Source organism: Indicator indicator, unplaced genomic scaffold (assembly GCF_027791375.1).
Source record: "Indicator indicator isolate 239-I01 unplaced genomic scaffold, UM_Iind_1.1 iindUn_scaffold_112, whole genome shotgun sequence".
In the NCBI taxonomy this organism is placed as follows: domain Eukaryota; kingdom Metazoa; phylum Chordata; class Aves; order Piciformes; family Indicatoridae; genus Indicator; species Indicator indicator.
Window position 1 is genome coordinate 29,914 of NW_026539223.1, and position 67,839 is coordinate 97,752.

Here is a 67,839-nt window from a genome sequence, read left to right on the forward strand (position 1 = left end):
CCCCTTGCCCCCTGTCCTATCACAGGACACCACCGGACAGAGCTTGGCCCTTTCCTTTTGCCCCCCACCACCCTTCAGCTATTTGCAAACATTGCTCAGCTCCACGATTCTACCCAAAACTGATGATGTGACCCCATATATCCCACCCCAGCCTGGGGGCCACTCTACCTGACAGTAGCTTGGGGATTTGGGGTCCACATCCACAGTGGCCAGGTAGTCAGGCTTGTCCTTGCCAGTATTCCTGTAGATGCAGGGCACGTAAACAATCTCCTCACGGGGCCCTTGCAAGGCAGAACTCTTGTTAACGAAGCCAAGAAACCATTTTCCAACAAGCTGTGCCCAACTTGGAGACAATTTTTCCTGGATTTAACCTTTTCCTCTCTAAATTGAGGATTCTTCAACACTCCCCATAATACAGAGAAACACCAGGAGTGACTGGAGCAACCCTTTTCCAGCCCTGTGCCCACCTAAGGTAGGAGCCTCTGGCGCTGTTCTGGGCTCTTTTCCTGGAGCAGGGTAGTGCTGGTGACCACCCTGCCACCCAGGAGACCACAGCCAGCTTCTCCCTTTCCTGGTGGTCCAAGTGGTTCAGTCCACCTCTGCCAAAAGCCTACTCAGTACAGGCTGAGGCTTTCCAAGGACTCACAGAGAAGTTCTGACCCCATGAACGGCTCCAGCAGAATGCCTCAGGAGCTCTGGTGAGGTTCAGGATTTAGCCAGATATTGCTGGGAAGAACAGATGCTTTCTGGGAAGAGGAGGAGATCCCTTCCTACAGCTGCAGGTGGATGAGAACCTTGCACTGACTTTGTGTCACACTTACAACCCTCTCTCCCTCTTTCCCCCTCTGGTGTCCTAACAGGCATTGTGGTTATGGGAGAATCTGAGGGCTGTGTCTAAAGGTCTCCATCCCAACTGGAGGATGGTTTAGGTCAAACGCTTGTCCCAGTATTTTTAAGGCAAATAAATTCTTTGCAGCACAGGAAACCAGAAGTTGTGGTGTGGCAGCAGTTTCAAACTTCAGCCCACTTTGTGTTGGTGGACTCAGGGTAAGAGCTCAAAGGCTCTGCCCAGAGCTTGGCTGCCAAAGGAACCAAACTCTTCTGATCTTTGAAGTCTCCTTGGCCTTGCTAATCAATGAGCCACTCCAGAAGGCATTTACACAGCCTTCACCTTTGAACTTGAGACCATCCTTTGCTGATGGCTTTAGAGAAGACATCCCAGTACTTGCCTTTCATGGCATCCAGAGGAGTTGCATATCCTGGGCCACAGGCTCCACATTTTGCTGATTGGAGGAGAAAACAGAAAATTCTTTAGCTCTCCAGACACGCCCCCCCACACCCCTTCCCCAGATGTAGTTTGGGTTTGCATTCAACTCTTCGACTCCATCTTCATCCTGCCAAGCACCCCAAAGTCTTGCTGACTCCCCTCAGTGCTGAGGTTCCTTGAGCTGCTGAAAATAAACCTGCTGGGAGGAATGGGAGATCCTGGAATGGGTTGGGTTGGAAGGGACCTTTAAAGGTCATTCAGGCCAAGCCTCATCATTTAGGTTGAGCAGGACCCTAAATCATGAGTCCAACCATTAACCCAGCACTGCCAAGTCCATCACTGGAGATTCAGCCTTCATCCTGCCCTTGGGGTGGACCCCACTTGGAGAAGGGTCCCTGGACTGGGGGCAGCCCTTACTGAGCAAGGAGGGAGTCACATCCTGCCCAGATCTGCTTCATCCTCCCAACGTGCCCTCCACTTTAACAACATCTCTGATCCCTCCCAGAGAAAGTGACAATGCCTCCCAGAAAAACCTGGAAAACAGGACAGGAGAGGCCACCAAAGGAAGGAGACAGCAAAATGGTGACAACACTCAAGCAAAACTCTCCAAAACCTGGAGGTGCTGGGTGCCTGCAGCTAGAGATGAGCTAGCAAGTGTCCAGGTGGCCAAGAAGGCCACTGGCAGCCTGGCCTGGAGCAGCAATGGTGTGGGCAGCAGGAGCAGGGCAAGGATTGTCCCCCTGGGTTGGGCACTGGGGAGGCCACAGCTGGAATCCTGGGGTCAGGCTTTGGGCTCTTCACTGCCAGAAGGACATTGAGGGCTGGAGCAGGGCCAGAGAAGAGCCACGAAGCTTAAATCCATCAGCCCTTGTTACATCACTCCAGGCCTTTGTCTCCTTGTGTGGAGAGTTTCCAACCCCACCTGGATGTGTTCCTGTGTGACCTGCCCTGGGTTCCCCTGCTTTGGCAGGGGGTTGAACTGGATGATCTCCAGAGGTCCCTTCCAGCCCCACCATTCCATGATTCTATGATGAATGTTCCTTTTTCATTCTTCACACACATTTTTTCCTCCTTTCTCTCTGATCTTGTTCCAGCCCTCTTTTGTTCTCCACCTGCCTGTAGACACCTGCTGATGAGGCCAGGCTGTGCCAAGCTAGCTTGTAAACACAACCTGAGGGGTTTGTCATCAAGCTGGGATTTGCACCATCTTGTAGCAACTAGTTCACAACAACCTTTACACTGCCACATTCAGAATCTGTGCTCAGACACCTTCATGTCACTGCTTCTGGGCCGCATCAAGAGCAATGTGGGCAGCAGGGCAAAAGAGGGGATTCTGCCACTTAGCTCTGCTCTGCTCAAACCTCACCTCCAATGCTGTCTTCAGTTCTGGTGTCCCCAGCATGACAAGGACACAGAGCTGCTGGACTGAGTCCAGAGAAGGCCACAAAGATGAACCAAGGACTGGAGCACCTCTGCTATGAGGACAGCCTGAGGGAGCTGGGGGTGTTCAGCCTGGAAAAGACTACAGGAAGACCTAAGAACTGCCCCCCAATAGCTGAAGGGATCCCGCAGGATCCTGAAGGCAGAGGGACTTTTCCTGAGGGTGTCTGGAGACAGGACAAGGGGTAATGGTTTGGAGCTGAGGGAGAGCAGGGTTAGACTGGAGCTGAGGAAGAAGTTCTTCAGTACCAGGTTGGGAAGACTCTGGAATAGGCTGCCCAGGAAGGTTGTGGTTGCCTCCTGCCTGGAGGTGTTCAAGGCCAGGCTGGATGAGGCCTTGAGCAACCTGGGCTGGTGGGAGGTGTCCCTGTCCATGGCAGGGGGTTGGAACTGGATGAGTTTTGAGATCCCTTCCAACTCAACGCATTCTATGAATTTATGGAACCTTGAGGTACAAGTTTGGACTCTCCAGGATTGTCTAATTTCTGTAAACCTGATAAAGTTACTTAAAAATAAGCAAATGGAGTGTGAGAGTGTGTGTGTGTGTAAATTCTGCTGCCTTCAGCTCCAGCCAGGAGCTCTCCAGAAAGCTCAGGCTATACCCTCATACCAGAGAAGTTTCTCCTCATGTCACTGCCCATGGCAGGGAGATTGGAACTGAATGATCTTTGTGGTCCCTTCCAGCCCACTCCATAAATCTATGAAATTGGAATTCTTGGCCAGAATTGGCTTGTCTTGTCAGACAAGCTAGGAACAGACGCAAGGCTCTTTAGAGAGGCTGTTGAGGAGAAATGTGACAATAAATGATGCAGCTCTGCTGAGAACTTCAATTGAGCTAGAGCAAATCTGGGCCAAGCTTGACTTTTTGTAGAGCAGCAAGTTCTCTGAAGTTAAGGTGTGGGCCTGGGCTGCTTAAATCCTAACAATGCAGGGAGGGTTGTGGAAGGATCCCAGCAAATTGCTGAAAGAGGCACAAATAGGGCGGGGGAGGGAGGTGTCCCAGCTATGCCATATCCATGACCAACCATAGCCAAAGCAGGAGAACAACTCTTTTAAGTACCAAGCCATGCAAGCAGCTTTTAATGAGCTTTGGGAGGAGAAGCCCCAGAGCTGATCCTCCACACTGTCAAGAGCACCTTGCTGACACCAACCCAGCACCAGCAGCCTGCTTGAAGCTTTAGAATCATGGAATTGGTTTGGTTGGAAAAGGACTTCAAGGTCATCCAGTTCCACCTTTCTCTAACTGTTTCACCACCCTTGTTGTACAGAACTTCTCCTAATGTCCAACCTAAATGCCCCCTGCTCTAGTTCCAAACCATTGTCCCTTGTTCTGTCACTCCAAGCCCTTCCGAACAGTCCCTCCTCAGCTATCCTGGAGCCCCTTCGACTTCTGGAGGGCTGTTTTAAGGTCTCCCTGGTGCCTTTTCTTCTCCAGACTGAACAGCCCCAACTTTCTCAGCCTGGCCTTCTATGCTTAGTGCATCCAGACCTGCTCATATCCTGCATCTGAGCCCACCAAGCATTCAGGTAAACTGAGGATGGGATTCTGATAGCTAAAAGAGAATCCTGAAATGATTGGTTGGAAAAGCCCTTTCAAATCATCTGGTCCAATCAATCTCTAGCTCTGCCAAGGCTGGGGCTAACCCATGACCAACAGCATCACATCTCTGTGGCTTTGAAACCCCTCCAGGGATGGGGATTCAACAGCCTCCCTGGGCAGCCTGTGCCAGTCTTTGAGAACCCTTTAAGTGAAGAGTTTTCTTCTAATGGCCAACCTAAACCTCCCTGGGGGCAACCTGAGGTCATCTTCTCTTGTCCTGTCCCTACCCAATCCCCACTTGGCTCCAGCTTCCTTTCAGGGAGCTATAGAGAGCAATGAGGCTTCCCCTCAGCCTCCTCTTCTCCAGACTAAACCCCCAGGTCCCTCAGCTGCTCCTCCCCACCCCTGTTCTCCAGATCCAGGTGACCTGCACAGAGTGTGACAGAACTGTCACCATCCCAGGTCACAAATCTAAATGCAGGGTTTGTTGGAGGCCTTGAGCAACCTGGGCTGGTGGGGGGTGTCCCTGCCCATGGCAAGAAGTTGGAACTCGATGAGCTTTGGGGCCTAATCCAACCTGGCCTTGAACACCTCCAGGGAGGAGGCATCCACAACCTCCTTTGGCAACCTGTTCCAAGGCCTCCCCCCCTCAAAGAATTTCTTCCTCATCTCCAGTCTCAATCTCCCCTCTCCCAGCACAAAGTCCTTCCCCTTATCCTATCACTAGAAGCCATCTCCTTCAGTCCCCTCCACTTCCTTCCCTTGTATCCAAAATTGAACATCCACAGCAACACCCAGGGGCTGGCACAACAAAAAATATAACCAGAAATTTTCTGAATTCTGTTATTCAGTTCTGCTGCCCAGTTCTTGGAGACCTTCCCAAGCACCATCCAGGTTCCCAACCAAACAAAACAGTGAGTCTAAATTCTTCTTTCAGTTACTAAAGGATGAAAAAATGGCATTTAAAGGCAAAAAAGTGGCATTTGCAAAAAAACTGACATTTGATGGCAAAAAACAGAGTGGTATTAATAGCAAAAAGAGGCATTTAATGGCAAAAAAGTGGCATTTAAGGACATAGACGGCGTTTACTGCTGCCATTCAGTATTTCAAAGCACAGCTAGCAATGGGACACCAGGGGCCAAGCTGAACTTCCGTTCCACGTCCCTCCCCACCAGCCCACTCCACTAACAACCACCCTGGTCCCTGCCGGCTGGTTCCCTAAGGCAGCAGATCCCTCTGGATCCGCCCGTGGATCTCTTACCCATGGCGGATCGGAGGTGGAAGAGGAGGAAGCAGAGCTTCTTGCAGAGGAGCTGGGAGAAGCTAAGTGCCCGGCCAGAGTCAGCCCCAGCGGCGTTGGGCGGTGTGCAGGGCCAGGGAGGCTCTTGCCGAGGGGGAGGTTCCAGCACAGGAGGAGGTTCCAGCGCAGGCGGGAATCAAGTTTCAGAGCGCGGCTGCAGCCTGCTCTGCTGCACCTTCGCCTGTTCCTGCTTGGATCCTGGAGCTTTCCCGGGGTGTTTTGAACCCTGCTAGTTACTGCCCTAGAACGAGCCTGCGGCTTCCCACCAGCCAAGGGAAGAGTTGTGCTGAGCTCCTGACCCTGGGCAGGTGTATCATCACAGCAGGGTTTTAAGGTCTCCAGGAGCCCAGGCAGGTCAGGGCAGGTTTGGCAGCCTCCAACGTTTAAACCCCATACGCCAGGAACCAGGGACCACCAGTGTCTGACCATCGCACGAGGAGCGGATTAGGGGATGAGCTTCTGGGAAGCAGCTCCATAGAGAAGACCCTTGGAGTCCTGGGGGACAGTAAGTTCTCCATGGGACAATAAGGTGGCCAGGAAGGCTCCAAGGGTCTGCTGGGGGCATTAAGAGGAGTGTGGCCAGCAGGGCAAGTGACATTCTGCTACCCCTCTGCTCTGCCGAGTCCACCTCTGGAGTCCTGGGGCCAGTTCTGGGCTCCCCAGTTCAAGAGGAGGAGGGAGCTACTGGAGAATCCAACAGAAGCTGTGAGGATGCTGAAGGCACTGGAACATCTGATGGGGAAAGGCTGAGAGCCCTCGGGTTATTTAGTCTGGAGAAGAGCAGCCCCAGATGGGACCTGATCAATGTCTGTAATTAGCTGAACGGTGGGGGGCAAGAAGAAGGGGCCAGGCTCTGTCCAGTGCTGTCCTGTGATAGGACAAGGAACAATAGACACAAAGTGGTACACCTCCCACCAGCCCAGGTTGCTCAAGGCCTCATCCAGCCTGGCCTTGAACACCTCCAGGGAGAAGGCAGCCACAACCTCCCTGGGCAACCTGTGACAGGGTCTCCTCACACTAAAGAATTTCTTCCTAATCTCCAGTCTCAAATCTCCCCTCTCCCAACTCAAAGCCCTTCTCCTCCCCTCCTAGCTCAAATGCCAGTAACCACATGTTGGGAAGGGAAATCTCAGCTGGGACTTGACAAGACAAACAAAGGCAGTGATTAAAAGACAGACATTTTTATAACCACATCAGCTTCCTGCAGAGCAACATCTTGATCCTGGGCCAAATCCCAGAGTCCTGGAGGCCTCCAGTGCTATTTTTAGCAAGGCCTCCCCCTGGGGAGGTTTCCTCTGCAGCAGCCTCACAGTAACGAGCTCACGTGCTGCTGATCATCTTTGTCACCCCTTCAGGATTTGTGTCAGCAGCCATCAGGACAAATTTGCCGGGGTTTTGTGGTTTTGTTGTGGTGTGGGTTTTTTTAAGGCCAAAAGACCTGCTCCTGCTCCATGCCTTGGTTGTGCTCTCCAGAATGAGGGAAACACCTGCAGGAGCTAATTGAGATGGACCAGGAGGAGCTTCAGTGTCCTCTCAAGTGTTTGGTGTCCTCCAAAAGGAAATGTTTAGGATTGCTCTGCCTAAGCATGACCCTGGGACCCCAACCTGCATTGAGAGAGGAGCTTGTAGTTAGCATGGAGTGACAGAATTGGTTGGGAAGGAGAAGACCTCCCTGGTCATCCAGTCCAACATTAACCCAGCACCATGGCCACCAAGCCATGGCTCCAGGTGCCATGGCCACAGGTTTCTTCAACACCCCCAGGTCCCTCAGCTGCTCCTCCCCAGCCCTCTTCCCCAGCTTCCTTGCCCTTCTCTGGCCCTGCTCCAGCCCTCAATGGCCTTCTGACAGTGAAGAGCCCAAACCTAACCCCAGGATTCCAGATGTGGCCTCCCCAGTACCCAGCCCAGGGGGGCAATCCCTGCCCTGATCCTGCTGCCCACCATTGCTGCTCCAGGCCAGGCTGTTGGTGGCCTTCTTGGCCATCTGGGCACCCCCTGGCTCAGCTCCAGCTGCTGTCACCTCTACCCCCATGTCTTTTTCCACTAGGCAGTTTCCAGATATTGCCTCCAGCCTGCAGCCTCCATGGGGTTGTTGTGACCCAAGGGCAGGACCCAGCCCTTGACCTTGTTGAACCTCATCCCACTGACTTCAGCCACGGATCCAGCCTGGCCAGAACCCTCTGCAGCAGCTCATCATCCCACCCAGCTTGGTGTCACCTGCAAATTGCCTGACGGTGCCTCAATGCCCATGGTAAGGGAGTTGCAACTGGGTGATCTTCAAGGTCCCTTCCAACCCAACCATGAATCTATGAATCATCCAGTTCCAAGTCCCCCACCAGCCCAGGTTGCTCAAGGGCTCATCCAACCTGGCCTTTACCCCCCTCCAGGGAGGGGGCAGCCACAACCTCCCTGGGTAACCTCTTTCACAGTCTCCTCACCCTCACTCTCAAAAATTTCTTCCTCATCTCCAGGCTGCCTCTCCTCTCCCAGGTCAAAGCCATTGTCTCTCGTCTTGGCACTCCTAACCCTTGTCAAAAGTCTCTCCCTAGCTCTCCTGGAGCCTTCTCTTCAGGTACTGGAAGGCTGCTCTAAGGTCTCCGTGAAGCCTTCTCTTCTCCAGCTGAACAGCTCCAACTTGTCAGGCCACCCCCACAGAGGAGGTTCTCCATCCTCTGATCATCTTGGTGGCCTACTCTGGACCCTCTCCAGCAGCTCCAGGTCCTTCTTGTGCTGAGGGCCCCAGAACTAGATGCAGTGCTGCAGGTGGGGTTTGAGAAGAGCAGAGAAGAGCAGAGGGGCAGAATCCACTCCCTCATCCTGATGGTCATACTTGGATTGTTGAAATCTCTGAAGTGTCATCCAGGCTCCAGTGTCACCTAAAGCAAAGCCCTCACACCTCAGGGGACACCTCCTAACCTGGCCTTGTCCACCCACCTCTCTCCTGGTTGCCAGGAAACCTCCAGAGAAGCTGGGAGGGGGAATTTTACAGCAGTTTTGATTCTTCACCTCTCCTTTGGAGCCACTCCTGAGGGGTGAAACCTGCACCAGCTTTTGATATGAGTCTCACAGAAGAGATATAGACCAGAGAGGTAAGGAATCAAAAAGGCTTCTGAAAGTGTTTGGTCCTCCAAAGTCTCTTTCCTCATTAAAATCATCTTCTGGTTGTTTTGGGACATGGTCAGCAAGATGCATTTGAGCATCACTGGCTCTCAGACACATTGTGTTTCGTGGCTGATAGGCTTCAGGTTCTAACCACAGCAGCTTTCTCTTCAGCTTCCCCCAAAACTAAAGGCTACAGGGCAAAGGCAGCAGGCTTGACTCTTGTCAGTATTGCTAACCCCCCAAACCATCTTGCACTGAAGACAACAACAAGGTTAATTATCGCTACAACTATAGATGTTAGCATTGAGCCCCCTCACGCTGCCAACCTATGGTGCCTGGGGAGCGTAAAATGCAATCAACACTACCAAAGGTGGCAAATGCCCAAGATACAGCTAACACCAAAGGGAACACAGGCTGCAGGTGAGTGATTTTGGCTGTCAACACTGTGGCCAGCCACCTCCTACCTTGGCCGTGGTGAGAAAGGCTACATTTTCCTCCAGCAGCCCTGAAGGCAGGTGGGACAACCCTGACAGGGGGCACAGCCCTGAGAAGAGATGGCACAACCTTGCCTGGAAGTCTGGTGCACCCCCAGACCCCACCTGAGGAGATGGTGCCCGGGCCTTAAGGTGGCTGCCGGGCATGCAAGCGATGGCAGGGCCTCCAAACAGCGCTTAGGCCCCCAGCGGGCCCCGCCGCCCAGCTCCCATCACTTCCCCTGGAGGCTAAGAGCAGCCTGGAGGCCCCGCATCTCCTCCGGGTGGGTGTGCAACCACCGCTGAACAGGCGACAGACGAGGATCCGAGAAGGTGCCACCGACCAAGCCCCAGCGCCGTTTAGTAGCGGAGCCGAACTCGGGCAGCGCATGGGCCGAGGCACCACCGGTCTGCGGGTGACGTCACCGCGCCACGCACCTATCACTGCGCTTTCTTGCGGCCCAGGAGGAAATGACGTCACCGTATTCCTCCGCCGGCCCCAGGTCGCGTTTTTGTGTGTGTGTGTGCGTGTGCGCGCGTGTGCGTGTGCGCGCGCGCGCGGTGTGCCTGCGCCGGCGGGCGCCGCGCGTGTATCAGCCCGCCGGGCGCGCTCTCTTTCCTCCCCTCTGTGCTGTGAGGGGGACGTCGAGGGGAGGGTGGGAAGAGGGGGGTGGGAGGGGGGGGGGAGGAGAAGGAGAAAAAAAAAAGAAAAAAAAAAAGACACACGCCAAGCACGGAGCCGCCCCCCGTGAGAACGTGCGGAGAGCTCGCAGAAACAGAGACCATTCCTCCTCCTCCTCATAGCATCACGCTCGAGGGCCCCGGGGGGGCTCATGCCACCTGCCCTTCTCCTCCCCTGCCTGTCGCCTCACCCGGAGAGCGGCGGACCGTGGGGGCCCCTTTAAGGACGAGCAGCCGCGGTTGAGGCAGCAGGAGAAGAGGTGGCGGCGGTGAGGAAGGTGAGGTTCTGCGAACCCGTTATGTGGGGATGGGGAGCGGGATTTAGGGGAAGTGGGGGAAACCAGCGGTGAGATCGGGGCGGGGGGGCGGGTCTCCGCCATGTGCGGGTGGCGGTGGGTGACCGCTGGAACCGGTTCGAACCGCCGGGGTCTTGGGGACAAGAAGAAGAAAGAGGAGGAGAGGAGGTGGTGGTTGTGGAAGAGGAGGGGGGGGGGGGGGGGGTGGCCAGGCCGGAGCGCTCCGTACACAAAGCGGTGGCGACGGCGGGAGGAGGAGGAGGAGGGAGAGAGTGAGAGGGAGGGAGGGCTCGGGGCTGCCGAGGCGGGGGCTGGGGAGGAGCCGCGGCGGCGGGTCCCGCTGGGCGGCCGAATGCCGGCCCCGTCGCGCTGCGAGGGGAGCGGAGGGATCCGCGCGCACCCCTGCCGCCGTCTGTGTGTGTGTGGGGAGGGGGGGCGGTGAAGCGGCACCGGCGGCTCCTTCCGCTTCTCGCCACCTCCCCCCATCTCGCTCTGTAGAACCCCCACCTCGGCGCTAAGCGGCCCCCCCTCCCCCCGCCATCCCCACCAGGGAGGGGGCGACCGCAGCCTCGCCGTCTTTACCTCCCCCTCCTCCTTTTCGCTGTGGCTGGTGCTGGGTGGGCGGCCATGTTGGGCTCGGGAATTATTTTTCTCTCCCTTTCATAGCTGCCACAGTACAGCGCGGGCTGGGTTTTGCTGTGGCTTTGCCGGAGAAGCGGCCTCGCTGCCCCTGTTTAACGCAGCGAGGGGAATCTTGACCCAGTCTTTCGGAGGGTGCGATCCCCTCCACCCCTATATCCCGTGGTCCCCCCCACCGCCTCCATTGCCTTGCCTGAGGCCGAAGGGAGCTGGGCTCGGCAGCCTCTCCCCTCTGCTCAGGGGCGGGGGCTGCTGCCTGCTTCTCCCTTCCGTGTCACCCCCGGTGACAGGAGCGGCTGCACCGCCAGCTCCCAGCCCAGAGCTCTTCCCCAGCACCTCGGAGCAGAAGTGTAGAGAAGGACACCCTTGGATCCATCTGAGCCCACAGGCCCTGGCCCGGTGCCTGCCCTGGCCCCTCACACTGACAGGGCATCATCTGGGGTGCCTTGGTCAGTCCCCTCACACTGACAGGACATCATCTGCAGTCCCTTGGTTGGTCCTCTTACAGGACAGGACATCTGGGATCACTCAGTTGGTCCCCCCACAGGGACAGGACATTTGGCATCCATTGGTTGGTCCCCTCACAGGGACAGGACATCATCTGGGACCCCTTGGTTGTTCTCCTGTCCCATCAGCGGGTCAGGAGATGCTTTTGAGAGCTTCTCCTGGCCAAAGAGCACCAAAAGCCTCCTTGCAAGAGTATCCCCAAAGCTGACTCCTCTGCCTGCAGATCTTAAAAGTGGAGATGTTTGCTGTCCCCAAAGTGTAGCTGTCACTGAGACACCAAATGGGACAGCAGCTGGGGGTAGAGGACTCGGGGTAGGGGCGGGGAGCTGTTTCTTCTTTTAGGCACTATTTTACATTGTCCTCACTCTGCTGCTCTCTCTCTGCTGCCTCAGAGCTTCAGCTTGCTGCAGTTGTCCATTTTTATCCCTGCAAGCTTCCAGCAGGCACATCTCACACTTGGGTAATGTCCCCAAGGCTACCCCGTGGGGCTGCCTGCTCTGGGATCCTTGCTCTCTATTGCTGCTTTAGGCTCTGTCTAGCTGTGAGGATCTTGGTGGGGGTTTGGTGTTGTGGATATTCAGAGAAGCAGAGAATGGTGGGGTTGAAAGGGACCTCCAGAGATCATCCAGTCCAACCTCCCCGCAGCCAAAGCAGGACTACCCAGCACAGGTCACACAGGAACACATCCAGGTGGGTTTTGATCTCTGGAGAAGGAGACTCCACAACCTTTCTGGGCAGTCTGCTCCAGGGCTCCAGCACCCTCACACCAAACAAGTTTCTCCTCCTGCTCAGGTGGAACCTCCTGCGTTCCAGTTTGTGCCCATTGCTCCTTGTCTGATGTTGAGATGTGTCCCACCCCACAGCTGCTTGGAAGCTGTGTCAGAGAACCTCCAATTGTCTGTCTTCATGCCGGTAGACGACAGATTGCATCAGGTTGGAAGGGACCCTCAGGTCAACTTGTCCAAGCGGGACACCTCCAACTAGATCACAGAATCACAGCATGGCTGAGGTTGGAAGCACCTCAGAGATCACCTCCTCCAACCTCCCTGCCATGGGCAGGGACACTTCCCACCAGCCCGGGTTGCTCAAAGACTCATCCAGCCTGGCCTTGAATACATCCAGGGAGGAGGCAGCCACAACCTCTCTGGGCAACCTGTTCCAGAGTCTCCCTATCCTGGTACTGAAGAACTTCTTCCTCAGCTCCAGTCTAACCCTGATCTCCCTCAGCTCCAAACCATTCTTCCTTGCTCTGTCTCCAGACACCCTGATGAACAGTGCCTCTGCAGCCTTCCTGTAGGATCCCTTCAGGTACTGTCAGGCATCTCTAAGGTCCCCCTGGAGTCTTCTCCTCTCCAGGCTGAACACCCCCAGCTCCTTCAGGCTGTCCTCACAGCAGAGGTGCTCCAGCCCTTGGGCTCACTCCACCAGCTCTGTGTCCTCCTTCTGATGGGTTCACCAGAACTGGCTATTAAGATCAGAATACCCAGGGCAACATCAGGTTTGATGTTGATTTTGAACGTCTCCAGGGTTGGAGTCCCAACCACATCTCTGGGCCTCCTGTCCCAGTATCCCACCATTCCTACTGGGGCGAGCAGAGCTCCCTGTACTGCTTCCTCACTAAAGACCCTGAGGCAGAACCAGAGCTCCAGACAAACTCTTGGCCTCTGGAAGCTTCAAGTTCAAAATCTGCCCAAAAGGTCAAGCCCAAGTGGTTTGTTTTGAATATTCAGTTTTCTGAGGGAGATAAGAATCACTCTACTTAAGTGTTTCATAATAACATTTTAATTAGGGGAGCATCACACAAATCAAAACCTTGAAGAAAGGCAGCCAGGACTTCACCTGGTAGCGCTCCCTGGAAACCTTAAAAAAGTGCCTTTGGAAGAGCTTTCAGCACCCAACCAAATCAAGGCAACCACATCAAGTCAGCATCCTGGAGGATTTGCCTTGGCCTGCAGGATGGAGCTGCTCAGCTTCTGCCTTACACCTCCCTGCAGCTCCTGGAAGTGGTGGTGGTGATGAAGACATCACCCAGCACATTGGATGCCTTCCTTGCTGTGATACTAGGCATGAAAAGCTGCTAAGAAGCCCTCTCCTGCAGGACACTGCAACAGGTTGCCCAGGGAGGTGGCTGAGGCTCTACCCCTGGAGATACTCAAGGTTCTGGGCAACCTGATCTAGTTGAATCCCTGCTAACTGCAGGAGGGTTGGATTGGATTTGGATGACCTTTGGAGGTCCCTTCCAACCTGCACCATTCTATGATTGCAGCATGTCCCAGCATCAGGAACGTTTGTGGTGGGAATCGTTGGCATGGAGTGGAACATCCTTGGGTTTCAGTGATGTCCAGGATAGGACAAGGGGCCATGGGTGCAGGCTGGAGCACAGGAGGTTCCACAGGAACATGAGGGATAACTTCTTCACTGTGAGGGTGCTGGAGGCCTGGAGCAGGCTGCCCAGAGAAGTTGTGGAGTCTCCTTGTGTGGAAAGCTTCCAACCCACCCTGGGCATTGTGCTGCTGGGCAAGCTGCTGTAGCAGGGAAGCTGCAGGAGATGATCTCCAGAGGTCACTTCCCACCCTACCATTCTGTTGTTCTGAGCTCTCATAGAGTTTGGTTTCTTGCTGTTAAAGCATGGGAAGAAAGGGAGAAAATAAGAACACATCTCTGAGGAGGCTGTGTGGTCCCTGGAGAGGTGGAGAGAAGTGGCCATTCAGGGGAACAACTTGGGCAGAAGTTGGTTGGTCCATTAACTTCTGTCCTGAGGGGTGCACTGGGCATCAGCAAGAAATTCTTGGGGAGACACTGGAACAGGTTACCCAGGGAGGTTGTGGATGCTTCCTCCTTGGAGGTGTTCCAGGCTGAGTTGGAGGAGGGCTTGAGCAGCCTGGGCTAGTGCGAGGTGTCCCTGCCCATGGCAGGGGGTTGGAGCTGGATGATCTTGAAGGTCCCTTCCAACCCATTCCGGGATTCTGTGTCCTCAGGTTTCGTTCTGTCCTTCAGCACTGATGGTCAGCATGGCCATGAGGGCTTCACAGGAGTCAGCTGGGACTTGTCCCTGGAAAAGCCAAGCCCAGGAGGTCCATGGGACCTGCTGACACCTGGGTGGGTCCTCAATGCACCTTCACTTGGGTTCTTGGCTTGGAAAATCAGGTGAAGATGCAAATTCTTTTTGGAAGATGTGAATAAAGCTTTAACTTGGGCTTTGTGAAGGCTTGGGGGCATCTCTCAGGCTTAGGGAACTGTCATTCATAGTGACCTGACTGCTGGTTGTCCTGTGGTGCCCACAGTGTAGATGTTATCTTCATCTGGAGGCCTCCAGAGAAAGGAGCTCAAGTCTACACTGGGAGTAAAGTAGGAGTGGAGGGTCCTGGGTCCTCTGCTCTAAGAACTCCCCACACTTGACCCAAGCAAGGCTGAGGAATTCCTCCTGCACTTCTGCCAGGGCAGGGGGGTGGAACTGGATCATCTTGAAGGTCCCTTCCAACCCAAACCATTCTCTGAGTCTATGTAAGGAACAGGTTGCCCAGGGAGGTGGTGGAGTCACCATACCTGGAGGTGTTCAAGAACCAAGTAGATGTGGCATTCTGGGACATGATCTGGGGATCATGGAGGTGGGCTAGATGACCTCAGAGGTCTTTCCCAACCTTCATGATTCTCTGATTTTCTCTGGGCTCTTCTTCTGAGGGTCTTCTCCTATTTTCCAGCTGAAGGGCAGCAGATTCATGGAATGGTTTGGGTTGGAAGGGACCCTCAAGATCATCCAGCTCCAACCACCATGGGCAGGGACACTTCCCACTAGCCCAGGTTGCTCATGGTCGTGGGGCCATGTTCATCCCTCTACAGGGCACATCGTGTTGGAGGGAGAGTGTGAGGAAGTCCTGGGCTGACAGTTTGTGGCCTTCCCTTGTGTTCCACCTCCATCCAACCCAAACTCAACTGTTCACCTCAGCAAGTCACCTGTGGTCATCAGCCCTGCCCTACCAGTGTGGCCTCCAGGCTGAGGAGTCCAGCCAGTAGGCAGAAGGTGCACCATCAGCAGTGGCCCGACAAACACCAATTTATTGATACTCATTAATTAGTGAAAACCCCTTAACAAGGGAAGCTCCTGGAGCTGCAGAGAGGTGCATCCTATCAAGTGAGTTTTGAAGAAGACTCTGAAGGAGTCATTAATTTCAGGTCACTACTGGAGTCAAGAGTGTGTGAAGACACCATCTGTGGCGTCTGCTTGATGTTAAACAACATCAGGCTGGGAGTAGAGCTGGGAATGTCCAAGCACAGATCTCTGGAAGATGCCTTCAGTGAGCCTGAAGCAGCTGTGAGCCTGAAGCTGTCACCTCAGACCCTGCTGTCCACAACTGCCTGGGGAGGAGAAAAGTCTCAGGACCTGCTTTGCACAGAGTCATGGAATGTATTGGGTTGGAAGGGACCTTCCAAGACACAGAGACCTGGGTTTGTTTAGTCTGGAGGAGAGAAGGTTGAGACTTGATCAGTGTCTACAAAAATTTGAGGGTGGCTGTCAGGAGGATAGGACCAGGCTCACTTCAGTGATACTCAAAGAGACAGGACAAGGGGCAAGGGGCACAAACTGGAACCCAAGAGCTTCCACCTCAACATGAGGGCAAACCTGTTTGGTGTGAAGTTGCTGGAGCCCTGGAGCAGGCTGCCCAGAGAGATTGTGGAGTCTCATTTTCCTGAGACTTTCAGGCCCCACCTGAATGTGTTCTCTGCCATGGGTGTCTCTGCTCTGGCAGGGGGTTGGACTGAATGATCTCTGGAGGTCTCTTCCAACCCCAGCCATTGTGTGATTCAAGACCACCCAGTTCCAATCCCCTGCCATGGGCAGGGACACCTCCCTCCAGCCCAGGTTGCTCAAGGCCTCATCCAGCCTGGTCTTGAACTCCTCCAGGGAGGGTGAAGCCACAACCTCCCTGGGCAATCTGTGCCAGGGTCTCCTCACCCTTACTCTAAAGAATTTCTTCCTCGTCTCCAGGCTCAGTCTCCCCTCTCCCAGCTCAAAGCCATTGTCCCTCATCCTGCCACTCCCAGCCCTTGTCAGAAGTCCCTCCCCAGCTCTCCTGGAAACCCTTCAGGCACTACCAGGCTGCTTTTCCTTGGGTCATGAAAATCCAGACTCAGAACCCTGCACTGTGGCAGCTGAAGTCTTGTTTGCACCTCACTTGGGTGGGAGGTTCTGGACTGAGTGCTGGTTGTGTTTGCTGAGGTGTGCCAGGGATCTTCAGAGGTGCAACCAAGCTGCTATAGCTACAACCAAATTCCTGCTTGCTGGCAGCTGGAGATGAGCCAGGGGGGTGCCCAGGTGGCTAAGAAGGTCACCAGCAGCCTGGGCTGGAGCAGCAGTGGTGTGGGCAGCAGGAGCAGGGCAGGGATTGTGCCCCTGGGCTGGGCACTGGGGAGGCCACAGCTGCAATGCTGGGCTCAGGGTTGGGCTCCTCACTGCCAGAAGGACTTGGAGGGCTGGAGCAGGGCCAGAGAAGGGCAATGAAGCTGGGGAAGGGTCTGGAGAGCAGGGCTTGGGAGGAGCAGCTGAGGGAGCTGTGGGTGGTGAGGCTGGAGAAGAAGAGGGTGAGGGGAGACTTCATTGCCTGAGAGGAGGCTGGAGCCAGGTAGGGGTTGGGTTCTTCTACCAAGGAATGGGATAAGAGGAGATGACCTCATGCTGCCCCAGGGGAGGTTCAGATTGGCCATGAGGAACAATTTGTGTCCTGCAAGAGTGGTCAGGGCCTGACAACAGGCTGCCCAAGGAGGTGGTGGAGTTCCCATCCCTGGAAGTGTTGATAACTGTGGCCATGTTGGGTTGATGTTAGTCTGGATGACCTTGGAGGTCTTCTCCAATGCAAACAATTCTATCATTCTGACCTGCTTGGTCACTCTTGAGGACATAGCAGCAGCCTGCAGGGCTTGGATTGACCTCTTCCTAAAGAGGTCTCAATGATTCATTGCTAAAGAAACCCCCTGGGATTGGAGAGTCCAAACTTTGGTCGAAATCCCAATGGATTTTGGGTTTCTTTAGCCAAAGAGAAAGGGTTTCTTCTCTTCTCCTGCCAAGGATGCCTCTCCCCTTGCATTCAAATCAAACCTCTGCAGGGTGGGATGTCACCTGGTTGTGGTGGCCACCTCTGTCAGAGATGTGATCAGCAGCAGTCCTGCGGCTGGTGGCTTCGTGGCAGTAAAGAGTGAACCACATCTGCTGGTGAGCAGGGAAGGGGCTGGAGCTGGGGTTGTGCCAAATTTGATGTGAGGTGGATCTCCAAGGGGCATGGAGGTGTGGAGCCACCATCCCTGGAGGTGTTGAGAAAACGAGGAGATGTGGTACTCTGGGACATGGTCTAGTGGCCATGGAAGTGGACTTGATGGTTTCCAATGGGGGTGGTGAGACACTGGAAGAGGTTACCCAGGGAGGCTGTGACTGCCCCCTCCGTGGAGGTGTTCAAGGCCAGGTTGAATGAGGCCTTGAACAAACTGGGCTGGTGGAAGGTGTCGCTGCCCATGGCAGTGAGCTTTGAGGTCCCTTCCAACCCAATCCATTCTATGAATCTATGCAAGGAACAGGCTGCCCAGGGATTTGGTGGAGTCACCATCCCTGGAAGTGTTCAAAAAATGAGGTGATGCAGCACTTTGGGACATGGTTTAGTGGTCGTCACAGAATCATCATCATAATTTGGAAGGAACCTCAGAGATAATCTACTCCAACAGCCCCCCCCAGGTGCATTTGATGATCTCAGAGGTTCATTTGAGATCTTTACCAACCTTCATGATTCCATGATTCTCTCTGGGCTCTTAGGGTCTTCTCCCATTTTCCACCTGAAGGGCAGCAGATTAATGAAATGGTTTGGGTTGGAAGGGACCTTCAAGATCATCCAGTTCCAACCCCCTGCAATGTGCAGGGACACCTTCCACCAGCCCGAGTTGCTCAAGGTCTCATCCAGCCTGGCCATAACACCTCCAGAGAGGGGGCATCTATGACCTGTTTCAGCTCCCTCTCAGGCTGCAGCTTCCATTTCTTGTTCCATCTCTCCACCACTTATTACCTTTTCCTCTCTGTCTCCCTGTTTCCTCTCTGCCTCCCCTTTTCCTCTCTCTGCAGCTCGTTTATCAGCAGGGTTTAATCACTTTATTGAGCAAAGAGGCTGCTCAGATACCCAAATATTGCAGATCAAAGCCTGGCAAAACAAAGCTGTGAGATGAGAGAGCAGAGCAGACATTTTCTGCGCTTGCTGCCAGCAGCTGAGCTCTGCCGGTGCAGCCGGTTGGTGTCAGGAGCAGGCTGGAGCTGCAGCTTCAGCAGCACTGGGCCTGGGCAGCTTTGCGATAATTAGCAGCTGATGAATAACTGGGGAGGGTTTGTTCCCCCCCACCCCATCACCTCCTGATGTGTTCAAGACTCCCTGGGCAGACATCTCCAAGCCCTGTGGTTATTTAGACCTCCCCACCTCTAGTCATCCTCCAGCTCTCTAGTTATGTACCCCCTAGCTCTCTAGTTATCCTTTGCCTCTTTATTTTTTTATCCCCCAGCTCTTCATTTATTTATCCCCCACCACTTTATTTGTCCCTCCACCCCTCTGTTTATCACTCCATCTCTCTGTTTATCCCCCTACCTCCTTCCTGATCCCTTCCACCTCTCTATTTATCACCCCTTCAGGGTTGGTTGCCCAGAGCAGGTAACAGGAGTCCAGGCAAAACTGCCTAGCAGGAGAAGCTTTGTCCTGCCCCCTTCCCAGGCTTGGGTTTGGGGGTTTATTGTTGGGTTTTATTTTTTATTGTTATTTCTGGATGTTACTGTGGAGGGTAAATGCTGGAACATCATAAATCAGCTAGAAATCATCCAGTCCAACCCCCTGCCAGAGCAGGAGCACCCAGGCCAGGCCACACAGGAACACATCCAGATGGGTTTTGAAAGCCTTCAGAGAAGAAGACTCCACAACCTCTCTCAGCAGCAGGCTTCAGCACCCTCACACCAAGCAGGTTTCTCCTCAGGTTGAGGTGGAACCTCCTGGGTTCCAGTTTGTGACCACTGCCCCTTGTCCTGTCACTGAGCACCACCAATAAGAGCCTGGCCCCTGCTTCTTGCCCCCCACCCCTCAGATATTTGCAGACATTGATCAGATCCCCTCTCAGCCTTCTCCTCTCCAGACCAAACAGCCCAAGGGCTCTCAGCCTTTCCCCATCACATGTTCCAGTGCCTTCAGCATCCTCACAGCCTCTGTTAGACTCTCTCCAGCAGTTCTCTGTCCCTCTTGAACTGGGGAGCTCAGAACTGGCCCTAGTTACTCCAGCTGTGGTCACACCAGGGCAGAGTAGAGGAGGAGAAGAACCTCCCTTGCCCTTTTGGCCACACTTCTTGATGCTCCCATCATGCCGCTGGCCCTCTTGGAAGAAGTCCCTGATAGGATGTGTTTAGTTCATCTGTTATGGGATACCATGGGAAGATGGAGCCTCAAATGCCCCCAGAAAAACTTGGAATCCACCTCACCTCCTTCCTAGTTCATTCACATCTCACCTTGCAGATCTGCTCGCTCCTCAGGGCTGTCCAGACCTGGACATGTCGTGGGTGCCCTGGGCAGCCTGGCACACTGCTCCTTGATGATCTCCAGAGGGTCCCTTTCACCCTCACCACTCTGGGATTCTCTTTTGTTGTCTCTAAGTTGGAATCTTCTGTTCTTCAAGCTGAACCCTTCATTCAAAGGTTGAACTGGATGCTCTTGAAGGTCTCGTCCATACAAAGATTTCTGGTGCCCATCACTTCTTCCTTCCACTTCCCAGCAGCCTTTGACCCATCTGAAGATTCCCCGATTCATAGATTCATGGAATGGTTTGGGTTGGATGAAGCCCTCCTCTCTCCATCCCTCCTCCCTCCATCCCTCCTCAAAGATCTCATTTTCCACCTGTCTCTAACCTCTCCAGCTTCTTCAGAGCTATCTCCCTGTTTTTCTCCACCATGCAGCCTCCTTGTTGTGTGAGGAACCTTCAGAAATCCCTTTGCTGATAACTTGCAGTGGATCCACTGGTCCAGCCTGAGCCCATCCTGGGGTTTTCTTATCACTGGAGGGTGAGGAGAAAATAGCTCTGAAAATGTGCTTGTGTTTAAACAGCAGAGAGAAGAGTGCCCCAGGGGACAGCTTGAGGAGACAAGGTCACTTGGAGATCCTGCAAGAGTGCTTTGCAGGGTCAAAGTCTGCTGAGGAGGACTTGAAGCAGTGAGAAAAGGCAGAGTCTCCAGTGCAGAGGGATAGAATTCCTTCCCTTGCTTCCCTTGGCAGTTCCTGGGGTTGCTGACTCCACCACCTCCCAGGGCTGGACTTTGCTGCTCTTCCCAGATTATATGATCCGGCTCTGGCAGGGGGGTTGGACTCGAAGATCTCCAGGGGTCCCTTCCAACTCCTAAGATCCTGTGATCCTGTGAATCCAGGGGCTGTGCTGCCTTGTTTCCCATAATAACCCTGATTTCCCCCAAAAATGCAGGTGAGCTTGTAGAATGGATCAGGTTGCTCTGGAGACTCTGGGAACATTGGGTTGAGTTGAACAACAAGAAGTAGAAATTCAACTGGAGGAATTTCCTTTCCTCAGCTCCTCTTGGAGCTAGCTCAGAACTGTCTGGTGGTTCCCTGCTGTGAGGGGGAGCAGCAGGAGCTCTGGGCACACGTGGGGCTGCTTGCAGGGGTTGTCTGAAGCTGGCCCAGGGCTGCTGGCACCTTGGTGGCCCTTTCTTTTCCCTGCTCTTCCATCTCTGTCATGTGTTGGCAGCAAGCCTGGAATGGTTACAACCCCCAGCAGAACCAACCCAGCGCTCCTCCTTCCCTTGGTCCCAGCCTTGCTGGTGGGGTTTGGGGTGGTGACTTCTGGTTGTGAGCTAGGAGCTAAATGCTTCAATGCGGGAGAAACAAAAAACACTACAATTTTGAGCCCAAACCAAAGGTTTTCAGCACCAGCTTCTGAGATTTATCTGCCAGGGAAGCAGAGCTTGCTAAAGGAGGGGAAATAAGAGCCATGGAATATCCAATTCCATTCTTTTTGGCTTTGGAATACTGGGAAATAAAACCAACTGCTGGGGTTTCTGGCTGGAGTAACTGACTGTCAGGGAATTAATTTTCTTCTAGGGAGTTAATTTTCTTCTAGGGAATAAATTTTTCCTGCCTTACACTAAAAAAACCCAGTTTTGGGGTTTTTTTTTCCTTTCCACTGAAGGATTCTCCTCTTTTCCCACTGCAGTATGGCAGACACAGACCTATTCATGGAATGTGAGGAGGAAGAGCTGGAACCATGGCAGAAGATCAGTGATGTGATTGAGGATTCTGTGGTGGAGGATTACAACTCGGTGGATAAAACTGCTCCAGGTAATTCCCTTAGAGGGGGTGTGGGTTGGCTTTGTGGTTTTCTGACCTGCTGGGGTTGCAAAATGAGCACAGCCCTGGGTGTGAGGAGAAGGCTGTGTGCTCTGGTCACCAGCATGAGGCCTTTCTTCTTGATTGATGGGTCCAACTCTTCATGCTTTGTGCTGGGAGGGGAAAAAAACTCATGGACACCAGCACCCCAAAGAGCATCCATCAACAAAGCTGGCCTCACACTGAGGAAGAGGATGGAGGGGCTGAGGTGTGATGAAGGTTAGCAGCTCACCTTGGATGTATTACTAGTGGAAGTTCATAGAAGCATAGAATGGTGGGGTTGGAAGGGAAGCCCATTTATGCTGCACACAGAGACCCTTGTGAGGCCAAGGTCCCTTCCTGCACCTTCTTGAAGTCCTCCTTAAGTTTAGGTGTGCTGCCAACCAGCTCTGCAGGTGGATCGTGAAATCCTATAATGGCTTGGGTTGTAAGGGACCTTCAAGATCACCCAGTTCCAACCCTTCTGCCATGGGCAGGGACACATCCCACTAGCCCAGGTTGCTCAAGGCCTCATCCCTTCCTGTCCCAGCAACTTGAGACATTTGAAAACTAAGCCTACAGGGAACAAAGTTCTGGATCCAGCAGAATGACGGGGGGAAAAAAATGAGGAACCAGGAAGTGTTTAGCATTGGAAATGGAAACATTGGTGGCTTTGCACAGCTCTGAAGCACTTTGAGGTTTCTGGTGGAGTCAATTCTCCTCTTGGTGGCATTGCTGCAGTGGAGGATTTGCTTGGGACCAACCCAACATCCTTCAGCCCACAGCGTGGCCCTGAGTGCTCGTCAGGTCCCTGCCAGCTCTTGTGACATGACTTTGACTTGAAGGGGAATCCTTTTTGGCTTGATGCCAGCAAGGATTTGGAATGGCAAAGTGCCACCAGGACATCTGTCACCTCCTGTAGTCCCTGCTGGCCCAGTAAGGGAGGGTCACGTCCCAGTTGAAGCTGCGGAGTGCTGAGGAAATGAGGTGTGGCTGGAGGCAGCCCAGCTCGCAGCAGGCTGGGGCTGGCAGCTTGCTTTTTGGTTTACATTAATTAAAAAAACCCTTAATGAGCCAGAGCTGAAAGAGGCCCAGCAGAGCCCCCCACACACCTTTCTCCTGGGGGAAGCTTTTGGTGGCTCTGTGGTTTGGGTTCTTTTCCCCTCTCTAGAATGTTTTGAATTCTTTTCCCATTTATTAGTTGGGGTTGGAAGGGACCTCCAGAGATTATCCAGTCCAACCTCCATGCCAGAGCAGGGGCACCCATGGCAGGTCACACAGGGACACATCCAGATGGGTTTTGAAAGTCTCCAGAGAAGACTCCACAACCTCTCTGGGCAGCCTGCCCCAGGCCTCCAGCACCCTCACAGTGAGAAAATTTCTCCTCATGTTTCTGTGGAACCTCCTGGATTTCAGTTTGTACCCATTACCCCTTGGCCTGGCAGTGGGCACCGCTGAACACAGCCTGGTCCCTGGAAGCCAGAAGGTTCCACCTCAACTTGAGGGAGAAATTTGTTTGGTGTGAGGGTGCTGGAGGCCTGGAGCAGGCTGCCCAGAGAGGTTGTGGAGTCTCCTTCTCTGGAGACCTTCAAAACCCATCTGGATGTGTTTCTGTATGACCTTCCCTGGATGACCCTGCTCTGGCACGGTGTTGGTTTGATGATTTCTGGAAGTCTCATCCATTTCTTACCATTCTATGATGCTCCAGAAATAGCACATCCAAGGTGGGCTGCCAAGCTTCACACCTCAGCCCTTCCATCCTGTGCCTCAGTTTGAGGCCAGCTCTGCTGACTGATGCTCTTTGGGAGCTGGTGTCTTTTCCAGCAGTTGTGTGGCTTGGATCTGAATCTTCCAACTGCTTCTGCCTGGTGTCATCCTCTGTAGTAGGTTGAAAATTTCCCCCCAACATCAAATTTGCCAGACCAGCTCAGCTGGAAGCAAATGAAAGCTGTATTTACAAGCAAAACTACAATCTACAATGGAAAGCAATAAATATGTACAAAATATACAGGATTTACAATATTTACAGGTATTTACAATTAATAAACACCACAAGAACCCCCCTGGCCAAAGACCAGCGGAAGCTAATAGCTTCTCCCTCCCTGTCCCCCTTACCTCCCTGTACAAAGGGGACAAGAGAAAGAAGCAGAGATATATTGTGTTAGACTTAGCCAAAGCAATGCAGCCAAGGTCAAGCAGAAACCAGTTAGTATCTCCCAGCCTGAGGAAAGTAAGAAGAGAGATAGATTGTTTTGGTACAACTAGCTTAAGTCCCTTATTTTTCCAATGGGATTGTTTAGAACTGTCATTATTTTCCTTTTTGCAAGCCAATAGTGATTTATTTATATTTTACCTCTTTTCTGTTCAAGATCTGTGAAAAAATTGAAAGGCATAGCCTAAAACTACCACATCCTCAGGAGAGCACTTGGATGTTGTCCCCTAAGGAGTGCCAGGCAGGCAGCAGCCAACCTGGCAGCAGCTTCCATGAGAAGTTTTACTGGCAGTGGGTCAGAAGGGTTTGGCACCCAGCAGCTATGTTCCTGGATGTTCTCAGTTCCAGACGAAACGTCTGCTGCTGGGTACAACAACCAACCCCTCCAGCACCAGCAGCTTCATGTTGGAACATTTAGTAACCCTGAAATCACCTGGATGTTCTCTCAGTCTCCTGCTGTTGTTTTGGGCTGCATTCAGAAGAGTGTGGCCAGCAGGGCAAGGGAGGTTCTGCTGCCCCTCTGCTCTGCCCTGGGGAGGCCACCTCTGGAGTGCTGGGGCCAATGCTGGGCTCCACAGTTGCAGAGAGACTGGGAGCTACTGGAGAGAGTCCAGGGGAGGCTGGGAAGATGCTGGGGGGCCTGGAGCAGCTCTATGAGGAGCAAAGGCTGAGAGGCCAGAGGCTGAGAGCCCGGAGAAGAGCAGCCGCGGAGGGGACCTGCTGAACGCTCAGCAAGAGCTCAAGGGGCTGTGGGGGGCAAGAGCCTGGGGCTGGCATCTGCTCAGTGGTGGCAAGGGGCACAAAGTGGAGCCCAGGAAGTTGGAGCTGAGCAGGAGGAGAAATCTGTTTGGTGTGAGGGTGCTGGAGGCCCAGAGCAGGCTGCCCAGAGAGGTTGTGGAGTCTCCTTGTGTGGAGAGCTTCCAGCCTGCCCTGGACATTGTGCTGCTGGGCAAGCTGCTGTGGGTGCCCTGCTGGAGCAGGGGGTTGCAGGAGATGATCTCCAGAAGTCCCATCCCACCCCACCATTCTGGGATTGGGGGTTTCTGTGTCACACCTTCCTCTGCCAGCATGGAGGCCCTCAAGACACTGCAGTGCAGGAGCAGTGCACAAAGACGGACAGGTATGAGGGTGGAGGGAAGCAGCCTGGGGTTGGAGTTGCGATTCCTGGGGCCTGTGGCTTTTGTCCTGGTGTGAGGATTAGGGAGGGCTCTGTGAGGCTGCTGGGGGCCTCTGTGGAGTTGGGGGGTCGAGAGGGTCCATGGGGTATGGGAGAGTCCGTTGGGTTGTTGGAGAGTTTGTGGAGTTGAGGTGGGTGGGGGCTGTGGGAAGCCTCTGTAGGGGTAGAAGGAGGAGCTGTGGGGGTTGGGCTGGGGAGGCTGTGGGGAGGGCATCTGTGGGGTCTTGCAGGCCTGGTCTTTGGGGCAGCGGGGGGCACCGCTAAGGTTGGGGTGGGGGGGTTTGGGCTTGGGATCCCTTGGGGCTGAGGGTTGTAATCTGGATCCTTTGGGACTCACGGAGGAAACCTGTGGCTGGGATCAGAATCCCCTGGGGCTGAGGGGGATCTTGGGGCCGGGATTGGGATTCTGTGGGGCTGGCTGGTAGTCTGTGGGTCTCTGGGGCTCGGTAGTGTTTGGGGGTCGGTGGGGCCCAGCTGCCTCTGCCTCCTGCGGCGCTGCTGAGGCTTCTGTGGCTGCAGGCCGTGCTGGGCGCCTCCAGCCAGGCCTTGGGCAGCAGACAGCAGGGCCCAGCCAGGCCCCCGGCACTGCATGAAGGGCAGCAAGTAGGCCCCAGGGAGGCTCAAAGAGACTTTGATGGCTCTTCCTGCTGGCCCAGCACAGCCAGCCTGATCTCCCCAGACCCCCTGTCCCTCCTGGGCAGCCCAGGCTGGCCCCTGCCGCAGGCGGGAGGAGCGGAGGCACAGCCCAGAATGCCTCCTGAAGTTCAGAATGTTCCCCTAAGACACCAAAGTAAAAACCCAGGACCCTAAAATGGCCCCCAAGGAACCAAGACACCAGCCTGGGACCCCGAGATGCCTGCCTGGGACCCTAAGTTGCTTCCCTGGCACCCCAGGGCTATCCCAGGGGAACAAAAAACGGCTTCCAAGACCCAGGTGGCAGGAAAGGACCTCCCCACACCCAACGGACCCAGGACTGGGGGGGTCTGGAGGGAGTCTGAGCAGCAGGGCCTATGGCAGCACTATTGTGAACCCTGCCTGGCTAGGGGTAAAGAAAACAGGTGGGAAAGCAACATTTTAGGATTCTCCTGTTCTTCCCTCTCAACTCCATCTGGGGACTCCTTTGGGGACATTGTTGGTTCCTTTGGGGTGGTTCTGTGGTGCCGGGGGGTGCAGCTGGGGGTTCCAGGGGGGCGTTTTGAGGTCTCAGGCTGCTGTTGTGGTTTTCCTGGGGCCATTTTGGGCTGGGCCTTGGCTCCTCCTGCTTGTTGCAGGGTCCGGTGTGGGCTGCCTGGGGGCACTCAGGGAGTTAGGGGAGGGTGTTTGGGGGGTTCAGGGCTTTAGCCTCACACCCACTGCCAGTGCCTGTGGCTGGCTGTGCTGGGCCAGCAGCCAGAGGTGCTCCTGACTCAGCCCTTGGCCTGGCACCACAGAGCCTGCCCCTTGTGCTGGGACTTCTGCAGAGCTGGGCAGAGAGGTTAAGGAGGTGTCAGAATCACTCCCAACCCACAGTCTGACCCCCAACACCACCCCTCCCATACTTTGTTTGCTGGCTGCCAGCTTCTGCTTCAGCTTCTCCCCCTTGGCCTTGAGCCTTTTGTTGTCCTGGCTGGAGGGGGAGGATCCACCCCCGGCCCCTCCTGCAGCTGCTGCTGGTGGGGGCACATCAGGGCCTGTGGTGCCTGGGTGGCCCCTGCCCTACCCAGTGTGCCCAGGTTAGCCAGACCCCACCGAATCCCCAAATACTCCAGACTTGCAGAACCTCCCAGCCCCAGTGGATTCCAATCCCAGCCACAGGTTTCCCCCCCATGAGCCCCAAAGGATCCTGATTGCAACCTTCAACCCTAAGGGATCCCAATCCCACAGCCCCCAGCAGAACCCCACAGACTCCCAACTCCACAACCCACCGCCAACCCAACAAACGTCTCCAGCAACCTGCAGCTCCCCCCATAACCCAGCCCCCATCCCATAACCTTACAGGGTGCTCCTGTACCCCACAGACACCCCCAGCATTATCCCAGGGGCTCCCAAATGAAGGCCCAGGGCCTTCCGGCTAGATCCCCACAGAGCTTCTTCCGGACTCATTGATTCCCAACCCCATAGACCCTCCCCTAACCCCAGGGACCCTCCAAGTCCCCCAGTCCACAGACAGTCCCAGCAGCCCCACAGACCCCTCCCCAACCCCCATTCCAGGACAAAACCCTCAGCCCCAGGGGATCCTGATCACAACCCCAGGATCTTCCCTCAGCCCCAGGGCTCCCTGCACCCCACGTGGCCACCCAGGCACAGGGGCTGCAGAGCAGGGGCTGGGAGCACAGGAAGAGAGCTCCTTAAAATCTGGAAAGCTGAAAAACTCCTTTGGAAGGCGATTTTGGTGGTTTTAGGAAGTTCTAAGCCCTTTGAAACATTTCAGTCAGTTTTGGATGGGGGTTCAGTGTTTTCCCAGAGCCACAGAAGCTCAGGAGCTGCATTAAGGAGATGTTGATGAGTTTGGGGGTAGTTTTAAACCTAAGTTCCTCATCATTCTGTTCTCATCTTCCTCCTTTTCATCCTCTTCCTCATTCTAATCTTCCTCAATGTCATTATCATCATCCTGCTCCTTGTTAGCCTTGTCTTCCTTGTCCTACGCCTTGTCTTCCTCTGCTTCATCATCCTCCTCCTCTTCCTCTCCTTCAAGGCTGCACTTCAGTTCCTCCAACTTGTTCTCCTCTGGGCTCTTAGCCTGGGGCTTCTGTTGGGGCTCTAGCTCAGCCCTGGGACCTTGGTGGAGCCCTGGGGACTCTCTACGGGCACAGAGTGAGTGCAGGTGGACCAATGGATGGACAGATGGAGAGTCAAGGAAGCAGGAGGTAGGAGGAGTTAGTTCAGCAGCTGTATGGCTCTGGCTGTCTCCTGCCTACCATGGTGGTGGCAGCAGCTGACCCTGAAAGCTCAAACACCCAAATCCTGTCCGGGTCAGGACAGTCCCCTGACACCTCCCTGACATCCAACACAACCCAAGCAGGCACTCAGAGGTCCTATTCATACACCCCACCCATACCCCAGGGCAGGAGTCACCTGAGGTCTCGATCCATAAGGTTGGCATCCCTGGAGGTGCTTAAGCAAAGCGTGGATGGGGCACTTGATGCCATGGTTTGGCTGATTAGTTAGGGTTGGGTGATTGGTTGGACTTGATGATCATGGAGGTCTCTTCCAACCTGGTTGATTCTGTGATCAGTTCTGTGATTCTGAACGTGGTGTGGAGGAATGGGCCAGGGGAGGAAGCAGTTGAAGCCCAGCTGGAGTTAACCCCCCACCAGCCCCTCCCAGTGCTGCTTGGAGATACCTAGGTGGTGTTGATCCCAGCCCATGTTTTGCTGCTGCTGAGCAGAGCTCCCCAGTACCAAGGCTTCCAACACCCCCCTCAGCAGCAGCTGTGAATGGGAAGACCCTGGGATAGGACCAAGCCTGGAGAGCTGACCCCAGCTGTCCAGAGGGAGAATTCCAAACCACCTAAGAGACATGGCAGGGGGCATTTGTTATTGGGACCTTGTTTTCTGGACCAACCACTGCCTGCACTGAAGCTCTGCTTCCTAAGAATCATCATCAGAGAAGCATGGAATGGGTTGGGTTGGAAGGGAGGCTTTCAAGATCATCCAATTCCACCACCCTGCCATGGACAGGGACAGCTCCCACTAGTCCAGGTTGCCTAAGGCCTCATCCAGCCTGGCCTTGGACTCCTCCTGTGTATGAAACTCTCTTGAGCTTCACGCCTTAGGGGGTTTTTCCTCCCCACTGTCCTCCAGCCATTGTCAACTCCCCACATCACAAGCAGCTGTGGTGGGCACTGGGGACATGAAGTCACCAGAGGAAGAAGTCCTTTTTTGGACCCCTTCATGGGCTCAGGGCGTTGCCAGGTGCTAGGCAGTAACCTCAGGTCCCAGACCACCCCTCTCTTGGGTGTGTCTTTCCACCACTCAGAGCGGAAGAGTCAGGAGTGTGCAGATGTTGCCTGGACTCCTGACAAGGGGTTTTTGGTCTCCTGCCTTCTTCCCTGGCCATCTGAGGGGGAGGCGACAACATGTGGCTGTTGATGTTGTCATGGAGTGAGGGCAAACTGCAGCAGCCAACCTTGATGGATCCTTCTTAGTGTAGTCTTCCACATGTCAGGACTTTGGTGTGGTCTGGGTGTTCTCAGTCTCTTCTTTTGCCTTTCTTCTGTTGAAGTTTGTCTGGCACCTTGTGAAGGTCCCCATGGTCCTCTTTCTATCCCACGATGCTGAAAGGTACTTTGAGATTACCTCCAGATCCTTCTCATCTCCTACTTCTGGTCAGTCAAAGCCCTCAACAGACTCTGATGTCCCTGATGCTCTGTGCTTGTGGGTGCTGTTGGGCTGCTGTCAGTGTTGCTCTGCTTCTGGTAACCTCCTTGTGCCAGGAGTGGTGGTGGTGGTCCAGCTTCTGGTCACCTTCTTGTGTCAGGGATGGTGGGGGTCAGTGTAAGTTCTTCCAGCAGGTGAATGGACTGGGTTGGAAGGGAACTCCCAAGCTCATCCAGTCCAACCCCCTCTGCAGTCAGCCGGGTCATCCTCAACCAGATCAGGTTGCCCAGAGCCCTGTTGAGGCTCACCTTGAATGCTTGGCTTTGTTCAGAGAGCCCAAGGAGACCTCTGTGAGGTGGATCAAGGCTGAGGGATTTGAGTGCTTGGTTCCTAGGCAGTTAGGAAAATCCTGGCCAGGATGTGCAGAAGGCCTGGGAGTCTCCACAAGTTCACTCTCGAGAAGTCCTTCATCTCCTGATGCCTGCATCTGACAGCTGAGGGTGGTGTGAGGAGCAGCAGCTCTTTCCACCCCACCAGTGTGACTCTTGGCTGTGTTTCTCTTTCCCTTCCAGCTGGCAACCCGCTGGTTCAGCAGAGTGGGCAGCCTCTGATCCTGACCCAGAACCCCAGCTCGGGGCTGGGCACCATGGTGACCCAGCCAGTGCTGCGCCCCGTGCAGATCATGCAGAACGCCAACCACGTCACCAGCTCACCAGTGGCCAGCCAGCCCATCTTCATCACCACCCAGGTGAGCCCAGGGCAGCCCTCAGATGGTGCTCCAGTTCCCCTCCTCTGCTTTAGGGGATCCTATAGTGGAGTGGATTCAGTCGTGAAGGTTGGAAAAGATCTCTGAGATCACCAAGTCTACAGTGAGGGTGGGGAGACCCTGGAACAGGTTGCCCAGGGAGACTGTGGCTGCCCCCTCCCTGGAGGTGTTCAGGGCCAGGCTAGATGAGGCCTTGAGCAAATTGGGCTGGTGGGAGGTGTCCCTGCCCGTGGCAAGGGGTTGGAACTGGATGAGCTTTAAGGTGGCTTCCAACCAAACCCATTCTATGAATCATCACTCTGAGGGTGGTGAGGTACTGGAATGGGGTGCCTAGAGAAGTTCTAGACACCTCGTCCAGGCTGGATGAGGCCTTGAGCAACTTGGGCTGGTGGGAGGTGTCCCTGCCCATGGCAGGGAGTTGGAACTGGATGAGCTTTGAGATCCCTTCCAGCCCAACCAATTCCATGAATCCATGAATAAATCCAACCTTCTTCCCAACACCTCCATTACCACCAGACCATGTCCCAAAGCTCCTCATCACCTCCTGTTTTGAACACCTCCAGGGCTGGTAGACTTGTGCTGGAGCCAGTTTTGGTTGGAATTTGGATGTGTGTGGCTTCAGCAGGAGTTTGTTTGGCAGCAGAGGCTGTTCCCAGTCCCTGACAGTGGAATTTTCCTTGGTAAAGTTGACCACAGTCCACACCCCAGCAGCTCCTGTGCAGCCAGCACAGGTCTTGTGAGACTTCATGCTGGCTGTCACTGGAGGCTTCACCAGTGGAAGCTTTGCTCCCTGCTTAGCTGGATCCAACTCCCTGTGGGAATTCCACCTGCTGGATGATCCACTGCTTTGCTCTGCCTTCCTGGGGTGGATTTTTTTAATGCCTTCTGGCTTTGAGCATTTGCTGAGCCCTGGGAGAAGATTTCTGTGTGGCCAGAAGGAGCAGGGCAGGGATTGTGCCCCTGGGCTGGGCACTGGGGAGGCCACAGCTGCAATCCTGGGGTTAGGTTTGGGCTTCTCACTGCCAGAAGGACATTGAGGGTTGGAGCAGGGCAAGAGAAGGGCAACGAAGCTGGGGAAGGGTCTGGAGAACAGGGCTGGGGAGGAGCAGCTGAGGGAGCTGGGGGTGTTTGGTCTGGAGAAGAGGAGGCTGTGGGGAGACCTCATTGCTCTCTACAGCATCCTGAGAGGAGGATGGAGGCAGGTGGGGGTTGGGTTCTTCTGCCAAGGAACAAGGGACAGGTCAAGAGGAGATGACCTCATGCTGCCCCAGGGGAGGTTCACATTGGCCATGAGGAATAATTTGTGTCCTGCAAGAGTGGTCAGGGCTTGGCACAGGCTGCCCAAGGAGGTGGTGGAGTTCCCATCCCTGGGGATGTTAAGAAACCTGTGACCATGGCACCTGGGGCCATGGTTTGGTGGCCACTGTGGTGTTGGGTTGATGTTAGACTGGATGCTCTTAGAGGTCTTTTCCAATCTCAGTGATCCTCTGGCAGTGTGGGGTGTCCATGGGGGTGTTGCTCAACCTGTCACCAATGATAGGACTTTGCCTGCAGGGCTTCCCTGTGAGGAACGTGCGGCCGGTGCAGAACACCATGAACCAAGTTGGGATTGTCCTCAATGTGCAGCAGGGGCAAACTGTCAGACCCATTACCCTCGTCCCAGGTAAGGCCTGAAACAGGGCAAAGGTGCTCCTGTGTCCCTGTGTAGAGCACAGCAGCTCTGCAGGGGGAGTTAGTGCTGTAGGAGGTGACTTCTGTCCATGGTTGTGACTGTAGTTCCACCACTTGGCAGCAGTCACTGAGCTCTGCATCCATGATCAGTCTTAGTCTTTCTGGGACATGAAATGAAGGTGATGGAACCTTCCCCCAACACAAGAAGGGCATGGAGATGTTGGTGAGGGTCCAGAGGAGGTCACCAAGATGATCAGAGTCTGGAGAACCTTCCCTATGGGGAGAGGGTAGGAGATTTGGGGCTCTTGAGGCTGAAGAAGAAAAGGTTCCAGGGAGACCTTAGAGCAGCCTTCCCTGAAGGGGCTTCAGGAGATGTCTAGTGGGAGGTGTCCCTGCCCGTGGCAGGGTGGTTGGAACAGGATGATCATTGAGGTCCCTTCCAACCCAACCCATTCTATGAATCTATGAATCATCCAGTTTCAACCCCTCTGCCATTGGCTGCATTGGTGAAGGAGCTGTGGAAGCTCCTCAGGAGTCATCTTGGTGTGTGCCATAGACCTCTGGAAGGTGTAAGGCTCATCTTTAAAGTTCATCAACTGTTTGTGAATGGCTTTGAGGTGGAAGAGGGGAGTTTGAGACTGGAGATGAGGAAGAAATTCTTTAGAGTGAGGGTGAGAAGACTCTGGAACAGGTTGCCTAGGGAGGTTCTGGCTGCCCCTGCTGTGAACACCTGTGGAGGTGTTCAAGGCCAGGCTGGATGAGGCCTTGAGCAACCTGGGCTGGTGGGAGGTGTCCCTGTCGATGGCTGGGGGTTGGAACTGGGTGGTCTTCAAAGTCCCTTCCAACCCAACCCATTCTCTGAAGCTGCTGGCAGTTTGGCAGGCTGCTCTTGGTTCTTCCTGTTTTATAAGATTTCAGTCTCCTCACCTCCGTGTCCCTTTGTGTTTTTGAAGCCCCAGGTACCCAGTTTGTCAAACCGGCCGTCGGCGTCCCTCAGGTCTTCTCTCAGATGGCCCAGGTGAGACCAGGTAGCACCATGCCTGTCCGCCCTGCCACCAATACTTTCACCACGGTCATTCCGGCCACGCTCACCATCAGGAGTACTGTGCCACAGTCCCAGGCTCCACAGCAGAGTAAGTCCACTCCCAGCACCTCCACAACTCCTACTGCAACGCAGCCACCAACGCTGGGACACTTAACTGGGCAGCAGCCAGGGCAGTCCACTCAAGCTACTAACCCCAAATTAGGTAAGACCTGAGACCTGCCATGGAGAAGTGAAGGGGATTCAGGGTGTCAGTGGTTGGATCTGAGCTGCTGACAGGCAGAGAGGTTGAGTCACAGCTCCTGAGAGCTTGGGTTTTGCTTCTTCTCACTGACTTGCTTTTCATCTCTCTTCCCAACCTGGAAAAATCAGGATGATCCTGGTACCCCCTCCAGGGTGATCCTGGCATCCTCTCTGGTTGGCTTTGGGAAGCAGTTCAAATGTGGAGCTCTGCCATCAATTAGATCAATGAGAAGCCTTCCCCACCTCCAAACTAGCAAAGATGACTTTTTCTTAACTCTTTGTGTTCTGTTCTCTTTGCAAGGTGAGCAGCTGGGGAAGCCAACCAGAAACTCACCCTGGTGCTTGTCTTTGGTTGGGTTGAGTGGTGGCTGAATTCAGGAGGGAAAAATTTTCCCTCCTGAACACAAAAAAGGGGAAACAAACCCCCCAGGTTTCGTCACACACAGCAAGAGCCAGGTTATTTCTATCCTGAAGTGGTCATGAGCATAGAGGAGAAACACAAATACTTGTGACCGTCAGTGTCCTGCTGAGCTCACCCTGGGGCTCAGCTCCTACTTTGGAAGGTTTGGGGAATTCATTTTCCAAGTCTGGCCAGTCCTTGTGTTACTGGGTGGGATAGAATCACACAATGGTGGGTTGGAAGGGACCTCCAGACGTCATCTGGTCCAATCCCCCTGCCAGAGCAGGGTCACCCAGGGTAGGTCACACAGGAACACATCCAGGTGTGGTTTTGAAACTCTCCAGAGAAAGAGACTCCACAACCTCTCTGGGCAGCCTGCTCCAGGTCTCCAGCACCCTCACACCAAAGAAGTTTTTCCTCATGTTGAGGTAGAAGCTCCTGTGTTCCAGTTTGTGTCCATTGCCCCTTGTCCTTTCACTGAACAGAGCCTGGCTCCATCCTCCTGACAGCCACCCTCAGATCTTTTTAAAGGTTCCCTCTCAACCTTCTCTTCTCCAGGCCAAACAGCCTCAGGTCTCTCAGCCTTTTGTCATCAGAGAGATGCTCAACCAATGGCTGAGCCACCTTTGGTAAAGCCTCAAGGTCAGAAGAGCAGGAGATGAGGCCCAGCTGGCTGGGGGTAGACTTCAGGCAGCAGATCAGATCTTGAGTGGCTCCTTGTTGTGTCAACCCTGTCCTTGGCAGTGGGGACTGGAAAGAGGCCTGGAGGGACTGGAAAGAGCAGCAGGGAGGTCTAAGCTGGTGAATGCCCTCAACACCTTTCCTTCGTTAGGACAGAGCCCTGGTCCGCTGGTGGTCTCCAACAACAGCCCTGTGCATGGTGCCCAGAGGTCCAGTGTCTCCGAATCATCGTCACTGAAAGGTGAGGACAGCAGAGCCCCTCCTGCATTGGTGCTGAGGAGGATCCAAGTTGAGTTTCTGGAGTAAAACATTCCAACCTGGAACTGCTGGGATCATGGAATGGGTTGGGTTGGAAGGGACCTCAAAGTTCATCCAGCTCCAACCCCCTGCCATGGGCAGGGACACCTCCCAGCCCAGGTTGCTCAAAGCCTCATCCAGCCTGGCCTTGAACACCTCCAGGGAGGGGGCAGCCACAACTTCCCTGGGCAACCTGTGCCAGGCTCTCTCCACCATCATTCTAAAGAATTTCTTTCTCATCTCCAGTCTCAATCTCACCTCTTCCAGGTCAAAGCCATTGTCCCTCATCCTGCCACTCCCAGCCGTTGTCCAAAGTCCCTCCCCAGCTCTCCTGGAGCCCCTTTGGGCACTGGAAGAAAATGGAATCCTTTTGGTTGGAGAAGCCCTTGAGGATCATCCAGTCCAATCATTTTCTCTCTCTACCAAGCCTGGCAGTAACTCTTTTGCTTTTCTTATTTCCTTCTCTTACTTCCATCTCTTATTTCCTTTTCTTTCTCTTATTTCCTTCTCTATTTCTTATTTTCCTTTCTTATTTCCTTTTCCATTTCTTATTTCCATCTCTTATTTCCTTTCCCAATTCTTACTTCCTTTTCCATCTCTTATTTCCTTTTCTATCTTTGCTTCCCTTCCATTCCTTGCTTCCTTTCTTTTTCTTATTAATTATGAGACACTCCCATTCTTCTTCTAGCTTCTGAAGTGTTTATTTGGACACACAGCCTGGCAGCCCTTGGCATCCTTCTGCCTTTCCCAGTCTAGTTAGCAGCTAAATTCCCTGCATTTGCTGAATCTAAAGCATTTCAGGGTATCCAGAGGACTGCTGGCTTGCAGCTGAGGTGGAAGCTTCTCCTGTTGCTCTTCTCTCCTTTGCAGTCAGCTCCTCTCCTATCCCCACCTTCGACCTGCAGGATGGTGGCAGGAAGGTCTGCCCCAGGTGTGACGCTCAGTTCCGAGTCACTGAAGCTTTAAGAGGACACATGTGTGTAAGTAACCTACTGGAGTGTGTAAGGAACCCTCTAGGTGTATATGTAACGTGCTAGGGTGTGGAGGTAACCTTCTGAGATTCACAGATGGCATTACGTTACAAGGGACCCTCCAAGCTCATCCTGTCCAAACCCCCTGCAGGCAGCAGGGACACCTCCAGCTAGAGCAGGCTGCTCAGGGACACTGCAAGTCTGACCTCGGATGTGTCTCCAGGGGTGAGGTCTCCACCATAGCCCTGGGCAACCTGTTCCAGTGTCTCCCCACCCTCATGGTGCAGAACTTCTCCTGATGTCCAACCTAAATCTGCCCTGCTCCAGTTCCAAACCACTGCCCCTCATCCATCACCCCAAGCCCTTCTGAACAGCCCCTCCCCAGCTCTCCTGGAGCTCCTTCAGCTACTGGAGGGCTGCTCTAAGGTCTGCCTGGAGCCTTCTCTTCTGCAGCCTGAACAGCCCCAACTCTCCCAGCCTGTCCCCACAGCAGAGGTTCTCCAGCCCTCTGCTCATCTTGGTGGCCTCCTCTGGACCCTGTCCACCAGGTCCATTTCTCTCTTGAGTTGGTGGCCCCAAAGCAGGACACAGCACTGCAGGTGACGTCTCAGCAGAGCAGGTGATCAGAAGACAATGTCTCCTGATTGTGGAGTGCAGAGAAGAGTGAAAGGGAAGACCATGACTAGGAAAGGCCTTTGGAGACCCTTCCACAGCAAGGAAGGTGGCAGGGCGTCAGCTTTACAACCTGTTGGTGCCAGGGGATAAATTAATTTCCCAGTCTTAGATAGCAGGAAACAATCAAACCAGAGGGACACTGACTGGGTTCTTCCTTCCTCAAGATCTCCTAGAGTCCCTCAGCGTTCATGGTGGTGGCTCTTAGTGTGTTGAAGAGCAGAAGCTCCTGGCTGCTCTCTGATGTGTGGGGTGAGTCCTGTTTTGCTTCCCTTGCAGTACTGCTGCCCTGAAATGGTGAAATTCCTCAGGAAAAGAAAATCTCCCGAATCTGAACCAAATCTTCAAGCTGCAAAGCCTCCATCTCCAGAAAAAAATCCATCTGTGGCTTCTCCACCTTCCTCCACCCCTATACCTGCCCTGTCCCCACCTGCTAAAGGTCCAGAGCCAAGTGAGAACGTGGTTGACTCTACCCAAAGCAAGCTCATCATGTTGGTGGATGACTTCTACTACGGCAGAGATGGTGGCAAAGTCAACCAGCTCCTCAGCTTCCCCAAGGTCCCGACATCATTCAGGTGTCCACACTGCACCAAGAGGCTAAAGAACAACATCAGGTAAGGGAATGGATGCTCTGAGTCATGGGAGTGGTCAACAAGGGCTGGAAGTGCCAGAATGAGGGGCAGTGGCTTTGAGCTGGAAGAGGGGAGATTGAGACTGGAGATGAGGAAGAAATTCTTGAGAGTGAGGGTGGTGAGACTCTGGAGTGTGGAAGAAGGACACAGAGCTAGTGAAGTGAGGCCAGAGGAGGCCACAAAGATGATCCAAGGGCTGGAGCACCTCTGCTATGAGGACAGGTTGAAAGATCTGGGGAAGCCTGGAGAAGAGAAGGCTCCAGGGGGACCTAAGAGCTACCTGACAGTACCTGAAGGGAACCTACAGGAAGGCTGCAGAGGCACTTTTCATCAGGGTGTCTGGAGACAGGACAAGGGGGAATGGTTTAGAGCTGAGGGAGATCAGGGTTAGACTGGAGCTGAGGAAGAAGTTCTTCAGTAACAAGCTGGGGAGACACTGGAACAGGTCGCCCAGGGAGGCTGTTGCTGCCTCCTCCCTGGAGGTCTTCCATGCCAGGTTGGATGAGGCCTTGAGCAACCTGGGCTGGTGGGAAGTGTCCCTGCCCATGGCAGGGAGGTTGGAGGAGATGATCTCTGAGGTGCTTACAACCTGAGCCATGCTGTGAGTCAATGAAATGTTGTCATCTGCAGAAGGAAAAGTGAGCTGTAGCCAGCATCCTAGGCCCTGAAGCTTTCCCATGGTGTAGCTGAAGACCTGAAGTGAAGCAGAAAAGGAGGACATTTGCCCCTTGGCAGGCAGTTGAGGAGTGTGGTGTTGATGGACTGATTGAATGTCCCTTGGCCTTGAGCAACCTGGGCTGGTGGGAAGTGTTCCTGGCCATGACAGGGGGGTTGGAGCTGAATGGTCTTGAAGGTCCCTTTTCAACCCAACCCATCTATGACAATGTTTGGATTTCTTCTCGCACCCTTTCTCCTCACACCCCTAAGATTCATGAACCACATGAAGCACCATGTTGAGCTGGATCAGCAGAATGGAGAGGTGGATGTCCACACCATCTGTCAGCACTGCTACAGACAGTTCTCCACTCCCTTCCAGCTCCAGTGCCACTTGGAGAATGTCCACAGTCCCTATGAGTCCACCAGTAAGTTGAGTTTGCTGCTCCAGGGGTTTGTCTTGGGTTGTACTAGATCTTAGAAGGAGCTCTTCAGAATAAGCGTAGGGAGACACTGGAACAGGTTGCCCAGGGAGGTTGTGGCTGCCCCCTCCCTGGAGGTGTTCCAGGCCAGGTTGGATGAAGCCTTGAGCAACCTGGGCTGGTGGAAGATGTCCCTGTCCATGACAGGGGGTTGGAACTGATCTTGAAGGTCCCTTGTAACCCAACCCATTCTGTGAAGAACATCCTGGTAGAGTTTCTCAGCAGTCTGTTGACATCTGATGGAGGCCCAGTTGAAGTTTCCTCCCTGGGACATCTTGTAGCCACTCAGAAGGTATTTTGTTTTCTGCCCAGTTCAGAGCAGGCTATTTTGGGGAGGTTTGTGTGGTTTCATTGGTTTTGAGGGACAGTTGGAGAGGGCACAGGAAAGGGCTGGGAAGGTGCTGAGGGGCCTGGAGCAACTCTGAGATGAGGACAAGCTGAGGGACGTGGGGCTTTGGATCCTGCAGAAGAGCAGCCTGAGGGGGATCTGATCAATACTGCAGGGGTGGGGGGACAGGAGGATGGCACCAGTGGTGCCCAGTGCCAGGACAAGGGGTCGTGGGCACAGACTGGACCATCAGAAGCTCCATCTGAACATGAGGAAGAACTTCTGGAACTGAAGGGTGGTGGAGGCCTGGAGCAGGCTGCCCAGAGAGGTGGTGGAGTCTCCATCTCCGGAATCATTCCAAACACACCTGGATGTGTTCCTGTGTGACCCTGCCTTGGCCAGGGGCTTGGACTGGATGACCTCAGAAAGTCCCTTCCAACCCCTCCTATTCTGTAACAGATGCTAACACAGGAAGTTGTCTTGGTGGGGTTTGGTCCCCCAGCTGTCACCTGCTGTCCTTTTCACCTGCAGCAAAGTGCAAGATCTGTGAGTGGGCCTTCGAGAGCGAGCCCATGTTCCTCCAGCACATGAAGGACACCCACAAGCCTGGGGAGATGCCCTACGTGTGTCAGGTACCTAAAACAATCGTCAAGTTCAGGAGAAGAAGAGGAACTCTGGAAATTCCCACCAAAGCTGCTGACTTGTAGTGATCCAAACCACACCTGGCCCAGGCACTGGGGCTGTGGATCCCATGCCAGTTCTGTTCCAGGTGTAGACTTGAAGAAGTCCAGCAGCTCTTGGATGTTTGCTATGGCTTCTCAGCACTCTGAAGCTGGCTTGTAGCCCATAGCCCAGCTTTTATTGCCCTCACATGGCCTGTGGGCAGCTGGGAAAGGGTCTGGAGAACAGGGCTGGGGAGGAGCAGCTGAAGGAACAGGGGGTGTTCAGCCTGGAGAAGAGGAGGCTGAGGGAGACCTCATTGCTCTCTACAGCTCCCTGAGAGGAGGCTAGAGCCAGGTGGGGGTTGGGCTCTTCTGCCAAGGAACAAGGGGCAGGACAAGAAGAGACGACCTCAAGTTGCCCCAGGGGAGGTTCAGGTTGGCCATGAGGAACAATTTGTGTCCTGCAGGAGTGGTCAGGGCCTGACACAGGCTTCCCAGGGAGGTTGAGGAGTTCCCATCCCTGGAGGTGTTCCAGAAACCTGTGGCCATGGCACCTGGAGCCATGGTTTGGTGTTGGGTTGATGGTTGGACTGTATGACCTTGGAGGTCTTCTCCCATCCAACCGATTCCATGATTCTGAGGTTCCTCAACTACACTGAGAAGTATTTGGGACATCTGGGTGTTGCTGTTGAGATCTCAGGATTGCAGTGGGGGTTGTGAGGTGGCCTCCAGTGTCATTTCCCTGCCTATTGTTGTTTGCTGTAGGTCTGCCAGTACCGCTCCTCGCTCTACTCAGAAGTGGACAACCACTTCCGGATGATCCATGAGGACACTCGGCACCTACTCTGCCCCTACTGCCTCAAGGTCTTCAAGAACGGCAACGCCTTCCAGCAGCACTTCATGAGGCACCAGGTACTGGGGGTTGGAACTGGATGAACTTTGAGGTCCCTTCCAACCCAAACCTTTTTAGGATTCTTGAGGAAGGACTCAAGGATGCTAAAGGGAAGTGGAGCTGCCCTTTGGTTTTAAAGAGGGCAGAAGTGAGGTTTTTACTTTTATTTGAGGGTTTTTTACCCAAAAGCCCTTGCTGCGTTTTGACATCTGTTCCTCTCCCATTACATCTGCCCTTGCTTTAGAAGAAAAGTGTCTACCACTGCAACAAGTGCAGGCTCCAGTTCCTCTTTGCCAAGGACAAAATCGAGCACAAGCTGCAGCACCACAAAACTTTCCGCAAGCCCAAACAGCTGGAAGGATTGAAACCTGGAACCAAGGTGAGGAACCCAAGGGACACACCAGTCCCACTAGCCCCATCTCCTGAGGGGATGGTGTGTGCCTATCAAGTGATGTTTGAGGATGAGGGGCAATGGTTTGAAGCTGAAGCAGGGTGGATACCAGGAGAAGTTCTGCACGGTAAGGGTAGGGAGACACTGGGAGAGGTTGCCCAGGGATGTGGTTGAGGCCGCATCCCTGGGGACATTCAAGGTCAGACTTGACCTCAAAGCTGTCCTGGGCAGCTTGATCTAGTTGAAGATGTCCTTGCTGAGTGCAGGGGGCATTGGACAAGATGCCCTTGGAGGGTCTCTTCCAACCTGATGCAATCTGTGAAACTGCAGATCCTGACTTTCCACCCCACAACAGCACCTGGCTGCATCTCACCTGCCTCAGACAAATCCCCACTGCCTTGCAGCATCTGCTTTGTGCCCACAAATGGGCCCTGGAAGTTTGGTTGGCAGCTCCCCAAGCGTGGTTACAGGCTCATTCCAAGGAAGCACATTCAAGGCCCGACTGGTTGGTCCTGGCCATGGAGCTGCTTGACCTTCTTCTCATGGGAGAGTTCTTAAAATCCTAATATTAGCCTTAAAAAGAAACACCAAAAACAAAAGGGGTTGGCCTAGATGACCTTGAAAGGTCCCTTCTGACCCAAACCATGCTGTGATTCATCTGCATCACTGGAACCAGGCTGGGTTCTGTCCATGGGGTGCTTGGTTATCTCCTCATAGAGGTGACAGGAGGAGGTGTAGGGGCCAGGCTCTTCTCAGTGGTCCCTAGTGACAGGACAAGGGGTGATGGGCATCAGTTTGAATGTTGGAAGTTCCATCTAAACAGGAGGAGGAACTTCAGGACTTTGAGAGTGCTAGAGCCCTGGAACAGGCTGCCCAGAGAGGTTGTGGAGTCTTCATCTCTGGAGGCTTCCAAGGCCCACCTGGACATGTTCCTGTGTGACCTGCTTTGGATGATCCTGCTTTGGCAGAGGGGATGGACTTGATCTTCAGAGGTCCCAGACAGGCACCTTTGGGGCTCACCTCAGGTGTCCTCTATGTTGCTGCTGCCCTGGGTGGGACAAGTTGCATCCTGTTGGTTCTCTGCTCAGAGTTTGAGAGGAACCCAAGTGTGGCTGGATCCCTTCTGCCCTCTGTGTGTCTGTTCCCTGCAGGTTACAATCAGGGCATCCAGAGGACAACCCAGGACAGTGCCAATATCTTCAAATGACATGCCACAGGGTGCTGGGCATGACTCCAACCTGCTAGCATCTTCTGCTGACCCTCAGCCCATCTTCATGTACCCTCCTCTGCAGAGGAGCATCCAGAAGAGAGCTGTCAAGAAAATGTCAGAACCTTTGGCTGAATCTCACGTTTTGTGGGGGGTGGCACAGGGCTGGGGAACCCATCCTGGGCACTGGGCACCTCTTGTCCTACCAGATGCCACGTAAACTTTATGCCAGGAGAGCCTTGCTCCCATAAATTCCAGATTAAGGCGTGCTAGGAAAGCTCTGTGAAATACAGACTGAGACAGGAGCTTTGCTAGCATCAGAAGAGCTTCAGCAGCCCAAGGGCTTTCTGCCCACCCCTTGTCCACTTCCTTAGCCCTAAACTTGAGGGTTTTGTGTTTTATTTGATTGATTCTTCCACTTTTCAACTGCATCCTCCTGAGTGCACAGCTGGGGAGTGCTGAGCCTGGCATGGAGACACCAAAGAGAGCCAAGGTGCAAGATAAGAGGCAGCCTCACGCTGCCCCAGGGCAGGTTCAGGTTGCCTGTGAGGAACAGTTTGTGTCCTGCAAGAGTGGTCAGGGACTGGCACAGGCTGCCTAAGAAGGTGGTGGAGTTCCTAACCTTGGGGATGTTCCAGAAACCTATGGCCATGGTAGTGGTGGACTGGATGACCTTGAAGGTCTTCTCCAGCCAAACCAATTCTGTAAGACTGGTTTGACCACAGCAGTGTGGCCTGGAGCAGCAATGGTGTGGGCAGCAGGAGCATGGCAGGGATTGTCCCCCTGGGTTGGGCACTGGGGAGGCTACAGCTGGAATCCTGGGGTTAGGGTTGGGCTCCTCACTGCCAGAAGGACATTGAGGGCTGGAGCAGGGCCAAAGAAGGGCAACAAAGCTGGGGAAGGGTCTGGAGAGCAGGGCTGGGGAGGAGCAGCTGAGGGAGCTGGGGATGGTGAGGCTGGAGAAGAAAAGGCTGAGGGGAGACCTCATTGCTCTCTACAGCTCCCTGAGAGGAGGCTGGAGGCAGGTGGGGGTTGGGCTCTTCTCCATAGTCTACGGTGATTAAAGGAGAGGAAATGACCTGAAACTGCTCCAGGGAAGGTTCAGGTTGGCCATGAGGAACAATTTGTGTCCTGCAAGAGTGGTCAGACACTGGACCAGGCTGCTCAGGGAGGTGGTGGCGATGTTGAAGAGTCCTGCAGACGTGGTGCTGAGGGCCGTGGGTTAGTCAAGGCCTTGGCAGTGTTGGGTTGCTGATAGGAACTGATGACCTTCAAAACTTTTCCATCCTGGTCAAGCTCTTTGATTTTCAGACTTTCCATCCCATTCCATCCTCCTCTGTCCTGCTGTTTGCTCCTCAGCCCCTAACCAGAGCCTGTCCCCTGCCTGCAGGAGCGCCTTGGGCAGACAGACCTGCCTGGAGTGCAGCTTTGAGATCCCAGACTTCCCAAACCACTTCCCCACCTACGTGCACTGCTCGCTGTGTCGCTACAGCACCTGCTGCTCCCGGGCCTACGCCAACCACATGATCAAGTAGGTGTCCTCTCTGTGCTCACACCGCCATCAGTGGGCTTTCAGTGATCTAAAAAAGGGGTGCCAGGGAGTCCCAGGTCACCCCAGTGGGTCTTTGAGGTGCTGGATGTCTTCTTCAGCTGTGGAGTGCTGGCGGAGAATCATGGGACAGCAGGGTGACCTTATGGTCAAGAGGAACAATGTTGTCCCAAGGGGCATCAAGAAAATTGTGGCCAGCAGAGCAAGGGAGATTCTTCTTCCTCTCTACTCTGCCCTGGTGACACCACAGCTGGAGTCCTGGGCTCAGTGTTGCGCTCCTCAGTTCCAGAGGGATGGGGAACTGCTGGAAAGAGTCCAGTGGAGGCTACAAGGGTGATGAAGGGACTGGAACATGTCTGGAGAGGAGAAGGCTGAGAGGGGGCCTGATCAATGTCTAAATATCTGAGGAATGGGGAGCAAGAGGAAGGGGCCAGGCTCTGTTCAGTGATGCCCAGTGATAGAACAAGGAACAGGTACAAGCTGAAGCCCAGGAGGTTCCACCTCAACTTGAGGAGAAACTTGTTTGGTGTGAGGGTGCTGGAGGCCTGGAGCAGGCTGCCCAGAGAGGATGTAGAGTCTCCTCCTCTGGAGACCTTCAAAATCCATTTGGATATGTTTCTGTATGACCTGCCCTGCAGGAGCAGGGAGTTGGACTAGATGATCTCCAGAGGTCCTTTTCAACCCCAATCATTCTATGATTCTGTGACCATGGTGACATCATTGTCGGTGTCCTCCAGAGCTGTACGAAAGGGGTGTCAGGGAATCCCAGATCACTGAAGGGGTCTGCAAGATGTTGGATGTCTTCTTCATCACCAAAGGCTGCAAAAGGACCTTAGAGCTGCCTTCCAATAGCTGAAGGGATCCTATGTGAAGGCTGCAGAGGGACTTTACATCAGGGTGCCTAGAGACAGGACAAGGGGTAATGGTATGAAACTGAGGGAAAGCAGGGTTAGACTGGAGCTGAGGAAGGAGTTCTTCAGTACCAGGGTAGGGAGACTCTGGAACAGGTTGCCCAGGGATGCTGTGGCTGCCTCCTCCCTGGAAGTGTTCAAGGCCAGGCTGGATTAGGCCTTGATCAACCTGAGCTAGTTGAGAGGTGTCCCTGCCCATGACAGGGAGATGGTGCGATGATATCCAGAGGTCCCTTCCAACCTGAGCCATTGTATGATCACCACAGACATGGAGGTGGCCTTCAAAAGGAGATGAGGAAACAAAGCAGGATTCCTTCCAGTGCCACCTGCCCTGCCAGCTGCTGCAGCCAGCTCTGATTTTTTTCACTGCTCCAATCATTTCTTCCAAAAATCTTAAGCTTTAATAAGTTAAAAATCATTAAAAGGAAGGAAAAAAAATAAAAATGATGCTTGTGGTTTGTGGAGCTCCATGGAGAGCCACAACCCAGGGTGGCAGAAGAGTCACAGGATTTGGGGGGTTGTTTAGAGACAGATTTCATCCCCTGGCAGAGAAAATACCGAGTTGGGGTCTGTCTAGATTCATGGGCTGAGTTTTTTTGAGTTGTATTCCTCTTGAAATGGGCAAATTAGTGATTTTTTTTTTTAACCTTCTTTCTTTGTCTTGCAGCAACCACGTTCCTCGGAAGAGTCCCAAGTACTTGGCTCTGTTTAAAAACTACACTGCCTGGTAATGGAAAACTTCTCAGCTCGTTGCAGTCCCCAGAGAACCCAAAGAGCAGCTACCATGGTCTTCCAGCTCTGCTCCTTTAGGAGCTGCTGAGGATCTCTGTTGATTTGGAACCTTTGATCACTTGTTGTGATAGGAGCTCTGCTTTGAGACTGAGGGAGATAAGATTCTTCAGGCTGGAGAAGAGAAGGCTCCAGGGAGACCTTAGAGCAGCCTGATGGGGCTCCAGGAGACCTGGGGAGGGACTTGCAATAAGGACTTGGAGTGATGGGACAAGGGTGATGGCTTTGAGCTGGGAGAGGAGAGATTGAGACTGGAGATGAGGAAGAAATTCTTGAGAGTGAGAGTGGGGAGACACGGAAACAGATTCCCCAGGGAGGCATCTCAAGGCCTCAGGAAGGTTGTTCAGGACCTCCCTGGAGGTATGTTCATGGCCAAGCTGGATGAGGCCTTGAGCAACCTGTCCTGGTGGGAGGTGTCACTGTCCATGGCAGGAGGTTTGGAACTGAATGATCTTCAAGGTCCCTTCCAACCCAACCCATTCCAGGATTCTATGATTTGGAAAATGGGAAATGGGTTGAATTAAAGGCAATGTGTTGAGCTTCCCTTTGCCTCCCAGTGGGACAGAACCTTTGGAGGTGGGGATACTGTCCACAAGCACTGGAGGAGTCATTTGTTTCCTTCTGTGGATCTTCTCATACCTGCCACTGCTCCTCAGCTCACTTCTTCTCTTCTCCACCTTGCAGTGGTGTGAAGCTGTCCTGTTCCTCTTGTCTCTTTGTCACATCTGAGGGTGACTCCATGGCTGAACATTTGGTCTTCAACCCATCCCACGAGTTCAGCAACATCATTTTCCGAGGTGAGAGCTGGAGGTGGAGCAGCAGAGCTGCACAGATCTCCTATAGGAGATCACAGATCTAGGCTGCAGGGCTTTGTTCAGCTTGCGACTGAGACCTGAGTTGTAGCCTCAGGGACCTTCTGAAAGGCGTTGACCAAGTCTCCATTGTTATGGAGGTTGAGCAGCTAAGCTCTGAGCTCAGCTGTGTGGCTGGAAACCCTCAGGAGATCTCCCCAGGGAGAGACAAAGCGGAAGGCTTCAGCCAGTTCCTCTGTTCCCAGGAGACATCTTTGTGCCTTGGTGACACCGGGAGGCCTCCAGTGGCTGCTGCAGCTCCTGGGCTTTGAATAGAGCTTGAAAGGAGCTGAATTAGCATAGCAGGGAGAGCCTGGGGACAGCAGGGATCTGGGCAGGATGAGCTTGTGGACAGCAGGTTCACCAAGGGCCAGCAAGGTGCCCTAGAAGGCCCCAGGGGTCTGCTGGGGGTATTCAGAAGAGTGTGGCCAGCAGGGCAAGGGAGGTTCTGCTGCCCCTCTGCTCTGCTCTGGGGAGGCCACCTCTGGAGTGCTGGGGCCAATGCTGGGCTCCACCGTTGCAGAGAGACTGGGAGCTACTGGAGAGAGTCCAGGGGAGGCTAAGAAGATGCTGAAGGACCTGGAGCAGCTCTATGAGGAGCAAAGGCTGAGAGCCTGGAGAAGAGCAGCCCCGGAGGGGACCTGCTCGATGCTCAAGAAGAGCTCAAGGGGCTGTGGGGGGCAAGAGCCTGGGGCTGGCATCTGCTTCGTGGTGCCCAGGGCCAGGGCAAGGGGTGCAGAGTGGAGCCCAGGAGGTTCCATCTGAACAGAGGGAGAAAGTTGTTTGGTGTGAGGGTGCTGGAGGCCTGGAGCAGGCTGCCCAGAGAGGTTGTGGAGTCTCCTTGTGTGGAGAGCTTCCAACCTGCCCTGGACATTGTGCTGCTGGGCAAGCTGCTGTGGGTGCCCTGCTGGAGCAGGGGAGATATCTCCAGAGGTCTCTTCTCATCTCTCCATGCTGGGATTCTTTGAGCTCTCCTCCCCGAAGTCCTTGTGCTCTTCCAAGTGGAGCTCTGCCATGGTCTCTAAGGATGGCTGATGAGCCTGGCTCTGCCCTGTGGAGGAGTCTTCACCTGGCAGTGGTGGTGCTTGGGGCTGGGAGGAGGTCAGGACTGGAGTGGGTTAATGGAATGGGTTGGATTGGAAGAGACCTTGAAGATCATCCAGTTCCAACCCTTTGCCATGGACAGGGACACCTCCCACCAGCCCAGATTGCTCAAGGCCTCATCCAACCTGGTCTCTGCTGCTCCTGCAGCATGTGGAGATGCTGTGGGGTGGCAGAAGGCCACTTCTGCTCCTCTCCATGATGAGGAGCTGTGTTTGTTTGCCCTCGGTCTTTGCTTGCTGACTCTCAGATGTGTTTTGTTTTCCTCACCAGGGCCTTCTTGGATGTCACATTCCAGGTAAACCTTCCCTAAACTCCTACCTGCCATCATCTGTCCCTTTTGGGGGGGCTGAACTTGTCTTGGTCTCCTTTACCCTCCCTCAGCAGCTTGGTGTCTGGGGTTGAAGCATTGCTGTCTTCTTTCCCCTCAAGGCACCTTCAGCCCCAGGACAAAAGCTTGAGGACCCCCTGTCCCACCTACTCCCCAAGTAAAGCTGCTACTGTGAAATGCAAGCCTGTGCCACCCGCACAAGAGGAGCTGGAGCCCCAGCTGGCACCAGAAGCCTACAGCAGACCCCTGGTCTGCCAGGAGGAAGAAGAAGAAGAGGAGGAGGAAGAAGAGGAAGAAGAAGAGTGCTTGAACATTGAGGCTCAAGAGGAGGAGCAGCCCAGCAAGGAGCTGCCAGAGGCTGGCAGCAGGAAGGAGCAGCTGTCAGTGAAGAAGCTGCGAGTTGTCCTCTTTGCCCTCTGCTGCAGCACAGAGCAGGCTGCAGAGCACTTCAGGAACCCTCAGAGGAGGATCAAGCGTTGGCTGCGACGCTTCCAGGCCTTCCAAGAGGACAACTTGGCGTCCCTGTCAGAGGGCAAGTACCTGAGCTTGGAGGCTGAGGAGAAGCTGGCAGAGTGGGTCCTGACTCAGAGGGAGCAGCAGCTGCCAGTCAATGAGGAGACTCTCTTCCAGAAGGCCACCAAGCTGGGGAGATCCCTGGAAGGTGGCTTCAAGATCTCCTACGAGTGGGCAGTGAGGTTCATGCTGCGCCACAACCTGAGCACACACACGCGGCGAGCAGTGGCTCACCCCCTGCCCAAGGAGATGGAGGACAGTGCCAGCTGCTTCCTGGAGTTCGTCCAGCGCCAGATCCACACCCAGGACCTCCCCCTGGCCATGATTGCTGCCATGGATGAGGTCTCCTTCTTCCTGGACATGGAGGTGCTGAGCAGCGATGACCGCAAGGAGAATGCCCTGCAGATGGTGGGCACTGGGGAGCCCTGGTGTGAAGTGCTCCTCACCATCCTGGCTGATGGCAGCGTCCTGCCAGCTCTGGTGGTCTACAGGGGGCAGCTCCAGCAGCCCTCCAACGTGCCTGAGTCCATCATCCTGGAAGCCAAGGAGAATGGCTACGGTGACGACGAAGTGATGGAGATGTGGGCATCAAGAGTGTGGAGGAAGCACACCCGGTGCCACAACAGCAAGGCCATGCTGGTGCTGGACTGCCACCGGTCCCACCTCTCCGAGGAGGTCCTGGCCCTGCTGAGCTCCTCCAGCACCCTGCCAGCCGTGGTGCCCGCTGGCTGCAGCTCCAAGATCCAGCCCCTGGATGTTTGCATTAAAAGGACTGTGAAGAACTTCCTGCATAAAAAGTGGAAGGAGCAAGCCAAGGAGATGATGGTGGACTCCACCTACGACTCGGACATCCTCCTCCAGCTGGTTTTGTGCTGGTTGGCAGAGGTTCTGGAGATCATCAGTGACTCTCCTGAACTGGTCCAACAGTCCTTCTTGGTAGCCAGTGTGCTGCCCGGCCCGGATGGCACTGCCAACTCCCCCACCCGCAATGCTGACATGCAGGAGGAGCTCATCTCTTCCTTGGAGGAACAGCTCAAACTCAACAAGGAACCACCACAAGAGCTTGAAGGCCAGGAGAGGAGGACCCAAGCTGAAGAACCTACAAACCCTGAGATCCTCCAACAGCTCTTCGAGGGGGAGAGTGAGACCGAATCCTTCTACGGCTTTGAAGATGCCGACTTGGATCTGATGGAAATGTGACCAAACCCAAGATCCAACACAAAAACAAAAGGTTCATTTTTTTTTAACCAACCCATCCTGGGCCTCCTCCCCATCCCCCTCCCCCTGCCAAACCCATCCTGAGCTCCCTGTGGATTTTTGTGGGTTTTAGGCAAAACCTGTAGACAAAAAAAAAAATCACTGAAAAACCAATCAACCCTCCCCCCTTCCTCCTTGTTTTTTGTGCTTTTCATTTTGAGTTTAAAAGGAGAAAAAAAAAGACAAAAGCTCCTCCCTGTGGTTGGTATTTTTCTGAAGCTATTTCGTGGGTGAAATCTTTTTGAGTTTTGGGTTTGGTTTTTTTTTTGTTTTTTCTTTACCTCACTTGTATCATAGAAATGGGGGGGGAGGAACTTGGGAGGGGGTCCTGTTTTTATTGTGTGGAACTGTCGAGAATTCTCCATTTGTCCAGGTGAGGGCTGGGGGAGAGAGGCAAAAAAAAAAAAAAAAAAAGGCAGGAAAGTAGAGAATGAACCAATTTGAACCTCCTGGGGTGGCTGAAGGTGGAGGTTTTTTTTTGGGGGGGGGGTTGAGTTGTTTTGGCAGGGGTTGGGGGGTTTTTTGGTGTTTGCAGACAGAGGTCTGGGGGTTCAGGGGGTGTTAGATGTGGGTTTAGTGCTTGGAGGGTTAAGACTGAGCCAGGTTGGGGCTTTGTTTTTGTTTGGGTTTTTTTTTTTTTGTCAGGGTTGTTTTGATTTGGATTAGGTTGGGTTTGGTTTGGGGTTGGGTTGGGTTTTTTGGGGCTTTTTTTTGGTGTAGGGGGGTGTTCTGTTTTTTATTTATTTGGGGTTTCTTTGGTTTGGGGCTTTCTGATTGGTTTAATTTGGTTTTTTTTAGGTTTGGAGATTTTGGGGTTGGGTTTTTTTGGTTGGGGTCTTTTGGATTATTTTTGCAGTTTTGTGTTTTGTTTGGGGTCTTTTTTGTTTATCTCTTGTGGGTTTTTTTGCAGAGAGGTTGTGTTGGATTTTTGTTTAGGTTTTATTTGGGGTCATGTTTGGGGGCTTTTTTTCCTGTGTTTTTTGTTTGAGTGGGTTTGGTTGGGTTTTATTTGTTTTGGGAGGGCAGAGGGATTGTTTGGGGCTTTGTTTTTTGTTTGGGGTTTTTGTTTGTTTTGAGGGTTTTTTTGGTTTGGGCTTTTTTAGGATTTTGGGGGGCTTTTTTTTGTTCTGGGTTTTTGTTTTATTTTGGTCTTTCCTTTTAGAGCAGAATTACTCTTTTGCTTGTGATTTTGGGGTGAAAACAAGCAGAAAACATATAAAACCTTTTGCCTGTTCCATGCCAGCAGCACTTTTTTGGGAGCCACAACCCTGAACTTGGGAGTTGGATGTGAGCTTCATGGTCAGGGAGTTGGGGGTGCTGGTGCCCTGAACCTTTTGGTGTCACCAAGGTGTGGAGGTCACTTGAACCTCTCAGTGGTGACCTGAACTTCTTGGCATCAGCAAAGTGTGGTGGTGACCTGAACCTTCTGGTGTCACAATGGTGTGGTGATAACCTCTCAGTGATGACCTGAACCTTTTGGTGTTACCAAAGTGTGGTGGTGATCTGAGCCTCTTGGCATCACTGTGGTGCAGTAGTGACCTTAACCTCTTGGTGTCACACTTCAGTGGTTCTTCCTCTGTTGGGCACCCACCTTGCTCCAAAGAGTTACTGAGAGAGTGGAAGAGGGAGGTGGGAGAGGGAGGTCAAGCCTGCCTTGATTTTCCCACAGGTAGCTGGGGTGCAGTGGTGACCTCAATCTTTTGGTGTCACCATGGTGCAGTGGTGACCTAAACCTCCTGGTGGTTCCCTGAGGCTCTCAGTGTCACCACTGCAGAGCGGTTACCTCAACCTCGGTGGCAACCTGAACCTCTTGGTGTCACCACAGTTGGGTGGTTCCTCCTCTGCCAGGCACCTACCTTGCTCCAGAGAGTTCCTGAGAGAGAGGGGCCATGGTGGACTTGATCTTCCCACAGGCAGCTGGGAATTTGGACCAGGAACCCCTGACCTGTATCAAGTGGTAGATGCTGGTGGTATCAGCCACTGCTTTGCTTAGTCAGCCACCAGCTGGAAGGAGACAAAACTCTGACATACACCCAAGACCTTTGGGGTTTTCTTTTTCACTGCCAGCTTCGATTTGTTTTCTGTTTTTCCTACCAATTTGCATGTTTTGAGGGGTTTCTTTAATTGTAGCTCTCTGCTGGGAATGGTCAGAACCCAGAGGCACCCGCACCTTTCTGGTGGCCATCAAAATGTTCGTGTGGTCCAACCTTCTCCTGGTGGGTGAGCCGAGGAGAGCAGGAGGCAGCCTGTGCAGACCTGTAAATGGTTCATCTTGCAAGTGTACAGAAGTGAAAAGTTGAATAAAGCCAGGGAAATGGATTTGTAAAACCTGGGCTCTTTCTTCTGCCACTCCAGCTCCCCATGGGGCCTCCCTGCTGCTGCCTGCAGGTGGCGCTGCAGCCACCAGGGGCCTGTTTGTGGTGCTTCAGCTTGGCCTGGGAACCCTGTGGGTGACCTCTTGTGGTCAACACCATGGGTTCCTTCTTGGAGTCCCTTGTTTTTTTTTCACCTTGGCCTGATAACCCCATGGATCTCCTCTGGGGGTCAGCCCTACAGGTTCCTTCTTGGAGTGCTTCAGCATGGTCGGAGAACCCCATGGGTGCCCACTTTTGGGGTCCTTTACCATGTCCTGAGACCCTCACATGTCACCTCTTGGGGTCAACCCTGCACAGGTCCCTTCTTGGGAGTCCTTCAGCTTGGCCTGAGAACCCCACAGGTCTCCTCTTGGGATCCTTCAGCATGGCCTCAGACCCCCAGTGGTCCCTTCTTGTTTTTTTTTTTTTCTGCTGCCTTTCCTGTTGCCAAAAACTGGGGTCTTGGCTGGTGGTGACCTTCAGCAGGAGACCTGAAGTCAGGGCTCCCGGAGCATGCCCCAGACTCCACCCCAAGCTAAGGACAAAGACAGAGATGGGGGAACAGCTTTAATGTGCTCCCAAGAAGAAGGTGGGGAGCTTCAGGAGGAGCAAACATGGACATGGACATAGCAGCCTGGAGCAGTTCCTGGAGATCACTCAAAGCCACTGGAAGAAGAGATGAGACAAGGTCAGGAGGATCACAACCAGGACATGGCCAACACCAAACCCCGTTTGGGACTCCCCCAAAGACTGTCCCCATCTTTGGGACCCCCACAAACACTGTCCTCTTCCTTGGGACACCCCAAACCCTATTCCCTTCCTGGAGAGCCTTGTACCACCACCTCCAGACCTGTGAAGGTGGAGCAGATCCTGGAGCAGGGACAGTCTGGGGGCAAGGAGGCTCCTGCTAAAGCAGGTGGCAGGGACACCACCCGGCTTTGGTCCACCCTTCGCTGTGTGCCATGGGGACATCTCCAGGCTACCAGCTCCCAGCCCAAAGCCTGAGGACCCTGTGGTGGTACCTGACAAGGTGAGCAATGTCCCAGTTGGCATCCAAGGTCAGGGGTCCTTCCATCTCAACACCTTTCTCCGTGGCGATGGCAACCTCGTACTGAGGGGAGAAGGTTGGGAGAGTTTCAGTGAGGGACCAGCCTGGGAGTCATGGAATGGGCTGGGCTGGAAGGGACCTTCAAGATCACCCAGTCCCAACCCCTGTCATGGGCAGGGACACCTCCCACCAGCCCAAGTTGCTCAAGGCCTCCAGGGAGATGTTCGGCACCTTCATACCAGGAGGCAAGCTAAGCCCTCTGGAAGCTCCAGGAGGGACAACAAATGTCCTTGAACAAGGGCTTGGCCTTCAGCACCACCTCATTTTGTCCTTGGTGGGCAAGTTGAGAGGTCCCTCAGCTGTTCCTCACTCAGCCCCTCTTCTCCAGACCCTTCCCCAGCTTCATTGCCCTTCTCTGGCCCTGCTCCAGCCCTCAATGGCCTTCTGGCAGGGAGGAGCCCAACCCTGAGCCCAGCATTGCAGCTGTGGCCTACCCAGTGCCCAGCCCAGGGGCACAATCCCTGCCCTGCTCCTGCTGCCCACACCATTGCTGCTCCAGGCCAGGCTGCTGGTGCCCTTCTTTGCCATCTGGGCATCCCCTGGCTCATCTCCAGCTGCTGGTACCCAGCACTCCCAGGTCTTTTCCCACCGGGCAGTTTCCAGCCACTGCCCGCAGCCTGGAGCCTCCCTGGGGTTGTTGGGACCCAAGTGCAGGACCAGCTCTTGGCCTTAGTGCACCTCTGCCATGGCTCCAGCCTGGCAAGGGCCCTCTGCAGAGCCTCCAGCAGCTCCACATCCCACCCAGCTTGGTGTCATCTGCAACCTGCCTAAGGGTGCCTCAATGTCCTCGCCAAGAACATTGATGGGGATGTTAAGCAGAAGTGACCCCACCAATGAGCCCTGGTGCCAGCCCAGGTGCCAGCCCTGGTGCGCCTCTTACTCTGTTAAAGGAGCGAGCGTCTCTGTAGTACAAGATCTTCATGCAGCGCTCGATCAAGTCCCGAGCCTCCTCCTTGCTCAGATTGGGTTTCTTCTCCAAGACTTCTCTCATCAATGGCTGGAGATGGGGAGAAGAAAAGCCACAAAATGAAGTCCAAGAGCTCCACAGCCCAGAACCCACCCCTGGAGCTCCTGCAGCTGCTGAAGGTGCCCACCTGAGCCAGGTAGGCGCCGTAACCTGTCGCCAGTGTCGGGGCTTCATAGGCCACTCCGAGCATGTCCACGTAACCTAGGAAGCTGATGGGACACAGCTGTGAGCATGGCGGCTGCATGGCCAAGAGTGATGTGGCTTGGAGAAGCCACGCCCCAGCCCTCTGAAGCCCACCAGGCCATGGTGGAACCAGCAGGTGGCTGCTCCTGCCTCACCTCTCACTGCCATAGCAGCCAGCAATGACCACAGTGTTCCACAGAGGGTTGATCTTGGACCTCCTGTTGTACATGACCCTTGTCAGCCAGGAGTGGATGGCTTTGGGGCTGTAGCTGTGGCCATCACCCAGCAGCTCCTCATCAATCCTGACAGAGGAAGAAATTTCACCCAAGTTGGGAAGCAGCTGCATCAAGGAGCAGGAGCTACCCCCCTCCCAGCAAGTCCCCATGGGCTGCTCTCAAAGAGACCTTGAACAAGGGGAGGTCCTGAGCAGAAGCCACAAACGGGACCTGGAACTGAGCAGGTGGAAAGGACACTGAGAACAGAGTGCAAACTGGCTTCTCTCAGGCAGGTTGGGGGTAAAACCAAGCTGGGTGGGATGGTGATCTGCAGGAGGCTCTGCAGAAGGACCTGGCCATCCTGGATCCATGGCTGAGGTCAATGGGATGAGGTTCAACAAGGCCAAGGGCTGGGTCGTGCACTTGGGTCACAACAACCCCAGGGAGGCTCCAGGCTGTGGGCAGTGGCTGGAGACTGTCCAGTAGGAAAAGACCTGGGGGGGGTTGGTGCCAGCAGCTGGAGATGAGCCAGAGGGTGCCCAGGTGGCCAAGAAGGGCACCAGCAGCCTGGCCTGGAGCAGCAATGATGTGGGCAGCAAGAGCAGAGCAGGGATTGTGCCCCTGGGCTGGGCACTGGGGAGGCCACAGCTGCAATGCTGGGCTCAGGGTTGGGCTCCTCACTGCCAGAAGGCCATTGAGGGCTGGAGCAGGGCCAGAGAAGGGCAATGAAGCTGGGGAAGGGTCTGGAGAAAAGGGCTTGGGAGGAGCAGCTGAGGGAACTGTGGGTGGTGAGTCTTGGAGAAGAGGATGCTGAGGGAGACTTCATTGCTCTCTACAGCTCCCTGAGAGGAGACTGGAGCCAGGTGGAGGTTGGGCAGGGACAGGACAAGAGAAGATGATCTCAAGTTGCCCTAGGGAGGTTCAGGTTGGCCATGAGGAACAATTTGTGTCCTGCAAGAGTGGTCAAGGCCTGACACAGGCTGCCCATGGAGGTGGTGGAGTCCCCATCCCTGGAGGTGGGGATCTGGAGGCCTCAGAAACCTGTTGCCATGGCCCTTGAGGCCATGGTTTGGTGACCACAGAGGTGTTGGGTTGATGGTTGGACTCGATGTCCTTGGAGGTCTTCTCCACCCAAATCAATTCCATGACTCTCTAAAGAGCCTGCCAGAGGACAATGGGGACTCCAGCCCCACCTTGCCCTGCTCAACAGCCCTGGTTCACCACACTTCAGTCCCTCGAAGACTGGCACCAGCCCACAGTGCATGGGCAGGGCTTGCCCAGGCTCATCCTGGCTGTGGCCATGGCAGCCCATGGGCCAGCAGAACTTACACCATCTGGTCAATGATCTGCTTCAGGTATTGGAAGTCAGCATAGTCCCCAGAGGCCCCCAGCATGGTGGTGTCGTTGACTTTCAGCAGCCTGGAGATGCCTCGGAAGCGGGCGAGGGAGCCGTAGGAGCCCATCATGTCCGCGGCGATCATCACCCCCCCGCTGAACTTCACCCCCAGCACCGAGGTGCCTGTCACCATCGGGCTCCTGCAGACCCAAACGTCAGCGTCCCACAGCTCCTTTGTCTTCAAACGCCCCCTGCTCTCCCCCCAGCCCCATCTCTTCCACCCCAGCCCTACTGGGACTGTATACTATAGTACACATTCACCTTCCACTGATCCCCATCCCAGGACCCTCTGCTCTCTTCCATCTTTCCAGACCCCACCTCAGGCCATCCCCTTTCAGTTCCCCATCCCGAGCGTCCCTCACTCCCAGTGCTCCATCCCCTTCCTAATCCCGGTAGGAAGCAGCGCCTCCTACTCCCAGTCTCCCATCCCCAGCGACCCCCACTCCCAGGGCTACCACCATCCCCAGGCCCCCCTATCCGCTCCCCTCAGCCGCTGCTGCACTCACAGCGTTCGGGTGAAGGGCAGGTGGCCGGCGGCGGGGCCAGGCCCTCTAGGGATGTACGTTTGCCCCGGGGCTGGGCCCCCGGCCCAGAACGGCAGCGGCGCCCGCATTCTTTCAGCCTCCATCTTAGTCACGGTGTGGCCGGCGCTGCGCAGGCGCAAAGGCAACGCGGCCGCTCTCGGCCACCGTAGGCAACGGCGCCATCTTGGGGGTGCCCAGTGCAGAGTGGGAAAGGAGGGCGGGGCCAGATGCCATCTTGTGTGTGGCGAAATTCTCCTGCGTGACCTGCAGACCGGCCTCCAGGGTCGGGGTCCTCGCCCTCGCTGTCCCTGAAGGATCGAGGGCCACAGAGGCCCACCGAGTGGATGGAAGGGCCTGAGCCGTGGAGGTTCCGGAGCGGCGGACGCAGCTCCCTCCCCAACATGGAGGCGCGCTGCGGTCGGCACCAAGTGCGTCACGTGATTAGCAGAGCCGTTAGGCCGGGGCGTAGCGAGGGGGCGTGACAGAGCTTCTCTGTCCCCGCCTCTGGGCGGGGCTTAGTGCGAAGATGTCCAATGGGCGGTGTCGGGGGCGGTGCCTGAGCGAAGGTAACAGGTTGCGCTGGGTAGCGGCGGGAGTGGAGCCGGCGGTGGTGGCGGTGAGTGCTTACAGGGACCAGGAACCAAGGGGACTGCTATCTCAGGGGGGTGTCCTGCCCTATAGCAGTGCGTATAGGGACCGGAAGCAAGGGGGCTGCTATCCCAGGGTGTGTCCTGCCGTATAGCAGTGCCTATATGGACTGGAAACCAGGGGGCTGCTGTCCCAGAAGGGTGTCCTGCCCTATAGCAGCACCTATAGGGGCTGGTGCCATGGGGCTGCTGTCCTGGGCATGTGTCCTGCACCATGGCCAAGCCCATAGGGCAGGGTTTATAGGTGGTGTCCTTCCTGGAGTGTGTCCTGCCCTGTGGCAGAGCCTATAGGAGCTGGGAACACAGGGTCTGTTCTTCCTGGGCTGTGCCCCTGCCCTTTGGTGGAACCTATAGGTGCTGGGCCTGCAGGGACTCTCATTTCATTACCCTATAGAAGATCCTATAGGGGCTGGCTCCATGGGGATTGTTGTTCTTGGCCAGTCTTCACAGGGAGTCCTTTCCCCATATATGACCTGATCAAAGGGACCTCCAGGCTGCTTTTCCAGTGAGGGACCTGGATTGTCCCTGTTCTACCAGCTCTCCTCCAACATGAACCTGCCATCCCCTATAGCCCCTACAGGAGCTGCTTTTACCCACCCTCTGTGGGAACTGTCCGTTCTATAGGGGATCTGCTGTTCCCTAGGGAAGTTGTCTCTGCTGATACTTTTGTCCTGTGAGGAGTGATCCCATACAAGGACCTTCCAGCACCCCTCTGTAGGGGCAGCTCCACTTCCCCTTGTTAGTGTGAAGCTAATCAACCCTTGCCCACATCCCTGGGGCCAGGAGCTGCAGAAGGGCAAGTTCCAGCATGAAGAGGGAGAAAAAAAGCCTTTTGGACCTGTTGGCTTTAAGGTTGGACTTGAGGATCTCCTGAAGGTCTGTTTTCCACCCCGGGTGATCCGGTGACACTCAGGCCATGCTGGGCCAGGCCAGGCTGCTCTGTAACACGGCACCTCCTGAATCTTTAATGTGAGGAGCTGCCCTACTTTGCCGGGCTATGGGGCTGTATTTTTAGCTGCCTGTTTAAACAAGAAAGAAAAAATCCAAAACTTGGGTGTCAGCTCCACGAGCCCCTGCCTGAGTCTTGGTGGCCTCCTCCAGCTTGGCTAGCACTGGCTCCAATTGCCCTGCCCTGTTCTCTCCCCACTGCTGGCAGCTTTTCTTTTGCTTGCTCCAGGCTGGCTTTGCTCTCCCACCACCCCGACCAGCTGAGCTGGTTTGGAGTCGAGTTGGGTTTCCATCTCTGGTCCTAGGAGCCCCTCATGTGCCAAGGGAGCCCCTCGTTTGTTGACAGAGCTCCTCATTTGCCACCAAAGCCCCTCACCCTCCATGTTGTGGCCATGGCACTTGCAGTTTTCCCCCCTCAGCATCTTTTTTTGGGGTGGGAGCTGTTGTGGCATCACCTCCCTGCCCCAGGGGCAGAGATTTTGTGGTCCTCAGGGGGTTAATTCTGTGCTTGTGTTGGTGCTGCCCTACCTGCCCTGGGGACAGCAACAATGGTGAGGGGCAGACAGGGCCCCAGTCCCTGGGGGTGGCAGCGATGGTGGGGGACAGACAGGGCCCCCAGTTTGAAGTGAAACCATCCCAACCCTGTGGCACTGGAGACCTGTTGGCTCCCACAGACACATGTCATGCCCCTGAGGTTTCTCCTCGCTCCTTGCTGGTGTCTCCCAGGAAAAATCCATCCCCAGGGGCATATGGATCCAAACCATTCTGGTTTTAGAGGTGTGACGCGACTGGAAACCAGTAACTGATCTGGATGGTGTTGTGGTAAACACCCCACAGTGTGGTTTGTGCCATGCTGCTAGTCTCAGGGCACCGTGGTGGTAGTTTGGTGGCGGGTCTGACCCCACGTTGGGGCACAGGGACCCACAGAAGAGGACATCGAGGTTTTGGTTTCCGAACCCAGCCCTGGGCAAGGCAGGGAACAAGATTTTCCAGTCCCTGGTTGATGATTAACTGGAGGGCTCTGGGCTGAGATGTGGAATTTGGTCCTTATCAGCTGCCAGAGGAGCCCTAGGGGATATCACCTGTGGGGGTGGGTGACCTCCATCCCCCACCATGGAATCCCAGAATTGTCAGGGTGTGAAGGGATCTCTGAAGATCATCGACTCCATTCCCGCCGCCAGAGCAGGGCACGGACATGCCCCTTGCAGTCCCTGGCGCAGTGTCGGTGCCCGTTGCCGGTGCGTGACGCAGGTGCCCTGGTTTCGGGTTGCTCCGACGGGGCGGGCAGACCGCGGCTCACGTGTTCGGCTGCCGATCCATCGCGGTTTCGGGCTCCGGTGTTTGCGGGAGAGCCGGAATAGCCGGTCTGCGGCGGTGCCGGGGCACGGGCACGGTGCGTGCTGCCTGCGCCCAAAATCAGCCCCACACTGTGCCCCCGAGCAGGGTTGAGCGAGCAGAGCTTTGGGCAAACCCATAGTGGGAAGAGCCCAAAATCCCTGCCAGGAGCCAAAAAATGGAGAAATTCGGGGTCTATGCATCCTTGCTGGGCACAAAGAGTTTGGGGATAACCTAGTAGCTTTTGGTCCCTCTGCTCTGGTTCAGGCCAAAGTGGCTCAGAGATGGGGTCTGGGTTTGGCAGGAAGGTGCCACCTCTGCGGTGGGGTTCCAGCATGTGGCTGCCAGGGGTCGAATAACCCAAGCTGACCATGATGGAGCAGAACCACCCCACCCTGGCATCAACCCGGGTGGTTTTGGTGGGAGTAGGATGTCAGGGCGAGCTGGGGCTTTCCGAGCCCTGCGTGGCATCAGAGCTTCTCCCAGCACCACCCGCATGTTGCAAAACAACTTTCTGGGTTACAGTCAGCAGCACAAAGGCCTCATTGTGCCACGGTGCAGCCGAGCAGAGCTGGCTGCCCGCCATGGCCCGTGGCTGGCAGTGTGGTGCCGGAGGTGTGTGGGCACCAGCAAGAGCCCTCTCCTGCTGCTCTGCCACCTGCCAGCTCTTGCCTGCTCTACTCTCGCCTTGGTTGCACGTAGGACCCCCACTGCTCAGTGCCAGTGGCACTGCCAGCACAGCCCAGGGCAGGGTGAAGGTGTGCTGGAGGCTGAGGCACACCCTGGGCACAGGATCCAGCCTATATTTAGCCCAGCTCCTCCATCCCTTCTGCTTCCAGCCTCCTTCCCTGTAGTTTCCAGTGAAATCCCCTCCCGGGGCTGTGTTTCCAGCCCGCGGCTGGGTGTTGCTCCCACACACAGGAATGTGATCTGGCTCCAGGCTGGAGGCTTTCCAGGAGCAGGGAGCATTCCTGGGACATGACCAGCAGACCTGGCTCACCTTCTTCCTCCCAGCTCTCCAAACACCTAGCTCAGGCCACTGGAGTGAAGGTGGCAGAAGGAGCAAATCCTCCTCTTCCCAGTCCCGTCCTGTGCCAGCTGAGCTTGAACCCAGAGACATTCCCAACTCCTGCAGTTTGCCTCCACCCACTTCCTCCCAGATCCCCAAAGACCCAGCTCAGACCACCAGAACCCCCTGAATCCAGGAGTGAAGGTGGTGGAAGGGGCAAATCCTCCTCTTCCGAGTCCATTCCTGTGCCAGCTGAACTTGAACCCAGTGACATTCCCAACCACATCCAATCCTTGTGGTTTTCCACCACCTGCTTCCTGCTCGTGCCAGGGTGGTGGCAAGGCAGAGCTGAGTCCTTTGCTAGTGTTTTGTTCTGCAAGCCTTGGCCCTACTGGTAGTGCCATGGGAGGATGCTTGTGGCACCATGCCACTGTGCCACCCCTGTCACTCTAAAGGTGCTGCCAAGGCAGGTGCCACACCCAGGGCCTGTGGTTCCCACCCTGATAGGAGCAGCAGGGACCAAACCCTCTCCCCACCCAGGCACTGTCTCGTCACTGGCTGCACTTTGGACACCCTGGGACACTGGTGGAGCTGGTGGCCTCTCCTTGGGTGCTTGCTGCAGGTTGGTGGCCATCCTGCTCCTCCCAGACTCCTTGTCTCCCTGGCTCAGCGGGGGCATTGGGGTGCCTGGGGGAACAGGACTGATGGGATTTGCTCTGGGGGCTGCTATGGAGGTTGCTGTCTGTTGCTGATCTCGTTAGTGGGTCACAGCGTGGGGAGAAGAAGCTTAGGGGATGGAGACTCTTCTCCTGGGCTCCTTTGGTGAAATAATTGGTCCCCTGTCTGTGGCTCCTGGCTCTGGGGAGGGGGACAAAGGGGACCCAAAGGGTTCATGGTGACCCTGACAAAGTGGAGTCGTCTTATGAGCCATCCCTGCTGATTTGGCCAGGGAACAGGAGCAGGTGGTGGTGGTGGTGAGCTGGCAGAGCCAGGGGAAGCCAATGGGTCATCCTTCCTGGCACTGCCTGGTGGCATCTCTGTGGCACCTGCTCCCACCTCCTGACCTAGCATCTTCCTTTTCTTTGGGTCCCATGGCAGTGGGAGTTTTGCACTGGCTTCTTCCACAGGGTGGGCATGGGAGGAGACGGGAGCTTGGGGTTGATATGAGGACATGGGGGAGCCCCCTGCTCTGGACGCCCCCTGCTCTGGACACCCCCTACTCTGGGCATCCTGTTTCTCCATGCCCCATCCCTGCTGGGGCAGCTTTTGGGCATGGGCAACGTCAGGTTTTTGAGCTGAAAAACTGGGGTTTGGGGTTTGCTTTTGATTTCCTTCGTGAGCAGTCCCCTGCCCAACTCGGGGTCGTCCAACCCCCACCCCCTGCATCCCGGGGACCCTCTGGGGTCCTTTCCCAGGGACGCGGGTGAGTCCCTCCCGATATTCCCTTTATTTCCAGCAGAGGAGATGCTGCAGCTCCTGGTGCTCAGAGTGGGGGACACACGTGATGTTCTGGGGCTCAGGGGATGCTTGGGGGGCGGGGGGTGTTCATCGCTGAACCCCTCAGGTGCCAATAGAGGAGCTCCACCTCCCTTCCCCTCTTGCATCCTACCGATCTCCGCCAGCCGGCATCGCCCTGGGTGCCCCCGGGACCGAGGAGGGAGGGCTCCATCACGCTGTTCCCAATATGTCACTGCTCGTTTCTGTCCCCTTCCCACGGGACCCGGGTGGCTGCCCCTGGCTGCGGGGACAGCGGGCGCTGGGGGTGATGCTGAGGGGACAGCGGGCGCTGGGGGTGATGCTGAGGGGACAGCGGGAGCTGGGGCTGCAGCGAGGCTGCGGCGTTCCGCAGGCAGCGGGAGCGGTGCCCAGCAGGGATCTCTGCATCTCCCTCACCCCTGGCATCACCGGGGTCCTGCCACCAAGGTCGAGTGACACGGTGAGAGTCCGGGCGTCAGTGCTGCGTGTCCGGGGGGAGGGGGAGGTTCGCTCTCCCTGCTCTCCCCAGTGTCCCCTTAGGAGCAGCCGGTGCTGGCAGAGCCAGTTTGTCTGTCTCCATCCTGTCCTGAGGACGCTGCAGCGTTGGCACCGAGTGTCCCCTGGCACCGTCCTGGCTGCCGGACCCTCGCTGAGCGGTGCCTCTGCTCTCAGCATGACTCTGTCCCCTCTGTGTCCGCTCAGCTCAGGAGCCTCGGAGATGGAGTGGCCGGCGATGGCGGAGAAGCAGAACCCGGTAGACTACGGCGTCCAGATTCGCTTCATCAACGACCTGCAGGAGCCCCGCAAGCCCCCCAAGGCGCGCACCAAACCTGGCTCCTACGGGGTGGCCGTGAGGGTGCAGGGCATCGCCGGGCAGCCCTTCGTGGTCCTCAACAGCGGCGAGAAGGGTGGGGACTCCTTCGGAGTGCAGATCAAGAGCGAGGGCTCCTACCAGACCCCAATCGCCGGACCCCGGACCCCCGGCTCCGTCAGCTCTGACTCGGACCTGCCGGAGAACCCCTACGCGGGCCGGCAGCCGCGGCACGGCTCGGCCCACAGCACCTCGGACGAGGAGGCCGGGGGTGCCTTGCCAGCATCCCACCATGAACCCAAAGTTCTGGTAGGCGAGGAGCTGCGGAGGACGCAGTCCCACGGGGACCTGCTCGGCGCCGCCGCGGACGAGCCCTTTGCCAGCAGCGCTCATCGGGCCGGCGGCAGCCGGCAGCAGCGGTCCCTGGCCGGCGGCAAGAGCAGCAGCTTGGTGAACATCACCTCGCAGCCACGCCTGAGATCCACGGCCAAGGACCCCTCCTCGGAGGACACTGAGGCCGTGGTGGGTGCTGATGGTGGCGGCAGCAGCGACGTGGATACCAAACCCCTGTCCTCGGTGGATTCGCTCATCAGCAAGTTCGACAGCAGGGTCCAGCAGCGGGGGCGGGCGGCCAGGAGGGGCCGGATCCCCTCGGAGGAAAGGAAACGCTCGCAGAGCCTGGACGCCCGCGTTTCCCACTGCGACCTGCCCGATGCCCAGTGCCAGCCTGGCACCGTTTGCCCTCAGCCCTTGATGCCCACCAGTGTTGGCACCAAGCTCTTGGTGCCTACTGGCAGCCTGAGCTGGCTGAGTGGGACTGGAGGGATGGTTGCGGTGGGGACGAGGAGCCAGCAGGGTGTGGAGGAACCCGTGCCTGAGCAGCTGCAGAGCAAAGCCAGGGCAGAGCTGCAGGTATCCAGTGGGGATGGATCCTGCTGGGGTCACCATGGTGGCACTGGTGTGGTGGAAGGACGCCGTGTCCTGCTGGAGCTGAGCTTTTTGGTTCCTCACACAGCTCAAATCCACCCCAGACCTGCTGCAGGACCAGCAGGAGGTCACCCAGCCCGGCAGCACCGAGCACCCCAAGGAGCTCATCTACAGCATTCTGAAGGAAGGGTGAGCCCTCCCAACCCCCCCTGAGTGCCCTCCAAAGCCCTATGAGTGCCCCCAAGGTTCCCTTCCTTCTTCCCAAAGCCCTGGTGGCTGTGGCTGGAATGCTGTAGGGTGGCTTGGGAGTGGGGCACCTCCATAGGTAGCTGGTTCTTGGGATTTGGGGAGCAGTGACCTGCTGGGGGTGTGCCTGCCACCTGGGCTTGGCCATCACCCTGTCCCCAAATGTGCCCTGCCCCCACCTCTGGCACCCACAGGAGCAGTGAGAGTGAGATCTCCCTGCGGAGGAAGACTGCCCGGCTGCTGGAGAAGGTGCAGGAGCTGGTGGTGAGTTGGGAGCTGCTGCTCCCTGCATGGGGAAAGCACCCTCCCCAACCCCACCCCCCAGGGCCTCCTTACCAGAGGCTCTTTCCCAGCACTACATCCCAGCATGCCAGAGGTGGCACTCTGGTGACATGTGGCTGATGGGTGGTGGCTGGGGGCCAAGCTGTGGCCCCAGGGGGGGTTGCAGCCCCCCTTGAACTCATCAAGTGAGCCCTGAGTTGGGGGTATCTCTCTAGACACCAGCCAAGGACACAGCATGTTCCCAGCCCCAGCACAGGGACCTGGCCAGGAAGGTGGAGGAGCTGCAGGAGAAGCTTGATGAGGAGACTAAGGTGAAGCCAAACATAAGGTTGGGGGGTTTGGTGGGACAGGATGTGACAGTTTACATCCTGGGGTGGGGAGGAAGCATGATGGGTCCATTCTCTGAGCCCCTCTGGTGCCCGGGAGGGACCAAATCTTCTGGTCACCTCTTGTTGGGGTGTCCAGCAATGCTGGGGAAGCAGGTGTCCTTCCTAGTGAGATAATGGATGTAGGACAGGCCCCCAGCAGCGGACATAAGTGGTGTTCCCTGTCCCAAAGCTCCACCAGAAGCTGGAGCTGCCCAGGGAGTCAGCAAGGAAGCTGAGGGCAGCTGAAGAGGAGAGCCAGAGACTGCGGGGGGCCCTGGAGAAGAAAACCCAGGAGCTGCAAAGAAGCTTGCAGGAGTAAGAGCTGATCAGAGGGGACATGTCTGTGCCAGGCCTGAGGACATCTGCCTGTCCTGCTGTGGGCATGCTTCTGGAGGGTGGTGGGAGGTGTTTGGAAATGCAAAGAGGGCTGGGGAAGCTGTCACCCCCACACTGTCCCCATCCTTTGCAATGCTGGGATGAGCCACCCACCAGTGCCAACGCTCATGAGTGGGTGCTGCAGAGGTGTCCAGGGTCTTGGGTGCTCCCCACCAGGCTGAGCGAGGTAAGAATATCCAAGGAAAAGGTGGAGACCAGGCTGAGTGACTGCGAGGAGCAGCTGCTGGTCGCCTACCAGGAGCTCAACTGCCTGCGCCACAGCTCCAGTGCAGCCCCGGACAGTGAAGCCCTCTACAAGGTCTGGTGATGGTCACACCAAGGGTGTGAGCATCCCCCACACTGTGTCACTTCACCATCACCATCACCAAACCAGGCTGTCTCCTTCACCTAGGAGCTTGTGGAGACAAGGGAGGAGCTGGAGGAGGCTCTGAGCTCCAAACAACATCAGGAGGAGCAGCTGCGGCTGCGGGAGCGGGAGCTGACAGCACTGAAGGGAGCCCTCAAGGAGGAGGTGGCCAGCCATGACAAGGAGCTGGACCGTGTCAGACAGCAGTACCAGAGTGACATGGAACAGATGCGGCGCAGCATGGAAGACATCTCACAGGTCTGGGCAAGGACAGGGCTGCTGGAGGGTGGGAAGGATCTTGCCTTGAGTTCCTCCAATAAATGGTCCAGAGCTGGGAATGGGGTTTGTGTCCTGCCCCAAACTTGCCACACAGAATGGGAGGGGTTGTAAGCGACCTTCTGAGGTCATCCAGTCCAACTCCCCTGCCAAGGCAGCGACATCTAGAGCAGGTCACACACGAACATGTCCAGGTGTGTTTGGAAATGACTGCAGAGATGGAGACTCCACCCCCTCTCTGGCCAGCCTTCTCCAGGCCCCCACCACCCTTCAGTTCCAGAACTTACTCCTCATGTTCAGGTACAGCTTCTGATAGTCCAATTTGTGCCCACTGCCCCTTATCCTGTCACTGGGCATCACTGAACACAGATTGGTCCTATCCTCCTGGAACCCAGCCTTGAATTATTGATCAGCATTGATGAGGTGCCCCTCAGTCTTCTCAGAAGAAGACTTCTTAGTCTCCTTAGACTTCTCAGGCTGAAAAGAACAAAGTCCCTCAGTCTTCACTCATAAGAGTCAAGATCCAGCACCCTACCAGGGGCAGGATGGGGCAGGATGCCCCGCTGGAGCATCCCTCTGCCCAAGGTAGAGATTCTGGGGTGGGAATGAAGCTGGTTCATGTAGATTTAGGGGCTGGACCCTAAATCCTAACCCTGGATGGGTTCCCTGGGGTTGGTTCAAGGTGAGGCATTCAAGAAGGCAGGAGCTCAGCATCATGAGCATCCTAGAAGGATGCTCCGTGGCTGAGCACTTGACACTTTGACCTAGGATCAGGCCAACCTGGAGTCAGAGAAGCAGAAGATCAGCAGCATGGTGAGGAACCTGCAGCGGGAACTGGAGGAGAGCGCGGAGGAGACTGGGCACTGGAGGGACATGTTCCAGAAGAACAAGGATGAGCTTCGAAGCACCAAGCAGGAGTAAGAGCAAAGGCCATGGCTGAGGACAGGCTGCCCAGAGAGGTTGTGGCTGCCCCCTCCCTGGGCATGTTCCAGGCCAGGTTGGATGAGGCCTTGAGCAACCTGGGCTGGTGGGAGGTGTCCCTGTCCATGACAGGGGGTTGGAACTGATCTTGAAGGTCCCTTCCAACCCAACCTATTCTGTGAAGAACATCCTGGTAGAATTTCTCAGCAGTCTGTTGGCATCTGATTGAAGCCCAGTTGAAGTTTCCTCCTTGGGACATCTTGTAGCCACTCAAGATATTTTGTTTTCTGCCCAGTTCAGAGCAGGCTATTTTGGGGAGGTTTGTGTGATCTGGTTGATTTTGAGGGACAGTTTTAAGGGCAGGAACTTGCTGGAGACGGCACAGCAAAGAGCTGTGAAGATGCTGATGGGACTGGAACACCTCTGAAATGAGGACAGGCTAAGGGACTTGGGGTTTTGGATCCTGCAGAAGAGCAGCCTGAGGGGGATCTGATCAATGCTGATCAATACTGCAAGGGTAGGGGGCAGGAGGATGGCACCAGTGGTGCCCAGTGCCTGGAGAAGCTATGAATGAGTCCAGCCTTCTACCCAACACCTCCATGACCACCAGACCACGTCCCAAAGCTCCACATCTGCTCATAGGATGGGGCTGGTCCTCCTCCTCCTGTATTGGTCATGAGGAAGAGAGGAAGGTGATGGTGAAGGGGGAGCTGCTCTCCTGCTGTGCTGGAAATGAGGACGTAGGACCCGAGAACACCAGGGATGGGTTTGGGTGGCCTCATCCTTCCTGCTCCATCTCCAGGTTGCTGCAGGTGAAGCTGGAGCGGGAGGAGTTTGAGGAGGAGCTGCGGGAGCTGCGGGAACGTTTCACAGCCGCCCGGGAGGAGATGGACCAGGCACGGAGCAGTGCCGTGGACCCTGGCGAGCTGGAAGACCTCAGGAAGGTGTGGTGACAAGGGCCAAGGTGCACACAGTGCTGCAGACCATGTCCAGCACCGAGGGTCCCCAGGAACCCCATTCCCTCCACCCCAGGAGCTGCGGCAAGCACTGGAGGCGCAGAGGGAGCTGGCAACACAGAAGCAGAGGCAGGAAGAGCTGCTGCAGCAGCGGGAGCAGGAACTGGTGGCACTGAAAGGCTCCATGGAGGAGGAGACCTCCAGCAGGCACAGGGAGATGGAGCGGTACCTCAGGGACCTGCAGCAGCTCCAGAAGGAGCGCGATGAGGCCACCAAGGTGGGTGCCCCAGGGTGGGTTTGTGCCCAGCCAGCCCTGAGCCAAGGAATGATGCCTGCTGTGGGCTCCATCTTCCCAGTCACCCCCAGATCTCACAGCCATGGGGTGATGTGGCAAAGCCACATCCTGGATCCACTTCCTGTGGGGTCATCCCAAGGGATGCAAGCCCAAGTTGTTCCCCTGTGGCTCAGCAGCTGAGCCTGGGTCCACTCCATGACGTGGCTGCATTGCAGGCGAAGGCATCCCTGGAGAGCGTGTGGGAGGTGGCGGAGCAGGCAAGGAGGACGCTGGAGGCCAGCCTGAGGGAGCTGCAGGAGCACAATGATGACCTGAGGATGAAGGTCTTGGGCATGGAGAGCCACCTGAAAGAGTATGAGCGCCTGGGAGAGAACTGGGAAGGCTCCCAGGCACGGCTCAAGGAGAAGGTCACCAAACTGGAGGTACTGGGGCTGTGCTTGGTCCTGAGCTGTTCCCCTGCTCTGGATGGAGCCTGGAGAGCCTGACTCTGTGGTGTCTTCAATGTCTTCATCAGTGGGCTGGGTGACGGCATTGAGGCACCCTCAGGCAGTTTGCAGGTGTCACTAAGCTGGGTGGGATGTTGAGCTGCTGCAGAGGACTCTGGCCAGGGTGGTCCATGGCTGAGGTCAATGGGATGAGCTTCAACAAAGCCAAGGGCTGGGTCCTGCCATTAGGTCACAACAACCCCAGGGAGGCTCCAGGCTGCGGGCAGTGGTTGGGAACTGCCCTGTGGGAAAGGCCCTGGGGGTGCTGAGTGCCAGCAGCTGGAGATGAGCCAGAGGGTGCCCAGGTGGCAAAGAAGGACATCAGCAGCCTGGCCTGGAGCAGCAATGATGTGGACAGCAGGAGCGTGGCAGGGATTTTGTCCCTGGGCTGGGCACTGGGGAGGCCACAGCTGCAATGCTGGGCTCAGGATTGGGCTCCTCACTGCCAGAAGGACACTGAGGGCTGGAGCAGGGCAAGAGAAGGGCAACAGAGATGGGGAAGGGTCTGGAGAGCAGGGCTTGGGAGGAGCAGCTGAGGGAGCTGTGGGTAGTGAGGCTGGAGCCAAGAAGAGGCTGAGGGAGACCTCATTGCTCTCCACAGCTCCCTGAGAGGAGGCTGGAGGCAGGTGGGGATTGGGTTCTTCTGCCAAGGAACAAGGGGTAGGACAAGAAGAGATGACCTAAAGCTGCCCCAGGGGAGGTTCAGGTTGGCCATGAGGAACAATTTGTGTCCTGCAGGAGTGGTCAGGGCCTGGCACAGGCTGTCC

The 67,839-nt window shown here is 55.4% G+C and overlaps 4 protein-coding genes across 4 annotated transcripts in view; 2 read left to right on the plus strand and 2 right to left on the minus strand.

Annotated features, from left to right (window-relative positions):
* The window catches only part of LOC128980326 (methanethiol oxidase-like), a 22,570-nt gene extending 17,058 nt beyond the window's left edge, over positions 1–5,512 (minus strand). The window contains exons 1-3 of the mRNA XM_054398791.1: positions 5,509–5,512; positions 1,230–1,283; positions 169–281 (exon numbers count right to left, since the gene is read on the minus strand). Of these exons, the coding sequence (XP_054254766.1) occupies positions 169–281; positions 1,230–1,283; positions 5,509–5,512 (171 nt within the window). The remainder of the gene's footprint in view (positions 1–168; positions 282–1,229; positions 1,284–5,508) is intronic.
* Positions 5,513–21,470: 15,958 nt separating this feature from the next.
* POGZ (pogo transposable element derived with ZNF domain) lies at positions 21,471–48,783 on the plus strand. Its single transcript, XM_054398789.1, is given in 18 exon segments — positions 21,471–21,594; positions 29,881–30,056; positions 31,629–31,737; positions 32,699–32,992; positions 34,175–34,223; positions 34,225–34,352; positions 35,279–35,388; positions 36,331–36,665; positions 37,611–37,765; positions 38,679–38,779; positions 39,575–39,721; positions 39,946–40,080; positions 41,244–41,416; positions 42,690–42,830; positions 44,427–44,486; positions 45,233–45,345; positions 46,774–46,798; positions 46,933–48,783. Coding segments are annotated over 18 exon segments (3,987 nt in total). The 3' UTR covers positions 48,545–48,783.
* A 2,733-nt stretch (positions 48,784–51,516) lies between these two features.
* Positions 51,517–55,751, minus strand: PSMB4 (proteasome 20S subunit beta 4). Its single transcript, XM_054398792.1, has 8 exons — positions 55,613–55,751; positions 55,331–55,502; positions 54,758–54,964; positions 53,369–53,515; positions 53,158–53,239; positions 52,944–53,060; positions 51,978–52,066; positions 51,517–51,621 (listed from the first exon to the last, which is right to left on the minus strand). Exons 1-8 carry the CDS (start codon positions 55,749–55,751, stop codon positions 51,609–51,611), a joined length of 966 nt encoding a protein of 321 aa, XP_054254767.1. The 3' UTR covers positions 51,517–51,608.
* A 5,730-nt stretch (positions 55,752–61,481) lies between these two features.
* The window catches only part of CGN (cingulin), a 12,884-nt gene continuing 6,526 nt past the window's right edge, over positions 61,482–67,839 (plus strand). The window contains exons 1-12 of the mRNA XM_054398790.1: positions 61,482–62,359; positions 62,423–62,486; positions 62,590–62,690; positions 62,942–63,011; positions 63,245–63,340; positions 63,588–63,712; positions 63,950–64,091; positions 64,185–64,397; positions 65,184–65,332; positions 66,139–66,280; positions 66,369–66,569; positions 66,803–67,009. Coding sequence (XP_054254765.1) covers positions 61,482–62,359; positions 62,423–62,486; positions 62,590–62,690; positions 62,942–63,011; positions 63,245–63,340; positions 63,588–63,712; positions 63,950–64,091; positions 64,185–64,397; positions 65,184–65,332; positions 66,139–66,280; positions 66,369–66,569; positions 66,803–67,009 — 2,388 coding nt within the window. The remainder of the gene's footprint in view (positions 62,360–62,422; positions 62,487–62,589; positions 62,691–62,941; positions 63,012–63,244; positions 63,341–63,587; positions 63,713–63,949; positions 64,092–64,184; positions 64,398–65,183; positions 65,333–66,138; positions 66,281–66,368; positions 66,570–66,802; positions 67,010–67,839) is intronic.

Excerpts from the sequence above, each read along its gene's own strand:
- PSMB4 (XM_054398792.1), bottom strand. The coding sequence starts at position 55,751 with ATGTTGGGGAGGGAGCTGCGTCCGCCGCTCCGGAACCTCCACGGCTCA. Across the intron at positions 53,240-53,368 it reads GGCTGCTATGGCAGTGAGAG|CTTCCTAGGTTACGTGGACA; the intron begins GTGAGGCAGGAG and ends GTGTCCCATCAG. Across the intron at positions 53,061-53,157 it reads ACGGCGCCTACCTGGCTCAG|CCATTGATGAGAGAAGTCTT; the intron begins GTGGGCACCTTC and ends CCCCATCTCCAG.